Source organism: Impatiens glandulifera, chromosome 1 (assembly GCF_907164915.1).
Source record: "Impatiens glandulifera chromosome 1, dImpGla2.1, whole genome shotgun sequence".
In the NCBI taxonomy this organism is placed as follows: domain Eukaryota; kingdom Viridiplantae; phylum Streptophyta; class Magnoliopsida; order Ericales; family Balsaminaceae; genus Impatiens; species Impatiens glandulifera.
In genome coordinates, this window is record NC_061862.1 from 159,916,651 (window position 1) to 159,988,739 (window position 72,089).

The 72,089-nt window shown below is 26.7% G+C and overlaps 3 protein-coding genes across 3 annotated transcripts; 2 read left to right on the top strand and 1 right to left on the bottom strand.

Annotated features, from left to right (window-relative positions):
- The first annotated feature begins 2,060 nt into the window (after positions 1-2,060).
- On the top strand, positions 2,061-3,532 carry LOC124920474 (CBL-interacting serine/threonine-protein kinase 6-like). The gene has a single exon (XM_047460970.1). The coding sequence runs from the start codon at positions 2,171-2,173 to the stop codon at positions 3,455-3,457; it is 1,287 nt and encodes a 428-aa protein (XP_047316926.1). The 5' UTR covers positions 2,061-2,170; the 3' UTR covers positions 3,458-3,532.
- Positions 3,533-25,905: 22,373 nt separating this feature from the next.
- Positions 25,906-29,566, top strand: LOC124920475 (metal transporter Nramp6-like). The gene is made up of 14 exons (XM_047460971.1): positions 25,906-26,045; positions 26,184-26,315; positions 26,662-26,740; positions 26,832-26,872; positions 27,197-27,275; positions 27,370-27,474; positions 27,563-27,672; positions 27,753-27,934; positions 28,007-28,076; positions 28,178-28,351; positions 28,436-28,540; positions 28,610-28,741; positions 28,827-28,922; positions 29,025-29,566. Exons 2-14 carry the CDS (start codon positions 26,202-26,204, stop codon positions 29,364-29,366), a joined length of 1,629 nt encoding a protein of 542 aa, XP_047316927.1. The 5' UTR covers positions 25,906-26,045; positions 26,184-26,201; the 3' UTR covers positions 29,367-29,566.
- A 6,598-nt stretch (positions 29,567-36,164) lies between these two features.
- Positions 36,165-39,405, bottom strand: LOC124920476 (cinnamoyl-CoA reductase 1). The gene is made up of 5 exons (XM_047460972.1): positions 39,182-39,405; positions 38,928-39,082; positions 37,939-38,124; positions 37,508-37,860; positions 36,165-36,624 (listed from the first exon to the last, which is right to left on the bottom strand). The coding sequence occupies exons 1-5, from the start codon at positions 39,300-39,302 to the stop codon at positions 36,432-36,434; spliced, it is 1,008 nt and encodes a 335-aa protein (XP_047316928.1). The 5' UTR covers positions 39,303-39,405; the 3' UTR covers positions 36,165-36,431.
- Positions 39,406-72,089: the final 32,684 nt, after the last annotated feature.

The window sequence follows — 72,089 nt, forward strand, 5'->3', positions numbered from 1 at the left end:
GAACAAGGATTGTGTTGGCAATTGTTTCAAAGAATATTAGTGTTTATGGCCCAATGTTCTTGTAATTGAAAAATAACATTTCATATCAAATATGCATTATAATTTAATAAAGGTTCATATATTTTACCTCTAAATAATTTTTATTTCATTTCACTTCAATTGGGATTGAAACATAAAATTTTAGTCTTTTTTTTTGTAGTGAGCTATGAGGATGTCTTTATTTGTGTAGAAAAAAAAAACAATTTTTTATTTAATTTTAAAATTTATAATTATCATGATTCATTCATGTATATAGATTTTGTTCAGATTCTGAATATTCGTTGGACAAAGACCGAATAATATAGTGTGTGCGGCTCCACAGAAGCAAGTTATGTTCGTTTCATCCAAAGCACAAATAGGTCCATGAAGCAATAATTGGTTTAAAACACCGGCTCTGATTCAATCATTTGGATATTGTCTTATCCTTGAGCCTTTTCTTGAGGTTTTATTTATTCTTTTACCTTTTCCTATATTTATTTTTTATATATAATGTTTTGAAACAAAGTGGCACAATGATCCAAATAATATATTTCTTTTAACTGTTTTTTAATTAACACTACCATCCACAATAAAACTATTATTTCAATATAGTTTTTTTAGACTTTATTATTATTCTTCATATTTGATCCATCTTAATGTTTTATTTCTATTTTAACTATTAGGATAATGTAAAAATTATAAATACAAAGTATTTTGTAACATGTTAAAATGATAATCGATGAAATTCTAAATGTTGATATTTAACTATTTTATAAATGTCCATTGTTATTCGAGATTTGAATTTTAGTGGTTTTCAATAAATGAGATTCAAATTTTGAATTGTGATATATGAGACTCAAATTATTACTTTTAATAATTTGAGACTTATTTTAAAATTGATAAAACGTTTTTTTTTTATTTTAACCTATTGTTTTTATTTTTTAATTAATTTATCACGTAATAAATTAATATTTAAAAATATTTTAGACGTATTTTTTTAAATGAAGTATTTTTTTTTAAGATTTACACATTTTAATTTGTGAAAATTTGTTTGAATAACTAAAAAATTGTGTAATTTGAGAAAATTTGAAAATATAATATTGGTATTGATTTTCATATAAGTTTATAACTATATAACTTTGTTTACATTACCAATTTGAACGTATTTATTTTTAAATTTAATATATATTTTTTTTCAAAATATTCGTGTTCAAAATTGTCTAATACAGTTTGTTTGAATGTGTTAAAAAATTTGTAATGTGTATAAATAATTAAAAAATAAAATAAAAAATTGTTATTTTGTTTTAAAAATATAAAAAATTAATTAAAAAAAATATATTATATCAAATATATTAATTATTTGTAAGTAATTAAATGAAGTGTTTTTTTTTAAGATTTACACATTTTAATTTGTGAAAATTTGTTTGAATAACTAAAAAATTGTGTAATTTGAGAAAATTTGAAAATATAATATTGGTATTGATTTTCATATAAGTTTATAACTATATAACTTTGTTTACGTTAACAATTTGAACGTATTTATTTTTAAATTTAATATATATTTTTTTTCAAAATATTCATGTTCAAAAAATTGTCTAATACAGTTTGTTTGAATGTGTTAAAAAATTTGTAATGTGTATAAATAATTAAAAAATAAAATAAAAAATTGTTATTTTGTTTTAAAAATATAAAAATTAATTAAAAAAAATATATTATATCAAATATATTAATTATTTGTAAGTAAATTTTAAATAATTAAATTTTTGATAATTAAATTTTATAGGATACTCCAACCATTCAAACAGAAACATTTAAGTTCTAACCTCAATTTAACAATTAATTATCATTCTAGAAAATATATATATATTTTTAAAATAATTAATGTATATTAAAAATGATAGAATTTTTTTAATATTAATTATTGAAATAAATAGAAATAAATGTTCATCTTCCCAAAGATGATGAAGGGTAATTTGGTAATACCACATCCCTGCAATCATCAATTATCAGTATAAAGATACAAAAGAAGAAGAAATAGTAATAAGACTCCATCTTCACATGGCAGAAATATGTTACCCTTAATCCACTCCATTCCCAATTGAACCTCTCATCGTAAACACTTCAAAGACAAGTTAGCTTCCATCCTCCATTAATGGAGGATTATTCTTATAACCCATCAAATTCCAAATCATCAAATGTCCTCCACGGAAAGTACGAAATCGACAGAATCATCGGCCTCGGATCCTTCGCCAAGGTCTACCTCGCAAAAAACCTCGAAACTAAACGAAATGTCGCCGTTAAAGTCATCTCCAAGGATGAGATTATCAGATGCGGGATGATGGATCAGATGAAGAGAGAAATCGCCGTCATGAAAAAGGTCGATCATCCAAATATTATCAAGTTTCATGAAGTCATGGCTAGCAAATCGAAGATCTACTTAGCAATGGAGTACGCTAAAGGAGGGGAGCTTTTCACTAAAGTATATAAAGGCCGGCTGGACGAAAACGATGCCAGGAACTTTTTCCGGCAGCTTATCTCGGCGGTTGATTACTGTCACGGAATGGGTATTTATCATCGTGATCTGAAACCGGAGAATCTTTTGTTGGATGAAAATGGGAATTTGAAGATCACTGATTTCGGTTTATCAGCTTTATCCGAGCATTTAAGAAAAGATGGGTTACTTCATACTGCATGTGGTACTCCGTCCTACGTTGCACCAGAGGTGATTGGTAATCGTGGGTACGATGGTTCCATGACGGATCTATGGTCGTGCGGTGTCATTCTCTTTGTTCTTCTTTCTGGTTACTTGCCGTTTCAAGCGGATAACGTGATCTCTCTTTACAAGAGGATTTGCAGATCGGAGATTAGATTTCCGAATTGGGTTTCTGATGAAGCTCGAGTGATTCTGAATCGAATTCTCGATCCAAACCCACACACAAGAATCACCATTGCTCAATTAATGGAAACAGACTGGTTCAAATTCAAGTTCAATAAAGAAATTGATCCAATTGAAGAATTACCAGAAATGGAAAGTGAAATTGAAATTGAAAGAGAGAACTTCAATGCATTTCATTTGATTTCGATGTCTGATGGGTTTGATTTGTCTGGGTTGTTTGATAAGGAGAAGAGAGAGTTGAGATTTGCGACGGAGAAGTCGACAAGGATGGCGGTGGAAAGGTTGGAGGAGGTGGCGGCGGCGGCGAAGTTTAGTGTGAAAATGAATGGGGAATTGAAGATGAAGATTGAGGGGAAGGAGAAAGGGAGGAAAGGGAAGTTGATGATTGCGGCGGAGATGTTTGCTGTGACGGCGGCGTTGACGGTGGTGGAGGTGAAGAAGGACGGCGGTGATACGGTGGAGTATAATAGGTTTTGTTGTGAGGAATTACGTCCGGCACTTACTGATATTATGTGGACTAGTGGAAATTCTATGACTGCTTAATTTAGTTTTATTTTAGTTGATGGACTTTTAATTAATATTCTAATTCTAATGTTAAGTGTATTTCATTTTAGTTTATATTATTTTGGGAAATGATTGTTAATTCGACGTGGAATACCTTAGGAAAAAATATTGATGTGACAGAGACATGTAAAACTAATAACTACAATATAAAAACATTAATGTATGAAAAAAATAAAATAAGAAGAGGGCTAAGAAAAATAATTTGTGAAAAAAAATAAATAAAGTGACCTCAAAATAAAATTTTTAAATATATATATATATATATATTTTTTTAATTTGAACTAATTTAGTGGTTAATAAACAATTCAAAATTAGATTGACCTGAAATAATTGAAACTAGATCCGCCAACTAAATTTATAATTTAGTTTCAATGTTTTTATGTGTTTATGTCATTTTAATCTTAAAGAAAAAGATGTGATATTAATTAAAAAAATTAAATTTGAATTGAATAAAGTCCATTAGGATCAACTACAAATATATGTAAAACTTATTTATTTAACACATAATTTGAAACTAGCATGTAGCCCGTGTATTTGTACGAGTAATGATATAAAAACGAGAATAAAAATTACGGTGAAAATATGATAACATTTTTAATTTACTCACATATATATCTAAATTAACTACAACTTTCGACCCAGCAATCCGAACATTTTGAAAATTAAGCATCATTATATATATATATATAGATTAGGTAGTTAAAAAGTAGAACTTATACTCGGCAATCCGGACACTTTGAAAATTAAACGTCATTATATATATATATATATATATATATATATATATATTAGTTAGTTAAATATTGAACTTTAAAACGTCCATCCTTCATCAAATTTGGTGTTTAATTTAAAATATAAAGTCTTATTAGCCTAGTTGGTTAAAGGGTTGTACTTGTTTTTGTTAGGTTGCAAGTTTAAAACATATATCATTTTTTATTTTAATTTTAATCGTTTTAAGTTTATGAACGGGTCAACCCATAATCCGACCCAAGTATCCATTTACTCTCACATATATATTCAAGTTAACTACAACTTTCGCCCCGACAATCTGATCCAAATATCTATTTTTGTGGGACCTCACATGTCACATTATTGATTTATTTTGTTAAAAATTTACCTCATTCAAATAAATTATTATATATATATATATATATATATATATATGATATTTTATGACCATCAACATCTTCATTGTTATCCATTTATATAGTGAAAGTAATGGATGTGCATAATTGATAAGAATAATGTACACCCACAAACAAACTTGAAAGAAGACCACCCATTCTTAATTTACCACAGAAAAGATAAATATTTGTGCCCTTGAATAAATGATTTTCTTGCACTTGGCCATGACAACAATAAATATTTGTTTGTTTGATGTTTTAAGAGGAAGAGACATTGATATTTAAAAATATTTTTATTTATAAGAATTTGGAAATATTTCATTCAATCAATTAAAAATAAATACATTTATAGTTACCTATTGCGTGGTCCAAGCTTTTATGTGGTCTTGTATCAATAATTCTCATCTTGTATGGACTAGTTTGATACTTCTGGCTAATTCTAGATTCTCATTTTGTTTCAATAAAAATAAATACATGTTAACTAATATAATCTGCCAGCTCATTGTTCCTTTTCGTTAAATTTCAATCTTTCATAGTGTATAATCCAATTATTATAGTTTGTATGACAGAATGTTGTAATTGAAATTAGGATGGTCAATTTTGAACCCAACATGAAAATACGATCCGAATAGAATAAGAAAAAAATAGGTAATCACAATGTATTTTTGAGTTCGGATCGAAATTATGTCGACCTATTTAATCTGATTAATAAATAAGTCAAAATCAATTTAACCTGAAATGCCTAAATGTATACCCACTAACTTGTTTATAATTTTTTTTTAAAAATTTTGTGTTTGTCATTTATTATTCATTCACGGATTAATTTCTTTTGTATAATTTTTGTAAAAGAATTTGTGATTTAGTTTGATGGTTCTTTTTTTAATATAATTTTAATTTGAAATAAAGATAAGATAATAATTAAATTGGGTTGAATTTGAGTTTAGTTAGGTTAATCCGATCGAGATTTAGGTCAACTACAAATGAAATGTTCATATTAGAATTTTTGACCCAAATTACTAAACAAGTCATCTTCAAGTTACTATCGCTTAACCCACTAACCTGTTAACATAAATTCATCAACCCGAACTCGACCTGAATTGTTATTCCTAGTTTAAATATAATGTTTTATATAAATAAGTATTATAATTAAAAATTATAAAGATTTGAATGTAAAAGACTAATATAATCCCACAATTATAATACTTACTTAAACTTAAAATTTCTTTAAGTGGAAGAATTACATTAATAAAAAAAAAATATATTTTTTAATATCCTATCATAACTCTTATATATCATTCCTAGTGTTTTTAGTGGATTGAGACATGAAATTCTAGTCTTTTTTAACCTAGACTAATTATTAGTTAGTTAGAATGATATATCTTTAATCATGTAGAAAAATACAAACAAACAATTAATTTATTTTTATAATTATCATGATTCATTCATGTATATAGATTTTCTAACGCTAGAAAAGAAGCAATAATAATTGGTTTAAAACACCGCTCTGATTCAATCATTTGGATTTAGTCTTTTATAGAGGTCTTATTTATTCTTTTTCCTATTTTTTTTAATTTAAAATATTTTGAAAATATAAATTTATTTCAAAAAGTTGTTTGGACTTAATGATCAAATAATTGTATTTATATAATCTATATTAGTTTTTAACTAAGTAATTTTTAACTATTAGTTTTTATTTGAAATTCTATGACTGCTTAATTTAGTTTCATTTTAGTATTTTATTTCATATTTTGGACTTCTAATTTAAATTATAATTCTAAGATTAAATAAGTGTATTTCATTTTTGTTAATATTATTTTAGACTTGTCATATTTTCAACAAATCTTTTTTTCTTTTCTTTTATGGATTGTAATAATAATTCAGTATTTAAGAGTCATTTAAGAAATAAAAAAGTTACGGCCTCGATTATATCTGGAAGCGCTTTAAGTTTAAGCGAGACACGATTGTGGGTTATCATTCTCGTCTACTTAATTAAAAAAAATAAAAACAATTTCGTATATATATATTTATTTATTTATTGTGTAGACAAAAAAAATATTTGTGTTCTACCATGAGGGCACGTAGTTGATGAGTTGCTCTTCCTTTCTAGTGACTTTTTTAGCATTGGAAAATGATTTTTTTTTCATCATTCAAATTTGAGTTAATGTTGTGTTTTATACGGTACGTCAATCTATTTAGTCGGATCGAATTTTACATTTCGAATTTTTATAATCTGAATAATACTTGCAATCTTTGGTGGATCGTTTGTTGTTCACATTCTAATTTTGTTTGTCACAATTTCTCGAGTTTGTATTCATCTTTTTCTTTGTTGTAAAGTAGATGATGGTAACCACTAGAAAACCTTTATCTCGGAAAAAGCTCAAGGTTCGAGAAATTTCAATATTGATTTGCGTGTTAGAAATCTTTTTGATAAAACATTATTTTTAAAAGATTTATAGAGATATGTCCCGACCTTTTAAAATTAATTATAACAATAATTAATTTTAATCAAATTTTAAATAATCTTTTAGATTTAAATAATCAAATTTGATTAAAAAATCTGGATTTAAATTAATTAATTTAAAATTATTATTTATTTGAAAAGAGTCACCAATTGATTTTTAAAATCAATAAAATTATACGTTTAAAAATGTATTTTTGACTAGAGTGTCTTTTAGGTTCGGTGTTTGGTGATACTCGGGAAAGGACTTTCACACTATATCCTCGGTACCTATTTTAAAACGATCTCTACTTTATAAAGTCTTGGATTTTAAAATTTTGGTTTTATTACATTTTATTTAACTAATTATTTTTCAGATTCTAGACATGCAAATGTTTTTCTTACATTTAAAATTGTAAAAACAATATTTAAATGCTCGTACCTGAGGCTAATGTCGACGATTAGTGAGGAATGTACTTAAAAAATATGAGATGAAGGCATTAGGATCTGAAAATAAATCTTAAACATGCATTTATCAAAAATATTTTTTTATGAAAATATTCTAAAAATATTTTGAAATTATTTTATATTTTTTTCTTCAGATTTTTAGAAAATGGTTTGGGATTTTAAAATCATAAAAATAATTTTGAAATTATAAAAATAATTTTGAAATTATAAAAATAATTTTGAAATTATAAAATCTAAACCAAATAGGTCTTAGGACCGACTCTCTCGGTCTTGGGTGCGATCTTCCTCGGTCCTAGGCTAAAACCCTCGGTCTTGGGTTGGGATCCCTCAATCGAGGTGCAGGAGACTCTCGGTCGGGGTGCGGAGCCTTCAGTCCTAGATTAGATTACTCGGTCCTTATGGGGATCTCGGTCTTGGGTTAGACTTGGGCTAAGTTTCCTCGGTCATGGGTTAGCCTTGGTCCAACTTTTCTCGGTCCTGGGTGCGAGGTGCTCTCGGTCAAGGGTTAACCTTAGGCTAACTTTCATCGGTCTTCAAGAACATCAAACTATAGGCTTGGTGTTTTTGATTGGGGCTTTAATCCTTTGATCTAAGGGCATGGGGAGCTTCATTTGGTCTCAATAATCATTTATAACATTATCCCGATGTATCATTCAATAGGGATGATGTTCCATTTAACTCAAACAATTTTGAGGTAAAAACGAGTTTTTAGTTTTTAAGTTTTAATGAAGTGTAAAGAGTTTGCCAATAACTGCCTTATTATTCATATGGTAGAATGAAACCAAAATATGAACACTGATAGTTCGTTTTAACCAATTCAAAAACTGAATTTTTAATTTTTATAAAATAATTAGTTGTTGATCAAAGATGATCGAGATGACCTGAAATTGGTATGAATATGTTTCTAATATCATTATAAACAAGTTAGAAAGCTTTCTAGGTTTCTATTCTTGAATAATAGCTTAAGAATAGAAACCCAATTTTGAAAATTTTAAATCAAATTTGGGTATTTCTGATTTAGGTTTATTGATGTAGTTTTTTTCGCTAGAAATCTTACAAATGATTCTAGGATTGTTTTCTAATAATGAAATCAGACAATCATACTGTATATAAAACTGATCGAACTAAAATATAAAAATTTCAATTTAAACTTGTAAAGAGAATTACAATATGATTGAAAGTTTACTGTGAGTTAGAGAGCACTCCTTAACTCTTTTAGAAGCTTTCTAAATGCATATATTAGAGCCTTACAAATTTACACAAAATTTTCAAAATTTCAGAAAAAAAACTTGAAGATCTTAAATGACGGATTTTCGTTTGGGCTTGATTCAGAGGTTGAGAGTGGATATCTTGCCTCCAGTTTGCTTAGAGGGTACTATTTATAACCTCCCAAGGTCGGTTGATCAACCAAGTGGGCTTAATTTAGTTGTTTGATCTCCGACTAGTTACATGTATATGCAATGATGTTGTCTCAAAGCGTAGGGGAAATGATCACTAGAGTAGGGTGATAGTTTCACCTTTTAAACGGAGTCAAACGGTGAAGAAACGACAAAGTTCCATCTTTGAAAAATCAAAGATGGAAGCATGTTCTTATTTGATTCGTCGCCGCGAGAAAGAAGACAAACCAGGAAAAACGACGTCATTTCGGGCCAAAAATCGAATGCGGGATGCTCCGTCTACGTTACGTCCGCGTTTCGTTGGTGATGATCAATCCGCGCGTGTCTGGGTTGACGTCGTTGGAGACATTTGTCTACTGATTTGTTGTTGCGCGGAAGTGTTTTTCTTCCGTTGTAGCAGGCGACGCGGTCGGCTGATGGGCTTGTATGATAATCCAACGCTAATCTGATGGCTGTGAGGTTTGCAGCAGATTCCGACCATTTTCCAGCCTTGAACCTTGTTTGAAATTGATATTTTTTCAATCATTTTTATATTTTCAATCTACACAATCTACAAAATATTTTTAATAAATATGACATTTATTATTATTTTTTAAATATTTTTAAGTTTAATAAATAATTTATTTGAGATAAAATGGATACAAAATTTATCCTAAATTATTTATTTTAATTCTCTTTGATTTTCTTAAAATTAATTTGAGATATAATATTTTCTTCAAATGATTTTATTTATTTTTCTTGGTCATTACTTTAATTAATTGAGATTTAATTATTACAATAATTAATTCCATCTAATTATTTAATCATGTTTTGACCTTAATTTATTTTATTACAATTTTATTTAATCAAACTAATTTATTAATTGAGTAACTAAAATTTTAGTGTTTACAATGTTTTTGTCGAAGAATCTAAAGTTCTTTTTTTTTATCTAGAGTATTTTTATATGTGCTTTTTAATAATTATTTTTATGGGTTTCTCATTATTTTGACCATATTTATAGATAATCAGTTATCATTTGACATAACTTTTTTCGGTGTTGGTTACCAACCCTTGAGCAAAGATAAATTTTACTGCCGCTCAGAATTCTAGGTAAAGATTTTTCTGACACCGCTTAATTGGTTTGTTCGAAATACTCTCTTTGATCACTCATTATTATTTAAATCAAATGAGTTCGTCTTTGGAATTATTTTAAAGAAATTGGGTGATCGTCTAGATTTATTTGTTAGATGTTATTTTCTATTATTTGCAAATTAATGTTCTATTTGTAACTTTTTATTCGATTGAATGAGAATTAATTTCTTATAAAAATATATAGTTGGTTTTAATTGGTGTTGAGTATTAAATGAAATTGATTTTGATTAATAATTTTATATTTTATTACGAGTTAATGAATTATAGCATGTGTTATCCTATTAAATTGTAAATAGCAGTCATAATAAGTATAGTTATAGCTTTTAATATTAACTTTCAAACATATACCTAATGCATTATTATATATATTATATAATAAATATTGAGAAATAATTGAGAGACGGAGAAATCTCCACAAGAATATGAAGAGAATTATGTGTCCTTCTAATTTAATTAAAAATTTAAAAATTATCTTTCATATTAAATTTACAATACAATTAGGAGTGACATATATAATTTTCTATCCATCCTTGTTAAACAATTTCTCAATCCCTATCATTACTTATAAATATTATCTCATTTTATCTTTAAGAAATGTACAATGATTTTTGGCCAATATATATATATATATACACAAGAATTTATTGGCTTACTTGCATGACTTCAAAATGAACTTTTTTAAATAAGATTTATTTTTTTATTAAGAATCGAATTAAAAAATAATAATCTCTTGAACGAAAATTTTGACATTTGAACTATTTTAGTGGTTAATATGTTGGCCCATGGAGAGAATCATTCACAAGATTTGGAAAAAAAATCGATAAAATTTTTAATTTCTTAAAAACAATTACAATAGTTACTCTCTCCCCTTTTATTCTTATCTAATTGAGAGCAACATACATTTTATTTATATAAAAAGAAAAAAAAACTCTACATTGATGCTGGTAAAGTCTTCGTAAGTATGTCGGTCTTCTATTCATCTGTTCGAATAAACTCTACATTGATTTGACTTCCTTTAACACACTCTCGAATAAAATGATATTTTGTGTCTCTATGTGTTTGTTACGGCCATGAAAAACTGAGTTTTTCATGAGTGCAAATGCGGACTTATTGTCGACGTAGAACTTTACTGCATTAGGTTTCGAACCACTTAGTCCGAACAACAATGATTTAAACCAAAGTGTTTGACACGCTACCGCTGTTGCAACCATGAACTCTACTTCACATGAGGACAATGCCACTATTTTCTGTTTCTGGGAGTTCCACGAAACAAGACTATCTTTAATGTAAAATGTCACGCCCTTGTACTTGTCTGGTTATTTAAGTCACCTGTGAGATCACTATTAGAGTAACCCACTATTTTCTAGTCACCACCTTATTTTTGAAACACTAGACCTAAGTGTATAGTGTCTTGAAGGTATCGAAGCACCTGCTTCACTACCTTGTGATGTATCTCAGTTGACCGCTCCATGAATCTGCTAACAACACCAACAATATAAGAAAGATCTGGCATTGTATGAAGAAGATAGTGCAGACAACCAATGACTCTTTAATATTTAGTTGCATCAACCAGTTGTCCTTCGGGATCCTTATAGAGTTGAGCCTTATGCTCCATTGGTGCCTTTGTTGAGTTACAATCAAGCATTCCAAACTAGTTCAACACATTTTTGGCATATGTTGTTTCCTTGATCGAGACATCTCCTTCGAATTGAGCTACCTTGATTCCAAGGTAGTATGAAAGCAATCTGAGATCACTCATATCGAACTCCCCCATTATTTTCTTCTTGAAAAGTTCGACACCCTTTGGATCTTCACTTGTTAAAATAAGATCATCCACGTAAATACCAACAATAATTCGGGTATTAGCGTTGCATCTTGTGTACACCACTTGATCCTATGTACACTTTACGAATCCCATTTGCTTCAAACCATTTTCCAACTTTAGATTCCATGCGCGAGGAGCTTGTCTTAGGCCATACAATGCCTTTTCTAATTTAAGCACCATATTTTCCTTCCCCGTGGCTTTGAATCCTTCTAGTTGAGTCACATACACTTCCTATTTCAATTCTCCATTGAGAAAAGTTGACTTTACATCGAGATGATGTATTTGTCAACCATAACTAGCTACAAAGGCAAAAATGACTCGAATTGTGTCCATTCGAGCGACTGGATCGAAAGTTTCTTCGAAGTCAATATCTTATCGTTGCACATATCCCTTTGCAACTAAATGAGCTTTGTGATGAATCACTTCACTCTTTGAGTTTTTCTTGATCTTAAATACCCATTTGAGTCCAATTACCTTGTGTCCGACTGGCATTGGGACGAGAGACCACGTCTCATTCTTCTTGATGACTTCAATTTTTTTATTCACTGCTTCATTTTAGAAAAATGACTCCTCCGTCTATGCTAACATCAACTCTTCAAAATCAAGTGTCACTCGAGGTGCTTCTTCCAAGATATCGAGCATGTTCCTCTATAGAACAAGTTCTTCATCACTCCCAACATGTTCACCTGGCCATGGAGTGGGTAGAACATCGCCTTGGTCTGTTTGTTCAATCACTTGCTCGAGTTATGGAGGATTCGAGACAGCTTGTTGGAACATTCCTGAAGTAGATTGTCTTTTAGTCGATCCACTCTCGATGGCCACTCTCGATGGGATCGTTCGAATTCCAATATGCTCGTGATTAACCTCTTCATAAACTTTGAAGGGATGGTCACTCTTTTCACTTTGTCAATATCAGACTACACTTTCTTCGAACACAACATCACGATTCACATGTATCTTTACATTTTGTGATTCGAGAAACCTGTGTACCTTACTTTCTTCTTCGACACCAAAATAGACAATCAACTTGCTTTGGTCGTCTAACTTTTTTAGATGTGGAGTGGTCACCTCGGCATGCGCAGTACACCTAAACACATGAAGGTGCGCTATGTGCAGCTTCATTCTAGTTCACATCTCAAATGGGGTTTTGTCTCGAACATCTTTGGTTGAAAGTTGGAACCCGATTGAGAAGATAGACTGCATGACGAACTGTCTCCCCCAATACTTTCTTGACACTACCATGCTTTTGAGCAACGACCTAGCCATGGAAATAACTCTTCGATTACGCCTTTTCACAGCACCATTTTGTTGTGGAGAGTATAGTGTAGTGAATTGTCGTTCTATCACTACTTCTTAGCACAACTCTGCGAACTCCCTTAAGAAGAATTCAACTCCTCTATTCGAACGAAGGACTTTGATTAGAAGTCTAGTCACATTTTCGACCAATTTTCGCCATCTTAAACGAAGAGCATGCTTTATTCTTTGCTTTCAACATATGGAGGCACATCCACCTGGAATTATCATCAACAATCATCATGAAATATCGATTTCCTCTTGGGGTTGTTGCATGTTCGAAAAAGTTGTTTTGGAGGAAATATTTTTGGAACACCAACATTCATTCTCATATTTACGAGGGACTTTAGTGCTTGGAAGTAAACATGACTGGGACGAGCATGCCATAACCAAGATTAGCTAAAAGACAAACTGATTTTGTCAATTTCAAGAAAATTTGATATAGTCAATTATGAGTTTGTCTCACTTTCATGATAAGGCATGAAGAGTTTTTAACAAAGACTACAAGTTCTTCTATGCCATCACCACCCTGTGACCCGTCTCGGTAAGTTGCCCGAGACTCACTAGATTATTTTGTAAAGAAGGTATGAAAAAAACTACCTCGAGAAGTCACTAGTCACCATTTTTGCATTCGAACATGATAAAACTTTTTCCACAAATTTGTAATGTGGAACCATCTCTAAACTTCACCTTTCTGGTGACTGCCTCGTCTAGTTAAAACAACTTCTCTTTATCGCCAATCATGTGATTGCTAGCGCCGTTGTCCAAGAACCAAGCATCTCTTGATGTCTTTTTGTTATTAGTTTCTTGAATTTCTGAAGTTAGCTTCATTTCATTGAGCATGACAACATTAATTGGTGGAATCTCCTCTGAGATCTCCACAAGTAATGTTGGTTTGACATTGTTCGCGTGGGTAAGGTGTGTTAGCTCGTTCTTCTTTGCTCGACATTGTGTTGAGTAATATCTCATCTCGTTGCAATTAAAACATCGAATGTGACTTTTGTCTCGAGAAGCTCCTTGGCCACCCGAACCATCTTCTTTGTCTTTCCAAGACGGTGCTCCTCGACCACCTCACCCTTGGACTCTACCTCGGGTTCTACCTTCTCGACCACGGGTCCCACTATCTATAGAATCCCTTTTCCACTGGTTCAACGAGTCTTCCTCATCCTTTTTCAACTGTGCCTTCCACTCCTCCTAAGTGAGTAACACTTGTCCTTTGTTTCCTTTAGCGCTTGTGCTTTTCTTGCGCGTGCACTTCTTGAAGGTCTTCAGTCTTCCAACTGATTCCTCAAATGTTAACGTCTCGAGGTTGCCGGCTACCACACCGATAAACCTTTCTAGCACGGTGTCGAAGAGTGTTTTTACTAGCACAACATCATTTAACATTTCTCCAAGGCTCGAGTACATGACCAATATGGATGTGATTTGACTAGTATATTGATCGAGCGACTCACTGTCGTTCATCTGCATCTTATCGAACTCACTCTTCAATATCTACAATCGTGCATTCTTCACACAATTTGTGCCGCCGAACCTTGTTTTGAGATAGTCTCACACTTCATTCGCCGTCTTCTTATTTGCCACCTACATGAGAAGATCTTCAGAATTGCTTGTAGAAGATGTGACATCGCCTTCTTATCGAACCGAACATCAATCTATGTGCCTTATGTTGGCTCGACTGCCTCCCACACTCCTTGGTCCTTCATCATAGCCTATACATTAATCACCCAACTGATGTAGTCTGTGTGTGTTAGCTGCGGATAATGGAATATGTCATTGTTTTGTTGCACCCCTGATGATCCTGCATTCTTCGACATTTGATCCCACGGGATGATTTTTGGCATTCACCTGATGCTCTGATACCAATTGTTGGCCTAGGGAGAGAATCACTCACAAGACTTTGAGAAAATTTTCTATAAAATCTTTAATTTCTTAAAAGAAATTACAAGAGTTACTCTTTCATTTTATTATTATCTAATTGAGAGTAACCTACCTATTATTTATACTAAAAAGAAAATACTCTTAATTTTCTAATTTAATCAAATTTATTGTAAATCTTTCGTTTTCCTCATTATTGCAGATCTTTCATTTCCAACATTAATGCAGATCTTCTGTTCATTTCTTTGTAACAGTTGTAATGGTTAGGAGTAATGCAACATAATATATAATAGAGTGACAAATTTTGACCAGACACGAAAAAAAGACCCGAATCAAACATGAAAAATATAAGGTTAGAGTCATGTTTTTTTGTTCGGGTTGAAATCAGGTCGACCCGTTTAACATAATTATTAAATATGTCAAAATCGGGTTAACCTGAAATGACCCAAAGTAGACCCCCCAATTCATTTATAATTGTTTTTTTTTTCATTTTCTACCCACAAACTTATTTTTCTTTTCTAGAGATTTCTGTAAATGAATTTGTGATTTAACTTAATTGTTTTTTTTTTGTTATTTAAATTTTAATCTGAAATAAAGAAATGTGATATTAATAATATCGAGTTAAATCGAATTGGGTCGGATTCAGATTTATTACAAATAAACATGTGAAGTTTATGTCAGATATTTTAACCTAAATTACTAAATAAGTCAGATTGAAGTTATTAAAGTTCAATTCACTAACATGTGAACTCAAACCATCAACTCAATTTGAGAGATAATGAGAGAAGGATTGACGTGTCACCACGTCACTGGTTGGAAAAATGATAAAGGGTGAGGAAAGAGGAGAGAAAAAAATTTGTTAATTTTTCAACGAATCAGATTACACTACGTCATTCCATCTTCCCACTTATTTCTCGTGTATATATAATTCATATAAATGATATATTTAAAAAAATCACATTAAAGTCTATTTACTTCTTCCATGCAACAAATATAATCATATAACTGGAATTCCTTACAGATATGTATTTGATTAAATTTGTTACTGTTTTTGTAATTTGTGAATGCTTTCGTATGTCATAAAATGGAATTAAAGAACCATGTATATAAAATAAATTTAAAAAAAAGTAAATGTGAACTTATTTATCTAACACATAATTGGAATGGTATCCAACAGCTGAATCATTAACTAAATATATCATTTTTTTCAAAAATAAAAATTAATAATAATATTTCAACTGAATAAACCAACATTGGGCCTTTTATGTTATAGAGAGGGGTTTAGATTAGATTTTGGTAATTTTGGAGCCCATTTTTAAATGTCTACTTGTCCATCCAATTATAACTTATAAGTATCAAAATTTGAATAGAATTATGCACATATAAAAATATTAAGTTGTACCACACCTTTTGAATATATTTTTTTTAAAAGCAACCTTTTGAAAAATTTTAAACCTATTAAGTTGTACCACACCTTTTAAGTATATATACTTAAAAGCAACCTTTTAAATAAATTTAAACCAGAGAAAAAGAAGATGCCATGAATTAGTGGACCTAAGAAAAAAGAATTGTTTTGTTTTATGAAGCTCATAAGCTATGAGAGTGAAGAGAAATGACAAAAATGTCTTTTTCAAATGAAGATTTGGATTGCCTTTTCGTGGTCCCAGTTTGGGTCCAATCTTTGACTATAGGGTTTTTCCTTTCCCTAAAATATACTCTCTTTATAATATATAATAAGTAAGTTAATGAGATATAAAGTAAAATATATATCATGTATCCTAACATAACAAATTAAAATATTTCATATATATATTTAATTTATATATTAACCTGTTTATCAGGAATCTCATTATTCTTCATGATATGAGTTATGAGTGGGTTCAGCTTTAAAAATAATATATATATATATATATATATATATATATATATATATATATAAATAAAAGATAATTATTATTTTTAAGTATTTATGGTTGTCCTAACTTTATTGTTGATACATAATCTAGTTTTATATTAAATTAAAAGAATGGTATAAATAAATTCTTTAATTTTGAATAAATATTTAATTCATCTCTTACACATTAAAAATGCAATGTGCCATAAGACTATCTTAAATAATGGTAAATTTTACTGATACGTATATATGTGTGAAATTAGTTAATAAATAATATAAAATTAAATTAACAAAATTAAAATAGATAAATGATGATTTAGATATTAAATTGTATGGAAAAAAAAAATCATAATAAAAATATCCAACAAACAACTAATTTGTTGAGGGTCACTCCAAAAACGAACTCAATTAAGTTTTAAACGATGAATATTGAAGTAGAATAAGTTGAACGAATCAATAAAATGATGTTGTAAGAATCTTTACCAAATATTATGAGCAGTAGTTAAAATTTCATTAAGGGTCGGTAAACAATGCTAAAAAAGGTTCTGCTATATATATAATCACTAAAATGAGAAACTAATACAAAATATGATACGATACATAATATCTATTCAAATAACTATTTATTTTTAAAAAATAAAAAATAACTTCAGATCCGACTATTTCGCCTCCTTTGATGCTAAAAAGGGGACGAACACGAACTTAAGAAAATATTATTAACACTGTCAGAGGGTGTGAACAACAAACGAATCACCAACAATTGAAAGTATTATTTGAATTACAAAAATTCAATTAAATTAAACAAACTACCAAACCGACAAAGTGCAATATTACTCAAATCAATCTAAATAGAGTGTTAGTTATCGAAGAAAAATAAAAGTACTTGTAATATAAAAATTAAAACCTAAGATGTAGAATGAATAAGACAGTAATGGCTGTCAATAGCTTGCACATGTGCGAGCTATTAAAGCTCTTATTGGATCAAATAAAACCCCCCACTAAACCGATTGGATACAACACCCAAACTATTTCCTTGTCAACCACTTGTATTAATTGTGACAAAATAAAAAACTTTGTACTTCCTCTTTATTAAACTAATCTCAGTTCCATTTCATTTATTTGTTAAATAAAAGTCACCTTCATAATATTATTAGGATAACTCAAGATATGAATAGTGATTATTATAAAGGGTCCCAAAATTGATAATATTGTTTATTAATTAAACTTATTGGCAGAAACACGTTTATGCTGGAATAAAACCAATAGAATTGATGTCACAATCTGAATAGAGTTGAAAATTCTTTAAAGATTGATTGATAGGAGTAGAGTTTCTTTTCCTAATGAGAGAACGAACGCCATTGATGATGATGATGATGCCAAAATGAGATTTTATTTATTATTATTTTTTTTAATAGCCATCCAAACTGCAAACCAGATTCCAATATTGGTCCCATATTTTTCTCCTCCATCAGTCCAATAAAGCTAAAAAAAATCCATTAAGATTTAGGACCAAGGGTTCATAGTAATTGAAATATTTTAACTTTATTTGTATAAGCATTTGTTTAGCTATTCTAAGTGGGTCTTACATTACATGCTCTTTTAATGCACCTTTTAGTCTTTTACCTAGCTAGCTAATTAATGAATTGAAATATTTATCAATTTATTTTAAATTAATGATCTGTTTGATTCATACAAGGTGAGTTTACATATATCAAGTATATCCAACTATTTAAATAATAACCAATTAAGTCATTTTTTTATTATTCGATCTCCAAAAATAAGTCACTTGTTATATTTTTCTAAAATAAAAAGTTCAATTGCTATATATATATATATATATATATATATATATATATATATATAATGCAACGATTTAATTACTCCAACTTGTTATCACATGTCAGGGGGAAAATGCTTAAATTTATACTGATAGATTTCTCAACCATGCTTGATACAAATATTTTAATGACTATATATATCAACTTGCATGTTATCACATGTAAAAGGAAATTAAATCTTAGCCCTTCGATTTAGCCCTCGGATGGCTGGTTGTTTCTCTTTTTATCTTTTAATCTGTGTTTTATTTTGTTGGATTTGGTATACTGTTTAGTCATATCAATTTTATTGTCACTAATTTTTAAAATTCGAATAATACACTCAATTTTTTTTGGGTGGATCTTTTGATGCTCAATGCTCATATATACCCATTAATTATCTTGATGGTCAAATTTTGAATTTGTGTTTATCATCTTCTTAGCGGTAAAGTAATGAAATTAAGTTGTTAAACTGACCGTTCATTTGGAGCTAGGTGTTCTTGCATGTATTCTCACTTAATTTGTATGAGTTTTTAATTATTTCAACGATATGGAGATGATCAATTATCACTTTGCATAAACTTTTCTGCATTATTTATCAACTTATAGGCAACGACAAATTTTATTGTCGTTCAAAATATTTTTTAAAATTTTTTGATACCGCTTGATTAGTTTGTTCGACTTGCTCTACTTTCTTATTTATCGTTATGAAACTCAAGCGAGTCCATATTTAAGTCACCCTTAAAAAATTTCATGATAGTTAGATCTTCTTCATTAAAATTTAATTTTTGCAAATTATTACAATATTTAACCTTTAATTTCTCATTTGTTTGTTTTGATTTTGTAATATTATTTTGTATTATTTACCAATTGATTTTTAATTTATAACTCTTTATTTTAATTAATAATAATTATTTTTTATAAAAAAAATTATTTAGTTATATATAATCAGAATATGCATAAATTTATTTTTCTCTAAAAAAAATCATAATTTTATTTATAGATTTTTTCATGTATATTTTTCATTTAAAAATTTAATTGAGAGCTACATCCTATACATATATATTGTTTAATTCTTGAAGAATAGATGAATCAAATTTAATAAATATTGACTTGTTAAAACCTTACTTTACATATATTATTTATACAAATTTATTTATTTATTAATAAAAACATGAATTACAATATTACAATACAAAAAATAACAAACATGACAAAAGAATATGCTTTTGGATAAACTTTGCCACATGTTTATAAAGCTTGTACCTTATTGACTATTTGGCTGTAACTAACTTGAAGAAGTTTGTCACCATTATTTAAATTAATGGTAATAAAATGTTTAAACTTATTTAGCAAATGGATACAAAAGTTAGGTCTAGTTTGATTCTCAAATAAGCATAATTAGAGCGTTCAATGAAATAATAACAACAAAAATGACTACCAATATTAAAATATTAACCAATAAATTACAATACATATATATGAAGCAAACAATAATACAAAATAACATTTATAAAATCAAAATTACTAAATGAGAATTTAGATATTAAGTAGTATGCAAATTTGTAAAAATTAAAATTTTATTGAAGAACAATTTTGAAATTTCTTAAGGGTGACTTCAAATAAGAACTCGTTTGAGTTTCATAACGATGAGTAAAAATGTAGAGTAAGCCAAACAAATCGCATATATCCAAAAAAAAAAAATTAGCAAAATTTTTTAAGACAGTAAAATTTGTTATTGCCCATGAATAGTGAGAGAGACGACTTTAAAAATTAGAGTAAGGGTGATCTTATGAAAAAATAATGAAGACAACATTTAAAATGATCTTGAAGAAAATGAAAGAAAAATTGAACGTAATTTAACCCATATTGTGATTTACAAAATTGCCAACCTCCCTACTAGCTAGTTACTATTATTATTTTTATAGATATCTAGATCAGTAGGACATTGTTTTTAATTATTTAAGAAAAAGTCAATTATTTATTCTAAAATAAATACTTGAGTGATAAAATATACTTTTAAATTATAAAAATAATTCATCCTAATAAATAACTATGATGTAAATAATCATAAAAAAACAAGTTGTATAGTAAAAAAACAATAATAATAAATATTAGAAAATTTATAAAGGCCAAAAATTTTTTTTTTAAGAAAATGAAACAAATGTGCTTATAATCAAATAGTAACATGTTAAAAAACTTGTCGGTTCAAAATGTGATTTGACAAGGAAGAATATTAGAAAATTTATAAATGCCAGAAAATAAAAATGTAGGAAAATAAAACAGATGTGTCTATAATCAAATAGCAAAATGTTATTAAAAACCAGAAATAGAAGATAAAGAAAATTATGTATAAGAAAAAAACAATACAAAGAAGTGGGTAAAACTTCAACCTAATTATGTTGAAAAGATAGTTGAGGAATCACAATTAAATCAAGTTGAAGTGGTTGCTGATGAAAACAGAGAGGAGATCAGGCTAATCAATATGAAGAAGAGAATTATAAGGTTGATACAGAGGAATACAAAGTTGCTGAGAATTCCAAAGCTGAAGTTGAAAAAAATGAAGACAATGATCTAAAAATTTAAGTTGAGAACAATAAGGTGAAGAGCCCGAAAATCCTGAAGAATATTTATTTTATCAAATCTAAACAGGTTCATATAAAAAAGAAATCAAAATAAGAATATGCAGTATTTATCAGACTCTTCAATTTTTTCCTTTTCATTACAAGAGTAAGAGGAGATGAAGAATGGGAGAAAAATAACATGTTGATATAACAGATTTATATGAAAATAAAAATTCTGATTATATAGGTTTATATGTTTGATTATTACTAATTAAATTTTTTAAGTCATTTAATTGTCATCTTTTAATCTTAATTAGAGTTTATCTAATTTTAATTTTTAATCTTTTTAGTAAAATAGTTTTAACCGTTTTAAAATATATATATTTATATATATCTTAAATCTCTTTCTCTCCCAAACAAAATATATATATATATATATAATAATAATAATAAATATTTATATATATGGTTATCTCTTAAATAATATATAAATATAGTAGGATGGGCTTAGCCATAGTGTCAAACTGGATGCCAATATTATATATATATATATATACATATATATGGGGCTGGGTTACGCTCTCAAGTGCATCCATCTCTTTCTAGTGAATTGGTAAAAAAGTCAAAATAAAAATATGCAAGATGATAATTGAGCTTATCAAAATAATGATAAATTTGTACAAATCAATGAAATATAGTATATATTAAGACATAACTTAAAAAACTTTTTATTGAAAAGAAGAGACACAACTATAAATCTGACAATATTATCTTATTTGATTGTAAGAAGGGGTGTGTACACATACTCGAGAAAACATTAACATGATATTTTACAATATACAAACAACAAATGACCCACAAAAATTGAGAATATTATTCGAATTATAAAAATTCAGAACGAAAAGTTCGATCGGACTAATATATATATTATATTAATCTAAATTAATATTTAAATGAAATATTTGTAAAAAATAAAATACTTTCAAATAATATATATATATGGTTCAAACTCATGTACAACTATGTGCGTGTTTCCAAAACAAAATGTTTATTTTAATAACAATATTGTGATAATTAATAATATATATATTTTTTTTTAAATCCGATCATATAATTATGTACAAGTATTTTATAGTTACACTAAAAATGGATAAAAGGACTTTGCGACTTTCACATATTCTTTCTTTATTGCCTTATATGATTTGTCATTAACATTTAAATGAAAATGGTCTAACATGATTTGATGGTTCCAATCCTATGTCTAAATTCTAATGCATCAAATTATCAAGAATTTATGCCTTTGTTTCTTTTAATTCCCCCCACTTCTTTATTAAAAGCATCACCTTTCTAATTGGACTTTATAAATTTTAAAATAATCTAATTCTCAATTACAAATGTATGTCATTGTCTTATCGCTAACATACTTTATTTAACTGTTGCAAAACATTGTCACATTCTTATTTTTAAAATGCCTAATTTTTATTATTCTATGTAACACATAATAATATCATAGAAAGAATAAATCAGTACAATAATATTATTATAAGTTAATTAATATAAAATATAATATTGTCACATTGTTAAAACTTATATTATTATTTTATCTGCTTTAAAATTAGCTCGGTGGTAAGTGGCAAAATGATAAATAAATATTTAGTCAAAAAAATCATTAAATAATGGGTAGTCCATTTTGTAGATGGACTTTTTGTACATTTTTTGTCATCCATTTTTATTACCAAACAAAATTGACTCTGACATTAAAATTTTATGAATAATGAATGTACTGATTGTACGTTTTTTCATCTTATGTTTTTATAATAGCATTTTCATCATAAAATAAAATTGACTTTCGCATTAAAATATATGTAGGGGTGGTAAGTGAATAATGTTATTTATTATATATATATATATATATATATATATATATATATATATATATATATATATATATATATATATATATATTAAAAAAAATTAACACGTTTTCTCACCTTCTAACTTAACATAAACATAAAGGATTTTTAATTGAAAATCAAATCCATAAATCATAGGGTAATATAATTTGTTAAAGAATATAAATATATTTTAATTTAATGAGAAATTTGCCACTCAACTTTTTTGTTTAATACACAAAAAATTTAAATATGTCATAAATTAATAAAATATAAACACTTAATATTAATATCTAATAATACAAATTATATATTTTTGACAAAAAAAATATTTACAATAATTTTTTATGAAATATAAATAAAAAAAATTATTAATAAAAAAAATAATATTAGACAAAGTCCTTAAATATTATATACTAATAATGAATCAAACCGGTTAAATATAAATTTTACTCAATAACATATATTATAAATTTATAATTTTTTAATAATATTTTTTATTAAAATATTTCATATTTAACTTTTCTAATATTTTATAAATATATTTTTTATATGATTTTTTTCTTTTCTTTTATTTTAAATTTTTATATTTGTTATTTTAATTAATTTATTATAATATTATTAATATATACTATTTAAAATTAATTATATAAAAATGACTACATTATTAATAATTTATTTTATTAACTATATATATTTTAAAATACTTTCTTGATATTATTTAAATAATTAAAATAATTTATTTTAATAAATAAACTAATTTATTATTATTATTTTAATTCTAAAAGAATAAATAATATAATTATATATATAATTATAATTATAACTGTAAGCAAAAATGGACCTTATGAGAAGAAATCAACACGGATACAATTAATTTCTCCACAAATTAGGGAGGATGAATTATTTCTTATTTCGAGATACGACAACTCACTCCCCCAATATAAATAATTTACTAAAACTTATTGTCTTGTAAACATTTATTTTGTCTAAGTAGAGTTTAAGCCGTCCAAAACTTAGATCCGACTCTAATATGGTAGAATCAAACCCATGAATCAAACATCTAAATTTATTTTCATTTCCATTTCTAACTATAAAACCAATGTAACAAAATTATCTAAATATTAAATATATTTAAAAATAACTATGATATTGTAGAAAAATCATGTAAAATAATTTTTAATTTAGTATTAAATGAATTATTCTTTAAATCATGACTAAAGTGAATTCTTTGGATCATCATTTAAATTAAAGTGATCTTTTTGGTAAAAATAATTTACATATATGAGCCTTTTGTACTATGTTAGGTAAAAGTGAAAAAGAAAATGACTGAAAAGATGTTACCAAAAATCATTAACACAATAACATTTGTGATTTTTTTATTTTCCTCTATAAGAATGATCACACTTAGAACTAGTTTGATATTGGTTTTTTGGATTTTTTTTGAAATCTTGTTTAGTTTTTTAGATGTTTTTTATTATGTTTTCTCAGTCATATCATTATAGTTTTAACTATCAAATTACTCATTTTATAAACTAAAAATACTAAAATATTGAAACTTATTTCTATTAAATTAAATTTTTAAATACAAAATGATATTTTAATAATTACAACAAATAAGAAAAATCAAATAAATTATTTTTATATCAATAAAATTTTCTCAAAAAAAAAGTCACCAAAGTTCAATCAAGTTCTTTGACTCAATTTTAATTTGAACCATAGTAAGATACACTATAAGGGCTTGTATGAGTAACTAGGTTTTGGGTTTTTTTCCTAAAAAAAAAACCATGTTGAATGAAACTAAAAGAAAAATAAGTGTTTAAATTATTAGGACTAAAATACCCTCAATAAAATATGTATATTTATTATTAATATTAACTTTTATTAATATAAAAAATAAATAATTTAAGTATAGAGTAATTTTGGTATTTAATGTAATAAAATGATGATTAAATATGTAATATAATTATTGAGTTTGAAATAAAAACATAATTTTATCCCAATAACCAAACAATCCCTAATTCAATTTAAAATAACCAAATAAAAAAATAAAATATCATTTCACTCCTTATTATTCTATTCATCATCCAAATAATTAACTAAAATATTAAAATAACTTATATTTTAAATTATTATTTTTTATTTTATCATTATATATTAATACATTTATCAAAAATAATTTCTCAAATCTTCAAAATTATCATCAATTTTTTTTTTAAATAACCAAACTATTTAAATTTTCAATTTCCTAACAAAACTTAAAAGCTTAGTAGATTTTTTTTTTAAAAATTATAAATTCTCTTATAATCACAATATTACATCACTTTCATTCAACTATTACTCATTTCATTAAAAAAAAAAAAATTTAATATAATAATTTAACAAATTAAAAATTAAAAAAATTCTTACAAAACTAATATAGACCAAGTCCTAGGAATTGTGGTTAATTTTTTTGTAAATGAATTTTGTAATATTATAATTGTAAATATTTGGATAGTCTTGATCAAAATTATCTTTTTTCACTTGCCAAATTTTAGGTGTTTAATAAGTCAAAAATTACTTTTCTTTCTTCCTTCCTCGAATCAAGTGACGCAGGCTCATACAGAAGAGAGAGAGAGAGAGATCACACTGAGAGAGAGAGAGAGAGAGAGAGAGAGATCTGTTCAAGCAAAAAGAAAGCGATGATATTCCTAGATAAGTTATATAAATTGGGTTGCATTTGCTTTTACAAATAGCTTTCTCATAGTGATCTTCCCTTTTCAAATAATCTCCTCAGACTACACTTTAAATCTTCTTCTCTGAGAAACCCTACTACCAGCAAGCGACGTCTCGTTGTTTCTCACTCCAAAGGTTCGTCTTTTACCTTCACTATCATCCCCTCAATTCCTTCATGCCTGCATTATTTCTCAATCTTATTCATCCTACATGCATGTCACGATATAGTATCTGTATGGCGGCTAATTAATGACTCTTTTATGTTCGGAGCAGTACGAGAAACACATCATAATGGCGGCTACTGATTCGGAGCGACCGCAATTCATTGCCAAAACAGGAAATCGTAGCTCCACCAACACTCCTTTGATAGAGACTATCGAGAATGATCAGATTGTTGTGCCTGATGTGAGTTTCTAGACATTTTCCTGCATCTGAGACTGATTTAAACTTCAATTTCTATTCAAATACATCGATCTTAGCCTTCTTTTGGCCAATTAGGAAAGAGAATGGGGGTGGGTGGGACAGGGGGAGTAGGGAAAGTGGGGTATATGATGTTTTTAGTGAATGAAAGATTATCGGAAGAGATTGAAGACTGCTTTCTGGGCCAATGGAAGTATATATTTGATTGTCAGTAGTTTGAAAGTGACTTACTCAAGTACAATAACAACAACAAATTCCATCAGTATCTAATTCATTAGACTTGTTGTATTAACCTGCAGATTTACACCATTTTTTCTTGAAACTTTTGCAGAAGAAAAACTGGAGAAACTTGTTTGCATATATGGGTCCTGGTTTTCTTGTTTCAATAGCATATATTGATCCTGGAAACTGTAAGTTTCTATTTCTTGCGAGAATTTTAATTTTTTTGATATTGTGATTATAATACATAATGCATATATACCTTCAAATTTGGACCTGCAGTTGAAACTGATCTTCAATCAGGAGCCCAGTACAAGTATGAGGTATATACATTTTAGTATGTCTAATGTTGCATGTTCCTGAATTTGGTTTCAGCTCAATTTAACTTGAAACACTTGTATATGTCAAAAATCATTGTCTGATGCTTCCTGATCGGAGTTCTGTTTACTCTCAATCTTGCTTGAGATTTAGATGTCTCTTTTGAAACTAATTGAACAAACTGTATAGATAACAGTAGAAAAACACATTATTTTGCAATTAGTTTACTTAAAAAAGTTAAAACACAGTCTCATGAACAAAGATATTGAAAAAGAGAAAAAAAAATCTTGAGATTGTTTTGACATGTTTTGTTTTGGTTTGGTTTTCAGTTACTTTGGGTCATACTGGTGGCTTCATGTGCTGCGCTTATTATTCAATCTCTAGCGGCTAACCTTGGAGTTGTCACAGGTAGCTTATCGAATTGTTGGTGAAATTGATGATACTTGGTGTTTCGTCCTTGTGTTAAATAACATGATATGTTGTATGATTTTCTCAATTTCAGGGCATCATTTGGCAGAACATTGCAGAAAGGAATACCCAAAAGTACCAAACTTCATCTTATGGGTTCTTGCTGAAATTGCAGTAGTTGCTTGTGATATTCCTGAAGGTACATACTCATGTTTTCTTCTATACATGCTAAATTTCATATGATGTTCAATTTATTCACTGAGAAATTAATCTCTTTATATATACAGTTATAGGAACAGCCTTTGCGTTGAATATGCTCTTCAACATTCCAATATGGTGTGGTGTTCTTCTGACTGGATTCAGTACATTGATTCTCCTTGCTCTGCAACAATATGGGGTACTAATTCATCAACCAGACTGCTCATACTTGGAGTTTTTTTTTTATATGTTTAAGAATTGTGATATGCCCTACGACAGGTGAGGAAGCTCGAGTTCTTCATTGCCTTTTTGGTGATGACAATTGCTGCTTGCTTTTTTGTTGAGATGGGCTATGCAAAACCAAAGGCATCAGAAGTATTAAAAGGTCTGTTTGTTCCACAGCTAAATGGAAATGGTGCTACTGGTCTTGCAATTTCGCTTCTTGGTGCAATGGTTATGCCGTAAGTTTATTAAAATCCCAGCCTTTATTGTACAAGTCAAGACTCTTTTCTCACATATTTTTCTATTTGCAGGCACAATCTCTTCCTGCACTCGGCCTTGGTACTTTCGAGGAAAATACCTCGATCTTCCGGTGGAATCAAAGTAACCTTGATTTTTTAGTATAACATTGTTTTTCTTGTATGTTCTACTATTAACCACCTTTTGCTAATTGAGGAAAACAAAATTATTATGAATTTATGCAGGAGGCTTGTCGATATTATATGATTGAAAGTGGATTTGCTTTGTTGATCGCCTTCCTGATTAATGTGTCTGTTATCTCAGTAAGTGGCGCGGTCTGTAATTCACCAAATATGAGCTCAGATGATCATGAGAGCTGCAAAGATTTGGATTTGAATAAAGCCTCCTTTTTGCTTAAAGTAAGTAATAATCTAGTATTTGTGTGTGTTTTTTTAGTACCAAATTATTGGTAACTATTTTAAGTTTACGTTTCTTTGTTGTAGAATGTATTAGGTAATTGGAGTTCAAAAATTTTTGCCATTGCTTTGTTAGCATCGGGTCAAAGTTCTACCATAACAGGGACTTATGCCGGCCAATATGTTATGCAGGTAAAACACTTGTTTTTAGCCTACTCGAGACTTGTGTTATTATGTGTTTACATTTTGCATTTTTCGTAGGGTTTTCTTGAGTTAAGGCTAACACCTTGGGTTCGAAACTTGTTAACCCGGTGCTTGGCCATCGTTCCTAGTCTGGTCGTAGCAATTATTGGTGGTTCTGCTGGTGCTGGACGGTTGATTATCATTGCCTCGGTAAATTTTCTAAAGAAAATGAGCATTCTTAGATTGTTTTTTGTTGTTGTTATGAACCGGCCAAGTTTGAATTTTGTATTGACAGATGATTCTATCGTTTGAGCTCCCGTTTGCTCTAATTCCTCTCCTTAAGTTTACAAGTAGCAAGACAAAGATGGGGGAACATGCCAACTCCCTTGCAGTAAGATATTAACTAACCTCTTATCACTTTCTATTTAATAGTGTTGAAAAAGAATGAATCTAGCTTTTATTGAATTTGTTTTTATACACATTTGTTTTGAAGATTACAGCCACTACTTGGGTGATTGGTTTCTTGATTATGGGAATAAATATCTACTATCTGATATCGAGCTTCATTAAAATACTTCTTCATAATGAACTAAAGCTAGTAGCTGCCGTCTTCTGTGGAATATTGGGATGCTCGGGCGTGTTGATCTATTTAGCTGGAATAGGTTACCTTGTATTGAGGAAAAACAGGAAACCAACTCATCTCCTAGCAATGAGTGGACCTGATGGAGGACAAACGGAGAACGAGTTGAATTATGCATCGATGTGCAGCCTTCCGAGAGAGGACATCGTAAGCATGCAATTGCCAAAAAGGAGGGATGTTTCGAACATTGAATGAAGATGGATTGATGGTATAACATAACTCAACTTTTTCTTTTATATTGCTAATAAGAGTGAATGTAAGATAAAAGAAAATAAGCAATTGAAGTCTTGATTTGATAATTGATAGGGTTCAAGATGTTGCATGGTCATAACTCATGTCCTTGGGCAGGGAATTAAGCTCACTCTTGTTGAAATGCAAATATTTATTAGTTTAAGTTTTAACAAAATAATTTTTGAATCTGACTTAAGCAAGGCAGTTAGCCCGACTGTTTGGGTACCCGAAGGAATTGGGTACCTAATGGAAGAACCGAGGCGTTTTGGTCTACTAGACAAGACAGACTTAATCATTCATTCGAAAAAAAAAAATTTAAAATTTTATAATTGAGTGAATTCATATTTAATTTTTATTATTTATTTTATCTTTTCTCAATATTATTCCTAATCCATATCATAAGTTAGATGATCATTTATTTATTACGTCTTAAAAATAATATAATTTTAATATTCTAGATCTTCTTATTTTAAATATTTTATATTAATTTAAGAAACAGTTTATATAATATAATTAATTTAAACGTATCAAGACTCAAGATTTAGTTTATTTAAATAAACCCACTACCAAACAAGGCTGGCCTAGTTTCAATAACAGAAAAAAAGAAAAAGTAATAATTGTTTTTTATTTTTAAGCCATTTTAGTGAGAAATTTTTTAAAATATAAATTAGAAGAGTTTGAGAGAACAGAAAGAAAATGTAGTATATTCGTATAAGTACGGTAATGCCATTAATTCATTTATTAATAACCTAATTATCTATTACAAATGTAACATTGTTAACATTTTTTGGGGCTAAATGTAGGGCTTTTATTGAAATCATAGATAAAAAAAAAATTGTTATATACTTTGACAGAAAATTGAGTCATGATAATTTTTAAATTATAAAAAGAAAAATAAATTAAGATTTTGAGAATATAGTTTATAAGAAAATTTTAATGACCCTTCAAAATAGATGGTCTAGACTCTAGTGACATTGAATAACTCCTATTACTAAGTCAAAGTTTCCAAACTATTTTCCAAAAAAAAAACAAAATTCCAAACTAATATAATTTGAAGTTGATTTAGTTTATTCAATCATTTCTAAATTAATTTAGTTTATTATTTAAACTTACTCATCATATTTATTTAATTTTATTTTTATTAATATTATATAATTATTAAATACATTTTAAATTTATTTTTTATATATTTAAAGTAACATTTTATATAATATATTATAGTAAATCAATTTATGATGATGCTCATAAGATTGTTTGGAATACCGATGTCAGATAAGGTGTCTTGGATGAAAGTCTTTCACTTTTGTTTGGGTCATGGCGACAGTCGCTCCTAAGATCATAGAAGCAATGATGTTGATCTACATACACGTCTTGCTTTTATTGTTATATCCTCACATAAAACAGATAGAATTATGTCAAAATTAGGATACACTATGGGAAAATAAAACTTTTATTGAAGAGAAGCAAAATGAAAGGCTTTCTAAAAATTCTCTTAACTACATCCAATCTCCTACAGAAATAAAAAAGAATTCCATGCTCTTCCTTTCAGAAATGGAAGATTAGCGATTCCATCAGGCTTTCGCCCAATGCGGAAAATTTCCCTTCCCTTTCCGTAGGAGTCTGGCCGTGTCTCAGTTCCACTGATCATCCTCTCCGACCATCTATTGATCATCCCCTTGATAAGCTATTAAATCACCGACTAGCTAATAAGACGTGAGCCTCTCCTCAGATGAATTCCTCCTTTTGCTCATCGACGTGAGGAGCATGGATGATTATATTTTTAAGCGCGAACTTCGGACGAATATAAATCGCATGGATACAAGTTATGCATTAAAATGAAAAACAATTCTGAATCCACTTGTCTACAAATAAAGGTGGATGAACAAAAAAGTGTAAGTGAAGCAAAAGATGAAAGTAATTCCCGCAAGTTAAGCAGATAGTCCCGCAAATACACTTAAGGAGTTTAAAGATATTCACGTCTTGTTACCGCTAAACTAGAAAAGAAGATAAATTTTTATCATCTTTCATAACACCCTAGTGTTATCAATATTTTTTTGTGTCCTATATTATCATCCATTAATATTTTTATAAATGTTTACAAAAAATATATATAATTAATTTTAATATTAATGATAAATAACTTAATAATTAATAAAACTATTACAATTACCTTATTTTAAAATTATTAACATCTTATTATATTAATATTATAATATAATAAATGTTACCATTACTTAATATTTTTTTAATATTTATTTATTAATTTAAAATATTTTAATAATTATAATAACTTAATAATAAAATAAAAATTATTATAATTATCTTATTTTAAAAATGATTACTATTTTAATTACATTTCTATAATCTTCTTGGTTATACTTTTAAAATATCATTATGATATGTCAAAATTATTATTTTTAATTTAAATAAGTTTTTTTTAAATGGTTAATGCAAAATGATATAAATGATAGTCGTTTAAGCTTAACGACAACAACATTTGAAATGATATAAATGATTATAAATGATAGTCATTTAATTTGAATAAAATGACTTTGACAAATATATTTTTTTAAATTTCATAAATATTAAAATAGAAATTAAATATAATTAAAGCTATAATAATTATTATTATATTATATAAAATATAAAAAATTAAACATTTGAAAGATATCTTGATCTACCTGCTGAACTATACATTTGAAAGATATTTTTTTTCTAGGACTTCCAACATGTACAAAAGTTGTTTATCACACTCATTGAATTAAGTGTAAATGTCTAGCCTTTTTACTCCTTCGAAGATATTTTATACATCACTAATTGTGTGGTATTTTAATAATCAGGCATTGGTTGCATTAGGGTTGAAAACAGGGGAGTGTTACAATAACTAGCAGAGACTTTTAAGTCCCCAGAAAGGTAATTTCTTTTAAGTGCTTGAATCTTGCATCTTAAAAACAAGTTTTATTCTCTAATGGTAAAAATTAGGCCATAAGATATATTTCATATATGTTTTATTTGATTCATCCTAATTTTACATGATAAAACCTTCGGCTTGATCTGGATCTCACACCGTTAAAACTACTCTTTAATTTATTTTTACGTGGTGAATTTATTCTTTTAATCGTATCAAAAAATAAAGCGATGAAAACATAGACTTTATAGTCAACCTCATAAGTAATATTCTTGTCGAATCTCCTCTTCGATTGAGATTTTAATTTGAGGTTGAACATAGATCTTTTTAACTTCTTCAATTAAGAATGACATCAAGACTAAAGATTCGTTATCTATTTTTTTTTAAATTAGAAAAATAATTAAGGCGTGTGAATGTCTTAATTAGAGATTCTTTTATGAGTTCAGTGTTTGGTTACGTGTAAAAAAACACTAAAATCACTTTGTTCCGCAACTCCCCGTAGGTCTCTATTTTAACAGTCTTGACCTTTAGAAAAAATATTATTACACTTCACATTTTAGACACTTGAAACTTAATTCTATCGTGTTAAGCCTTAATACTAATGATGTATCTTAGAATAACAAAAACCATTATATAATATAAATACACAATGAATTTTCAAAAAATTATCATTTAAGCATATTTAGACATAATAATCATGACAATCATTCATAATTCATAGGCATTAATCACTAAGTGAAGCATTGAGATCATATAAATATATACATCATGAATATATTAAAATAAGTACATTATAAAAAAATATTTAAATCATAAGTCTAATAATCATTTTAGACATTTTTCTAAACATAGACACTTAGAACATTAATAGACATGCATTAAAATATTAAATTATAGTAAGTGTAGAAATATACCTATTATATATATATATATATATATATATATATATATATATATATATATATATATATTTCTATGATTTTTAGAGCCTTAAAACAAATTAAAATAATTAAATGTAAAAAATAAAATTATGATCAAACTGGTCCTTTATTAATAAAGAATAAATTTTAATCTTCATAAAAAAATATTACTTTCTTGATTAAAATTAATTTTTTAATTATTTAATTAATTAATAATAAATATCAAATAATAAAAGAATAAAAGAAAATAAACAATAATGAACATAAATGCTCAGTCATGCAATTTGCGCCAAAATTTTAATTTGGGCTTGTGAACCAGTAAGTTTGGTCATAACTTAGCTTTGGTCAGGAATTCAGAAGTCTTGGGCCAACGGGTAGTTGGTCAAAAACAGGTCAGGACTTAAGTGGGTTTTTGCTTCTAATCTCAAGGGTTAAAGTTACGGGTTTCATAGTCAAACAAGATAACTCAACCGATAACTCATTCATAGTTATCGGTTTTATTTTACAAGTTTATTGGTTAACCTTTTTTTACCGGTTAAACGGTTCAATTTTCGTGAATTATTTTTCAAACGGTTTAACGGGTAAATTAGTAATAATTTAATCATATAAATATATATTAGTTATTTTTGTAAATATTAGATATATTATAAATAATATTTAATAATATATATTAGTTTTTTTATTTAAATTATAAATTTTAAATAATATTTAATAATACCATTATGAATTATACGCATCGAACAACTACGATAATTGAAGGTTCAACGATTTATCTCTAACTAGAGATGATAATGTGTACCCGTATACCTGATATTCGTGGATGCCCGATGATCATGTTCGGGTATTTTAACTCGGGTTTGGGGTCGGGCATATGAGGGTAAAAAAGTACCCGATCGAGTTCGGATCGAGAATGAAGAGTGTGCGAAACTCAAACCCGATACCCGTTTATATAAATAATAAAAATAAAATGTTTTTTATTAAGATTAATATGACTTATCAAATACCTCATGTGACAAATATTATATTAAATACATACACTTCAGTTCTCAAAAGAATTATGTCTCTCTTTGGTACTCTTTAATAATTCATCTTTAACTTTTTTTTAAAATAAAAAATGTTATTAATTTTATATTCTTCATCTTCATTTTTTTTTTTTACTTTTTTTTAATTTTTATACTAATATTTCTCTTCAACCATACAATAGAGTTATTATCTTCTTTAACATCTGCAACATAAATATGTAGGTAAAGTAATTAATGTTTTTATTTATTTTTTAATATTTTAATTTACTAATTTTAAAATCATTTATTATTTAATAAAATTATGGTTTTTATTATCCAATTTATATATATATTCTTATAAAAATTTAATCGGATAATGATGTACCCGACGAAACGGGGATAGGATATGAAGAGAGGTACCCGTCAGAGTCGGATAATAAAATGATAATCGAGTTTATGGATGAATACTTAACTACCCGACAAATAGAGTATTCATTGTCATCCTTATCTCTAATTAGATAGTGAATCAAGTAACCGCTCTTATTCTGAGAGTACCTGGCCTAGAAAATATTTTGTAATCACTATTATGTAGGATTAGTCATATTGGATCCTCGGTTACTTCTCTTGTCCTCTCTCACAAGAAAATAGGCAAAATAGTGATTTTAAAAAAAAATAATTATTCAATTTTTACCTGGTCTTGTTCTCTTTGGGTTTTTTAAAAAACCCACCCCAAATCAATTTTCCAATCAATCACATCACTCATTTCATTAACCAAATACTAAAATACTCTCTATTTTAAATTATTATTTTTTATTTTATTAATATATATCAATACCCTTTAAGTCTTTTTACCAAAAATAATCATTATCTTCTCGAAATCATCACCAATCATTACCTTTTTCCCTCTTTAGTTTTTCAAAAACCCCAATTCGAACCAGGCCTAGGTATGAGTAGCAGAGCATCCAAAATCAGGATTAGTACACGCGTGGTTGATGTTAATGATTATGTTTTATTAATATTTAATTAATTAACGAAATCATAATATTTAAATAAATTGTTATTATTCTATAAAATAATAATCCCTAATATCTCTATTCTTTATACACAGCCAAAATATTCTTTAAATAAAAGAAACATAGTTAGACAAGTGATTTGATTGAGATATTCATATTTATTGAAATTAAAAATGATTTGACAGCATACTAATTTTTTTATTTTAAATTATCTAATTTATCTATTTAAATATGATATAAAATTAGTTTTATTATTCCTAAGAATTTACTTCGATAATCATAAGTCAAAACCACGTGAAAAGGAGTATTTTGTATATTTTATTGAATAATATTATTTTAATTTAATATTTATGGCTAACTGCCGTACTTATTAATTTAAAAAAAACATAAACACTGGGCGAAAGTCCATTATCATGAAAATTTAATTATCAAAAAATAAAATATACAATTACAAGCACTCCACTCTTTTATTTAATATTATAAACATACTTCAAATCACATTCTTATAATCTTTTAATTAGTTTACTTGCTCTTATTGTGTTTAGTTAATTTTGTATTGCCCGGATTCTATCGAGCTATATTAATATTAATATTATATATTAAAACATTTATTGCAATTTGCAAATAATAATATATAATGAAGGAGACTGCTCATCTTCTTTCAAATAGAATAATACTCCAAGATAGAATCAATTATTCCTTATATACTACCTTAGTGAGACAAATATTTCAATAATTAATAATAATAGAAATTAATATACTCAAATAATAACCTACCTAACTTAGCAGGTGTGAATTGAATCAAATTACTTATATATATTTAAATTGAATTTGATTGTTTTTAAAAACATTAACATTCATGACTCAAACCTTCATTTTCATAACAATAGAAATAAATATCAACAATTGGACATTTAAAGTGGAGCAATATCTTATATTAGAAAATTTTGAAATAGAAAGTTACCATAATTATACATATTCATTACATTGATATTCATGATAGACAACAAACGGAAACTAGATCATAGTTATATAGCATATGATATCGATCACTCACGTTGATATATATAATAATAGACTAGCTATTAAAGGACCCAAAAATGGTCCGGGATGTAGACTTGAACTCATGACACTGAGGACATGATAACATTTTATTCAAGAAAACTGTCTAATAACATCATATTCAATCAAGAGGCGATGCGAATGGAGTCGTTGTTGTTCTGATTCTGGGTAGGCAAGGGGAGATGGCCCTTGTCTTGTAGGCTTTTGACGGTCTCATACAAGCTTTGTTTAACCGAAGTAAACTCTAAGCCAATGTCTTTTAGCTTTTGGTTCGAGAACTTGTATGGTTTCACCCTAGGCTTCCCATTATCTTTGCACCTGCGAGTAATTAAACAACATGATTATTGTTAAGTGCTGACATGGGTATTGGGTGATCATGACACCATCAATTGCTTTCGGTGCTAAAGGGTTTGAGGGGTCAGAAAACTCAACCAATCCATTTTGTATAATAAAATAATTAAAAGCTAACAACTTTGTATGAGTGGCTGTGAAGAAGAGGAATGTAAGAACAAGTTCATTGGTGGTGGTGGTGGTCTACCAACAACTTAGACTAAAACATTTTACCAAACTGAAAGAGAAAGATTAAATCCAATGCATGCGAAAATCAATTCATTCTAGACTTGCTTATAAGATTTCAGATAGAAAATTTGACAATTACAAATATACAATGAATGGACCCCTATTTTACTATCCTTATTATAAGAATCAAATATCAAATGGGGGTGGGTTAATAATATTTAAATGTCATATATATAATCATTGGTATCTTCTAAGAAATGGATAGTAGTAGGTAAACAAGAAGAGAGTCTAAAAGTATGGACCTTTGAAAAAAACACGGTGAGGTGGTAGGTGGGACATCTTCAACTCACAAGTGCTATTTCTTTAAATATTATATAGAGTCTTGCCACAAATGTACACCAATAATAATAAACAAAGTTTATATTTTGTCTTCGTGGAAGGCCAATTCTAAGAAATTGTTGGTACATATTTGTTTCTTACTAGTCTCCTCTTTGTTGTTTTCTGGTGAACCTAATCCAAGGATTTTATTTATCTATATATTAATTAGATAGATCAATAATTAAACTTACCCATAAACCAAATTGTTTTCCTTCTAATATGATATGCAAACAAATGAGGACCCATCAATCCACCTAGCTATAAATCAATTATTAATAATAATAAAAAAAAAAAAAAGACTTACTTGTTAGGAATAGGATACTCAGGGAAGAACTTAGCCAAAATATCCACCACATCTCCACGGTGAAGAACACTCTCTGCACATAGATAACGTCCTGAAGCAGAAGGAGATTCGTAGACGAGAATGTGTGCCAATGCCACATCTTTAACATCCACATAAGCCTGGACCGAGTTTGCATAAGTCTTGGTTGAGCCAGTTAGGTACTTGAGGATATGGATGATACTAGCATTTGGAGTTGGTTGCAATAATGCACCAAGAACAAGAACAGGGTTTATAACCACTAAGTCTACTCCTCTTTCCCTTGCCTCATCCCACGCTGCTTGCTCTGCCACTGCCTTTCCATAGCAATACCAATTCTACACATTTTTTTGTTACAAAATTGTTATGATTCAATATCTTTTGAGAATGGTTATTTAGATATGTATATGTTTTACCTTGGTCAATTTGCAGAATTCCAGATCACTCCAACAACTCTCATCAACAACTGCATCAGGTGCCCGATTAGGATCCATTGTAACAGCTCCAATAGATGATGTGAACACAACCCGCCTAACTTTTGCTTCATCTGCTGCAATGATTATATTCTTCGTCCCATTCACTGCTGGCTCAACCATTTCCTCCTTCATTTTACCACTCAAACAATTTAATACATAGTCCAGTGTAACCTTATTTGAAATCATTTGTATTTAAAAAATTCCAAACTACCATTAATTCTTTGAGATTTAATTGAGATTTGTTCAAAGATAAAGATCATATAAATAAATCAAACCCTTAATGCTCTAGATTCATGCTGTCCACTTTTATTAATTTTATGAATTTTCAATGAGGAAATGGTCCTTTTTTCCTATAGTGTATTTCCATCATCTTAAGATACCATGTCTTAAAAGATATGTCTATTCAATAATAAAAAAAAAAAGGGTCTAAACATATAAAATTCAAAATGATAACATAAAATAAGGGGAAAAATCAAAAATGTTTGAAATAGTACGGAAAGAGAAGAAAATTTGCAAGGTTATTTGTCAATGTTGAATTGGAATATCTCTTCATTCACTCAACAATCCAGCTTAGAAGATATATACAATTCTTTGGAATTGATAAGGCTTAAATTAATATTAGTAAAAATGTTAATAAAATAAATAAATAAATTTCTTAAAATATACTATTAAACATAGAAATTATTTATTTTTATTTTTTAAATAATTCATCTATTATGAAAATAAATAAAAGTCCCAGTTAAACATAGAAATTTAATTTAATTACAATATCTTTATAATTATGATTAATATAATCATATTATTAATAATTAATCACCAATTTTAGAAACTACAATTACTTCATGCATGCCAGCTCGATAAACCATAAATTATTTATAATTTAATAAATCTCAAAAAATCGAAAGAGTAAAGGTGAAAAAGTAACTTACAGGATCGTCAGTTACAGGAGACGCGGTATGGAAAACTCCGTCGCAGCCGCTAATCGCCGAGTGTAAACTCTGATAATCGAGAAGATCGGCTCTACATAGAATCAGCCTTTCACTAGCACCTTCCAGCTCTCTCAAATGGAAATTCTTAGGATCATCTACGATTTCAAACACACATGCAATCACATAAACAATCGCACAATCGCACAAATAGATAATAAATCGATTCTGAAATTAGGTTATTCCGATTCGATTACCTGGATTTCTCACGGTGCCTCTTACGGTGTAACCTTTTTCGAGAAGTGATTTGACGAGCCAAGAAGCGATGAAACCTCCGGCGCCGGTGACACATACGGTTTCGCCTGAATGAGATGGCATGATGTCGCCGGAGAGATTTGTTTGGATTGCGGTTATAGATGTAGAAATTGGATTGAAAGAAAGAGAGAGAAGTGTGAAATGTGCTTTAGTGAGAGGATGTAGTTTCTAATTGTTACGCACTAGTGTTATTTATACTAAAACGTTTCACCTACCACCAGCCATAACCTTCTATAGAGAGAAGTAATAAGACACTTTACCCTTCTTCTTTTGGATAAATAAGTAAATTAGTCCTTATTTTTGTATTAATTTTACATGTATCACATTTTAGCCTACAATTAACAAATTAGTTGTATAAACAAAATCTTGTAAGTTATGCATAAACATTTCATTGTAAGCTTGGTATAAACCTTTTGAAAATTTTAACTATAATTATCCTATTATATCTCGTCTTCAAACTCCTTGAGGTTCTGGGTTCGAACGGATAGGTTCCTTTGTTGTGTGTTATTTGTTCCCCTCACATAGAGGGGCAAAATAGTCATTTAAAAAAATTATTGTTTTGTTCTTTCCTATGAAAGGGAACATAAGATTATCCTGAATAGATCTGCTGGAGTTCGAAATCGTTTGATTAAGCGTATTTGCGGGTTATGTACGTAATCAGCGAGAATTAGTCGCACTTTGAAAAAGAAGAGACCCAACGTTCATATATATATATATATATAATATTATAAACAACTAAAACTTTGGATTTTAAATTTTTTTCTTCACTTGATTTGGAATAAGATGGGTAGTTGGATGAGAGAATTTGAGGATGTTAATTTAATTTTCATATTGTTATTAATTTGTGAATTAAGAAAAATATTTTAGAAAAAATTAAAACAATTCATTTTGACTTGATTGTTAAAATATGAGGTAAACATAAGTTCATATTATATTAGGTATTTTAATATTTGGTATTGACATTAATGTATCATTAGAAGATGTCGTCACTACTACTCTATGAATTCAATAAGAAATAATCGTATATATAAAAAATAAATATTCATTCTAGATTTGAAAAAGAAAATGTAAGAATAATTCTTTTCTCAAATATTTTAGTTGGTGGTGTGAGGAGTGCAATGTGTAGATATTGAATGATTAATTGAATCTCTTTATTAGAAAGGTTGAAAAAAATATTGAAAATATCTAACAAAAAATTGATTTTTTTTTTTTTAATATTTTGAAAAAAATACGAAATTATTTGTAAGATAAATATATAAGATTTTTAAAATTCGGTACATATTTATATTCCAAAAAATAAAATTTATTTCATTTTCTAACTAAATTTGAATCTCTAACTCTAAACTTAGACTTATATTTTTTTTTATAATCTTAACAGATTTATTTTTTCTAAATATATTTAACGTTAATTTAATTATAAAAATTTAAATTTTAAAAATTAAATTAAAATATAATTCAACTTTAATATTATTCGATATTATGTTAACGGTGTAATCGATATTGTACCGAAATTGCGGTATACTGTCAATATGTATGAACGGTATATTACTTGTATTATTCCAAGATTTCGGTATACCGAAATAATGGTATAATTTTTTCTATAACAAATTTTTTGATAATGTATACGATATGGATAAAAACAATTACATTATTCTTCTGTACCCGACCCACATTTGTGGTTGAGTTTATAAAAAAAAAATTCAACCATAATCAAACATTATTTCAAAACATTATTTCATGAACTTTCTCATTATTCACGTTATTTATTTTATTATCCAAAATATTAAAATATATTATATTTTAAAAATATATATTTTATTATTTATATTAATACTCTTTAAAAATATTTAGCAAAAATATTCACTTTTTAAAATTAACACTCAATAAATATTTTTTTGAATACTCCAAAGTTTATTTATAAAAACCCCTACATATTTGTTATACAAAAATAAATCATAGAGAACATTTAAAAAAATATATATTTTGATATGATGACTGAGTTTGTATTTCTAATATCACATTCATACTATTAATTAAACTCATTAACATTTTTTATTTACTTACATCAAACATCAAATTATGAAATATTCTATAGTATATAAAAGAGCTCTTTTTTCATAAGTATATATATGAAAAACAGAGCTCTTTTAAATGAGTATAAAGACTTTTTTATTCTATAATATATAAAAGAGCTCATATAGATCATATAGAACATTGAACATAGAAATAATAGTTTGAGTTTTAATAGAGTACAAAGACTATGAGGTGGTCATTTTTTCTAAGGAGTTTCTGTTTATTAATGTCTTGATTTTTATACATTTTAATTTTTGATTTGATAGATATGATATGATGTTATGTTTAGTTTTGTTATAGACTTTCTTTTTTCATAATAGGTGGACCATTGAACAAAATTAAATTGGTACTCAATTGGTAATTTGAATCAATTTAAAGTTCAGTGGATTATTTAGTACTTTCGTACAAGTTATATGACTATTTTATCCTTATTGTTGTAGGTATGGAAAAAAGAAATTAAAGGGAGCGGTTGAGATTTGAAATATAACCATAAATCAGAAAATTGTCCCTTAGTGTTAGTATGAAATCATCCTTTTCATTTTTACAATCACTCTAATTTAAATGTTATATTTTGTTTGGATGGTTTCTTTAATTGGGTTAAACTTTTATATATATATATATATATATATATATATATATATATATATATATATATATATATATATATATATATATATATATATATATATATATATATATATATATATATATATATATATATAAAAGCCAACCTAACAGAAACAAAAGAATTACAATTCTATCTAAGATTTTTAGAGAAGTTTTTTATGGCTACGGTTTTTTTATTTTTATTTTTTTTATCATAAGAGTGTACCTTTTTTTTTTCAATCATTCAGATTTGAGTTGGTGTTGTGTTTAGTTCGGTATGACAATTTATTTAGTCGAATTTGATTTGTCATCTCAGATTTTTATAATTCGAATAATACTCTTAATTTTTTGTGGGTCGTCCGCTAATTATATCTTTCAATAATGTTGGTGACAATTGTTGTTTTTGGCACAATTAGAATCTAACATCGGAAGATGATGAGAGTGAAAAAAGTTTCTAAAGAAATAAAAGAAACTATTTTCACAATTAGAATAGAATCTCACATCGAAAGATGATGGGAGTGTGTGAAGTTTCTTAGTGTGTAAAAGAAGCTCCCTCCTTTTGGTTTAGTGCACTCAATACTTGTATCTCTTATTTCTTATTAATTGATAGTCTTAGTGCTAGGAGACGTTGACAAAATTTTGGTCAAACTCCATTATCAAATTCTTTTAATGTGTTCTTTCGTTTGTTTCTTCTTTTATTCTGTCAGGTTTTTCCCAACAAGTGGTATCAAAGCCGAAGGTTCGTCCATGGCATGACGGCTGAGTCTTTAAAAAAGGCATCAATTCATTCGTCATCCTAGACGAGGACACCAATGTCGAATTTGAAGTTTGCGGTGGAAATATTTGATGGAACTGGGCATTTCGGCATGTGGCAAAGTGAGGTTTAAATTGTCTTTTTCAGTAGGGTCTAGATGCTGCTATTGAGGTCGGAAGGCAGATGGTATAGAAAAAAAAGAATGAAGTATCATGAGTCGATTGGCGTGCGGAACAATTCGATCGTACATGTATAGAGAGTAGAAGTATTCCGTGAAAACGAAACTTCTGCACAAAAATTGTGCTAACATTGGAGGACAAATTTCTAAAGAAGAGTGATTAGAATAAGCTCCTTATGAAGAAGCGGTTGTTCCAGTTTGATTACTAGTCATGTACTACTATGAATGAACATATCACTAAGTTTAATCAATTAGTAGCAGATCTGTTAAACCTTGATGTGAAGTTTGATGATGAGGATTTGGCTTTGATGTTGTTATCGTCCCTCTTGATGAATTTGAACATTTAGAAACAACTTTACTTAATGGGAAGGGAAATGTTTCTCTTGATGTTGTAATTTCTATTTTATATAGTCATGAATTGAGAAATCATGACAAAAGGAAAAACAAAATAGCTACAACAGATGAAGCATTGGAAGCATTGGTGGTCAGGGGCCGTCAGCAAAACAATTCAAAAGGGAAAGGAGGAAAATTCGAAAGTAAAGTTGCAAAGATGAATGTGATTTCTGTCGTAAGAAAGAACATTGGAAGATTAATTTTCCAAAGTTGAAGAAGAAAGAGAAAGATTATGAACATTCAAATGTTGCAGAAAACAAAGGTGATACAGATTCAGAATACTCTTTATTGATGTCACACACAACATCACATCCTGACACGAGGATATTTTACTCAGCCTGCACTTATCATATGACACAAGCGAAAGTGGTTCTTTGACTTTAAGGAACTAGATGTTGGAGTTGATTACATGGGATATGCTAATACATATAAAATAAAAGGGATATGTTCAATCAAGCTGGGAAATGATGACGGATCCATTAGAATTATCAGAGATGTTCGGTACATACCGAATATGAAAAAGAATCTCATTTTTTGGGGGGCCTTGGAGTCAAAAGGTCTACATGTAAAAATGGAAAATAGAATTCTTAAGGTAATCTCTAGAGCGCTCGTAATGTTGAAATTTATCAGGAATAGTAATAATTTGTATTACTATCAAGGTAGTACAGTTAATGGGACAACAACTATATCAATTTCCGGGAGCAGTAAGGAATTAGAGGCAACAAAGCTATGACATATACGATTGGGACATGCTAGTGAGAAATCTAAGCAAACTCTTGTCAAGCAAATATTGCTGAAAAGTACAAAAGTTTGTAAATTATATTTTGTGAACATTGTGTTCTGGGAAAACAAATTCGAGTAAAATTTGGCACTGCTATCCATAACACCAAGGGTATTTTGGATTATGTGCACTCAAATGTCTGAGGACCTACTAAGACCCCATCTCTTGGAGGTAGACATTATTTTGTTATTTTGGGTGATGATTTTTCCAAAAGAGTATGGGTGTTTACTATGAAAAACAAAGATTAAGTGTTTGAGATTATTCTTAAATGGAAAACTCAAGTTGAAGACGAGATAAGAATAAAGATCAAAATTCTTCGAACTAATAACGGTGGAGAATACAAGAATGATCCATTCTAGAAGTTATTCCAAGAGTGTGGCATAGTTCGACACTTCATAGTCAGAAAAACACCATAATAGAATGGAGTATCAGAACATATGAACATGACATTGATGGAGAAAGTTCGTTATATGTTGTCTAATATTGGGTTAGACAAGAAAATTTGGGCAGAAGTTGTGTCATACGCTCAACATTCGGTAAATCTCCTACCATCATCTGCACATAGTGGCAAGACTCCATTAGAGGTATGGTCTAAAAACCTGCAACTGATTATGATTTTTTGGTTCTACTACATATTATCATTTAGTTTAATCAAAATTGGATCCACGGGGAAAGAATGCTCTTTTATGGGAATTACTACGAGAGTTAAAGAATATCGCCTCTGGTGTTTGGATGCAAAGAAAATCATTATCAATAGAGATGTTACTTTTGACAATTATTCAATGTTGTATAAGGTAACACTAAACAAGATTGATTATACTCTACAACAGGTGAAGTTTGAGCAGATAAAGATAAGTTTAACTATAAGTGACTCTCCGACGACAGACGAAGAGTCAAATGAGGAAGATGTTTCGACACAAGAACATTCACAATAACGTGAGTTAATTGTTGTGAACAGACCAAGACGAGTTATTCAAAAACCATGTTGGTTTGTTGACATGGCGGCCTATGCACTTCTAGTCACAAATGATGTTCCATCCACTTTTTTAGATGTCATTTAAATGACTGAAAATAGAAAAAGGAAAAGTGTTATAGAAGATGAGATGCAATCTCTTAAAAAGAATGAGATATGCAAGTTGATGCATCTACTAAAAGAGAAGAAGGCTATTGGTTGTAAATGGATCTTTTCTAAGAAAGAAAGATTTCCCGAAAAATTTGATGTTCTCTACAAGGCAAAATTGGTAGTTAAAGACTACACTTAGAAGGAGTTGATTATAATGAAGTACTTTATCTTGTTGTTAACACTTTTCCATTAGAGTTTTGTTGGCCTTGGTAGTGTAGATGAATGTGGAGCTAGTTCAGCTAGATGTGAAGACCGTAGTCTAACACGGTCATTTGAACGAGAAAATCTACATTTATCAACCAGATGGATTCAAAGTTGCTGATAAAGAAAAACTGGGTTTGCAAGTTTAACAAATCATTGTACGGGTCGAAGTAATCGTGGAGACAATGGTACAAACGACTTGACAAATTTATGATGGAGCACAAGTACACAAGAAGCAGATTCAATTCATGTGTGTATTTGCGCAAACTGCAAAATGAGTCTTATATCTATCTACTCTTGTACGTTGATGATATGTTGATAGCATCAAAGAGACAATATAAAATTGACAAATTAAAGACTCAATTGAGTAAAGAGTTCAAGATGAAATAAATGAAAAAAACCAAATCTAAATATTGCTTAGATTTGGTAAACATATTCCGCGTTTGAGTCGGCGTAGCGCCAATTGGAAACACTTAAGAACTATTTTTTAATAATGAAAATTTGTATTGATATTGTGTCAAGGTGGAGATTTGTTGTTTTTGACACAATTAAAATCCCACATCGGAAGATGATGAAAGTGATAGAAGTTTCTTAGTATATAAAAGAAACTCTTTTCATAATTAGAATAGAATTCCACATCGGAAGATGATGGGAGTGGGAGAAGTTTCTTAGTGTATAAAAGAAACTCTCCCCTATTTGGTTTAGTACACCTAATACTTGTATCTCTTCTTTCTTATTAATTGATAGTCTTAGTGCTCGGAGACGTAGACAACATTTTGGTCAAACTCAGTTATCAAATTATGTTAGTGTGTTCTTTCGTTTGTTTCTTCTTTTATTCTGTTAGGTTTTTCCCAACAAGTGGTATCAGAACCGAAGGTTCGTCGTTGACATGGCGACTAAGTCTTCAAAAGGGGAATCAATTCCTTCATCATCCTGTACGAGGACACCGATGTCGAATTTGAGATTTGCGGTGGAAATCTTTGATGGAACTGAGCATTTTGGCATGTGGCAAGGTGATATTCTTGATTGTCTTTTTTAGCAGAGTCTAGATGTTGCTATTGAGGTCGGAAAGGCAGATGGTATAAAAAAAGAATGAAGTATCATGAATCGATTGGCGTGCGGAACAATTCGATCGTGCATGTCTAGAGAGCTGAAGTATGTAGTGAAAAACAAAACTTCTGCACAGAAACTGTGGCAAGCATTGGAGGACAACTTTCTTAATAAGAGTGATCAGAATAAGCTCCTTATGAAGAATCGGTTGTTCTAGTTTGATTATTAGTCAAGTACTACTATGAATGAACATATTGGCTTTGATGTTGTTATCGTCTCTTCCTGATTAATTTGAACATTTAGAAAAGACATTACTTCATGGGAAGGGAAATGTTTCTCTTGATGTTGTAAGTTCTACTTTATATAGTAATGAATTGAGAAAGCAGGACAAAAGAAAAAACAAAATAGCTACAGCAGATGAAGCATTGGAAGCATTGGTGGTCAGGGACTATCAGTAAAACAAATTAAAAGGGAAATGAGGAAGATCAGAAAGTAGAGTTGTCAAAGATTAATGTGCTTTCTGCTGTGAGAGATGACATTGGAAGATTAATTTTCCAGAGCTGAAGAAGAAAGTGAAAGATTCTGAAGATGCAAATATTGCAGAAAACAAAGGTGATGCAGATTCAAAATACTCTTTATCGATGTCACACACAACATCATATCCTGACGCGTGGATATTAGACTCAGCCTATACTTATCATATGACACCAGTTCAAAAGTGATTCTTTGACTTTAAGGAATTAGATGTGCAGATGTTTACATGGAATATGCTAATACATATAAAATAAATGGGATAGGTTCAATCAATATGAGAAATGATGACGGATTCACCAGAATTATTAGAGATATTCGATACATACCGAATTTCAAAAAGAATCTCATTTCTTTGGGGACCTTGGAGTCAAAAAGTCTACATGTGAAAATGAAAAATCAAATTCTTAAGGTAATCTATAGAGTGCTAGTGATGTTGAAAGCTATCAAGAATAATAATAATTTGTATTACTATCAAGGTACTACAATTAATGAGAGAACAACTATATCAATTTTTGGGAACAGTAAGAAATTAAAGGCAACAAAACTATAGCATATGCGAATAGGACAAGCTAGTGAGAAATCTTTGCAAACTTTGTCAAGCAAATATTGCTGAAAAGTACAAAAGTTTGTAAATTAGATTTTTGTAAACATTGTATTATGGAAAAACAAATGCGAGTAAAATTTGGCACTGCTATCCATAACATCAATGGTATTTTGGACTATGTGCACTCAGATGTCTAGGGACCTACTAAGACCCCTTCTCTTGGAGGTAGATATTATTTTGTTACTTTTGTTGATGATTTTTTTATAAGAGTATGGGTGTTTACTATGAAGAACAAAGATGAAGTGTTTGAGATTTTTCTTAAATGAAAAACTCAAGTTGAAGACGAGAAATAAAGAAAGTGATAGAAATCTTGTCTTGAAATAAATTACAGAAATATATATAAAATTATGTTACAATAAATGAATAAATGAAATATATGAAGAACACTATCACCGAATAAATGGTTAATTCGAGACATATGTTTAGTACATTTACCTCAAAATAGTTTCATCGTCTCCCGTTTATGCTGAAACTTATCGCATATGGTTGTTTTTCAGGGTACAATGAATCCCGTAGTTATTAAACAAGAAGAGGACTTTTGAAATTCTAGAATGAGAAAAATTAAGGATGAAGTGGTTTGAAATTAGAGATGAGGGATTTTATATTGTTGAAAAGATAAACTTTCATAAAATAAAATCAACCATTAATTTTTTATCCAACGGTTGACCTTGATTGCCTCTTCATTTCCCTGTATTTTCTCTTAATTAGAAAATACACGTCACTTGATTTTCTAAATTGTTAATAAATTGATAGCAATATTATCATGAAAGTTACGACAATTAACAAAATTAAATATATTTAATTTGATAATTATTTTAAAGTCATTAAATATTAATTACACAATTAACAAATTATTTATAATAATTTAGTTATTTGGATCAAATTTTACTTTAATTCACGTTTGAATTTTATTTGATTTTCATTTGATATTATTTACCCAAATTCTCATTTCCATTCATTAATGAAATTTATGAATTAGTTTAAAATTCCAACAGAAAGATCAAAATTCTTCAGACTGATAACAGTGGAGAATACAAGAATGATCCATTTCAGAAGTTATGCCAAGAGTGTGGCGTAGTTCAACAATTCATAGTCAGAAAAACATCACAAAAGAATGGAGTATCAGAACGTATGAACAGGACATTGATGAAAAAAGTTCGTCGTATGTTGTCTAATGCTGAGTTAGACAAGAAATTTTGGGCAAAAGTTGTGTTATACGCTCAACATTTGGTAAAATGTCTACCATCTGCAATTTATGGCAAGACTCCATTAGAGGTATGGTCTGGAAAACTTGTAACTGGTTATGATTTTTTTCATATTTTTTGTTCTACTGCATATTATCATGTAGTTGGATCCACGAGAAAAAAAATGCTCTTTTTATGGGATTTACTACGGGAGTTAAAGAATATCGCATCTGGTGTTTGGATGCAAAGAAACCCATTATCAGTAGAGATATTACTTTTGACGATTATTCAATGTTGAATAAGGTAATATCAGACAAGATTAATTGTACTCCGCAATAGGGGGAGTTTGAGCAGATAAAGATAAACTCGATTATAAATGACTCTCCAACGACAGACGAATAGTTAAATGAGGAAGAGGTTCCGACCCAAGAACCTTCACAACAATGTGAGTCAATTGTTGTGAATAGACCAAGAACCAAAAATCAGGTCGGTTTGTTGACATGGCGTCCTATGCACTTCTAGTCGTATTTTCATATGTTAGTCGAAGTACTGAAAATGAAAAAAGGAAAGGTGTTATGGAAGATGAGATGCAATCTCTTCAGAAGAATGAGATATGCAAGTTGATGCATCTACCAAAAGGGAAGAAAACTATTGGTTGTAAATGGATCTATGCTAAGAAAGAATGATTTTCCGAAAAATTTGTTGTTCGCTACAAGGCAAAATTGGTAGTTAAAGACTACGCTCAGAAGGAAGGAGTTGATTATAATGAAGTACTTTCTTTTGTTGTTAAACACTCTTCCATTAGAATTTTATTGGCTTTGGTAGCGTAGATAGATTTGGAGCTAGCTCAACTAGATGTGAAGACCGCATTCCAACATGGTCAACTAGATGGATTCAAAGTTGCTGATAATGAAAAATGGGTTTGCAAGTTGAACAAATCAATGTACGGGTCGAAGCAATCGTCGAGACAATGGTACAAGCGACTTAACTAATTTATGATGGAGCACAAGTACACAAGAAACATATTCAATTCATGTGTGTATTTGCGCAAACTACAAGATGAGTCTTATATTTATTTACTCTTGTACGTTGATGATATGTTGATAGCATCAAAGAGCTAATATGAAATTGATAAATTGAAGGCTCAATTGAGTAAATAGTTCGAGATGAAAGACATGGGAAAAACAAAATCTAAACATTGTTTAGATTTGGTAAACATATTCCTCGTTTGAGTCGGCACTGAAGAACGCCAATTGGAAGCACTTAAGAACTATTTTTTAATAATGAAGATTTGTATTGATAGTGTGTCAATGTGGAGATTTGTTGATTTTGGCACAATTAGAATATCACATCGGAAGATGAGATGGTGAGAGTGAGAGAAGTTTCTTAGTATATAAAAGAAACTCTTTTTACAATTAGAATATAATCCCATATCGGAAGATGATGGGAGTGGGGGAAGTTTGTTAGTATATAAAAGAAACTTTCCCTATTTGGTTTAGTACACCCAATAATTGTATATCTTCTTTCTTATTAATTGATAGTCTTAGTGCTCGGAGACGTATGCAATATTTTGGACAAACTCCGTTATCAAATTTTGTTAGTGTGTTCTTTCATTTGTTTCTTCTTTTATATGTCAAGTTTTTCCCAACAACAATTTCCCGAGTCCGTATTCATCTCCTTCTTTGCAACAAAAATGATGAGGTTGTCGGATCTTGAATTATTTTTTATTTTTCTTATAATGAGTTTTTGTAATCTATCTTTAATCTGGTCTCTTTTTACAATGATTTATATGGGTTATAGTTACTTTGATCATATTCGTAGATTGTTAGTTGTCATTTGGTTGACTTTTTTTTGGCGTTAGTTACCAACCCTCGGGATCAATTTTATTGTCGCTCAGAATTCTGAGTAAAAAATTTTCGACACCGTTTAATTGGTTTGTTCGACTTGCTCGCCTTTATTATTGATTGTTATTGGATTAAATGAGTTAGATATAGAAAAAAAATGGTGTGATGTGTGGATCAATTTTATTATAATTTTAATTTTTGTAAATCTATATTATATCTTCTAGATTTGAAGTTTTAGATTTTATTTTTTATTATTAATAAATTAATGATTCTTATGTAATTTCTTATTTTAATAAGAAGTATATATATTATATATATAAAAAGCCAAACTTTTAAAAGTAAGATATAAAATTTAGATAGCTAGAATGTTTATAGTAAGGGAAAGATTACATATTCAAATCATGAATACTCATTTGCATAATTTTTTTTGGTTGAATTTGATTAAAAAAATGTTTCTCCTCTAAACGTTGGAATGTTCATTTAAATGTTAAAGTTTGTATTTGTAAGGAAAAAATTGTTTTTCTTTCCACAATAAAATAATTTAAGTGAAATTAAACATGTAAATTTGATCTTTTTAAAATCATTCTAGCTAGATAAATTAGGTTGGAAAATTAGTTGTATTATTTATATATAAAAAAATACCGTACTCAAAAATACTAAAAATAACAAATTTTTTAAATATCAAAGAATTGGTAAGGTATGGTACCGATACCGAAATTATCGGTACAGTAAATGTACAAATTTTCAAATTTTAGGTATATCGATATTGAAATAATATTTAAAAATTAAATATATATATATATAATAATTATAAGTAAATAAATAATAATTAATAACGTTATAAATAATTATAATTAAATTTTCATTTCAAAATTAGATTAACACAACTATTATGATTTTTTTTAGCAAGATCAAACGAGGTTGAATAAATCAAGGCGCAACATGTAAGATATCTATTTTACATAAATTTGATATTAATTCAATTATAAAAAGTATAATTGTTAAAAAAAAATATAGTTAAATCAAAATATAACTATATTATAATATTATTCAATATATACCTTACATTTTATTTTACGAGATATGAAATTTGTTTAATTTCACTATAAAATGTTTGATTTTTTCTTATAAAATAGACCCACTAGATTTTAATATGTTGTCAAGTTTATTTCAAATACTAAATACACCAAAATCTAAAACATAAAAGTCTACTATTCGTCAAAACCAAAACTCTTTTAACTCCATGTTGTATTATCAATTTAAAAAAAAAAATACATAAACAAATACGATGATTGAAAACTGGTAAGGATCTCTCTCGCACCTCCACTTTAGTTTCTTTAACCTTATAATTATATGTTTATTCATATTAACTCTAATTTGTATAACTAAATTTATTTTTAACTTTTGCTATTATCTAAAAATATTGAATACTTACCAATAATATTTTATTTAATGAGTCTTTAATTTTTAATTTCGTTTAACGTATATGTAGTAAAAATACATATATATTTTTTTTTTAAGTGAATTTTTTTTTATCAGGTACAATACTGATATTGTACTGAAATTAAAGTATACCGAAATTAAGGTACGATAAAAGTATGATTTTTTTTACATTTAAACTTTCGATATAATATGGTAAAAAGTATGGATATAATACTACAAAATATAATATAATATTACAAAATAACGTATTTATCTACACCTAAGTTAACTTGGGTTAAAAGTATAATAAAAATAAATGAGATAGAGCTCGTTTAAGGAATTCAGGTTATTTGGTGGGTTTTTTTTATGAGATTAGAAAAAAGTTAGGTTTTTTAATTTTATTCTTAATATATCCCTGTATATATATTATTAATTAATATATATATTATAATTACTAATATTTTTTAAAAATAAAATAATTTAATTTATATTAAATTAAAGTTTAATATATAATCAAATAAATATTAAAAAAAATTATATATATTAATATTAACTTTTATTAATAAAAAAATAAAATTTTAATTGAATAAAATTTTATAAATAACTACCATACAAATTTAAATGTTATATTAGATAATATAATATGTTATAGATTTATTTATATTTAATATTATTAATATAATTTTTTTTGAATGGAATTATTTCTTAATTTAATCTATTTTAAAATAAAATTTATAATGTAAAAAAATAAATGTTATATATATATATATATTAATATTATTTTTTATTAATATAAAATAAAATATATAAATAAATAGCAATTTAGTATTTTAATTTATAAACAATTGATTAGACATTTTTATTTAGAATAATTATTTAGAGTTAGTTTCTAACTAAAATTAAATATTTTATATATATATTTAATTTAGATGATATATATTTATAAATTAATTAATATGTTTTTGTTTAAATATATTCAATTTTATATTCTAGTATAATTATTTAAATTATTTAAAATTAAATGGTATATTAAATAATATATATAATATGTTATAGTTTTATTTATATTATGATTTTATTTTTATTTAATATATTTTTTTTAACTGAAATAATATTTTAATTTAATTTATATAAAAATAAATTTTATAATGTAATAAAATAAATATTAGATATACATATATTAATATTAATTTGTATTAATATAAAATATAATATTTAAGTAGATAGTAATTTTTATATTTTAATTAATAAAATAATTGATGAAATTAGTGATAAAATTGTTAGGTTTTAAGATAAAAATTGAGTTTTATTTAAATAATCAAATATCAAACAAACCAGAACAAACGAGGCCTAAGAGTGAACACTAACATGTCAATGTGAAATTGAGGATACGTGTCAATTGAGCATTTATGATCGTATCCGTATAAATGAGCATGTGATTCAAAACATTTTTATAATTGTTTTCGACGATATACTATGAAAATTTATGTGTAGTTATATAGATAAAAATAAAAACAAAATAAATTTATAAAAGATAATAATAATATTTAAAAAATTTAAAATTATTAATAATATATTAAAATAAAAAATATAACACTTTCATTTTACATTTTATTTATTTCGGTAAAACAACTTATTTTCTCACATATTTTTTTGAATGAACCTCTCATCTCATATTTGATTCATATTATATAATATTTAGCATCGTAACCTCACATTTTTGGTCAATCAAATATTTAATTCATATTTGTTAACCACTTTCAATTAACATCGGCCTATTATTCATCGACAAATCATATCTCAATCACACTTGATTAAAAAGTTGTACTTATTTTTATTAGGTTGCAAGTTCGAAACATACCTATAACATTTTTTATTTTATTTTTAACCATTTTAAATTTATGGGCTGGTCAACCCACAATCCGACCTAAGTATCAATTTACTCTCACATATATATCCAAATTAACTACGATTCTCGATCCGACAATCCAGATATTTAAAAAATTAAGCATCATTATATTATATTATATATATATATATTGTGTTTTGAGTCCGAGTCGAACATGAATGAATTTGTCTTTAGAATATCCTTTGAGTTTATAATAATTAAATTTAAAATAAAATAATTTTGACATCTCACACTAACTCCTTTATTTATTTATATATATATATATATATAATAATAATAATAATAACAGCCACACAAATAAAATATATAATAATTGTTTTTTTTCTATGATCTGGTTGGCAGGTTATAATCAACTATTTAAAAGAATTGAACATATTTAGACCTTCTAATTTTTGTTTTTGTTTTTATTTTAATGCGGGTTCTAATTCTCCTTCGGATTGTAAGTATTTCTATCGTGTTCCCGCAAACATCAAGGAGATTAGGGATATCTAATTATTTTTGCAGGTAGATTTTGTGTTACTGTATATTACTGAATTCATATGAAAACTTAATTAATTTGATTATGTAGTATATATATTATAAAAATAAATAAAAGTAAACAAAAAAAGGTTTCCCTAACTTAGTTTCAAAATATTGATGTAAAATCAAATTGCAATAATTGATTATAAATATTGAGTTAATATGGAAACGAAGTTAAGAACGAAGATAAGGTCACCAATTTGAATCAATTTATCACTTATGAAAAAAAAAAGTATATTAAAAAAAATATCATGTTCGGAACATTTTATTGGATTATATATTGAAAATCATGTTAAAAAAATAAAATATAATTTTGTTTTCTTCTCCTACTGAACATGGCCATTTTCCTGGAAAAAAAATTAATTATTTTCTCTCTCCTCCCAAACATGACCAAAAAAGTTTCCCGAAGAATTTTTTTATCTTCCTCCCGAATATGAATATGGTCATGTTCGAGACAAAAATCTTACAAACATACCCATATTTTTTAAGAATATTTTTTTTTCTTTTGCACAAGTGTCAGACCACATTATCTACGTGATCTTATATTTTTTAATAACTTTCTTGTTCAAAACATTTCTTATAAATATTTATCCGCCATATTTGATTCTGGATAAGTAAGCATCAAATTGTTGCATAGTTTTCAACCTTTAGTTTACAACGTAAAGTCAACAATTTTTCAAATGATAGGACCCATGGAGAGAGCCAAGGTGTTTTACTTTTACCTATTCTTGCCAACGTCACAAATTTTGTTGCATTGAATACTGGTTAAATAGTAATATAATATAACTAATTTCACAAACGTTTGATAAAGAAAATAATAAAATAATTAAAGTACAATTAATTATGATTATAGTTGAATTTACGAAAAAAAAATTAATAAAATAACATATCACGAGTTCGATTCTCATCAAATATTTTTATTGACGACGGGTTAACTTCTTAATAAAAGTAGTAAATTATAATATGAGATAATTTAAATAAGATTAATATTGATTATTTATCCTCTTTTTGTTTCTTTTCTATATTTTATTTTAAGAAATAAATTGTTCAGGATAAAATTAATACAAGGAAATAAGAAGGACCTCACATCACCGACTCAACCATCTTTTCATTAACATTTCGAATAAAGAATATCATTTCAATGTTTGTGCAAATGTTTTGCGAAGATCTCCAAAAATAAAAATAAAAACATTGTTTTGAAAGAATGAGACATTTAATTGAAACACAATCATGATAAACTTTGTTAAGACTGAGAATATTGTTTTAGATATGACTATGATAAATTATTGAGATAGATGCCATGTTTTGTTGGATGTTAATTCAATCATAAAAAAATAAGAATAAACTTACTCTAAAATTACTCTTACATCTAACCTCTAAACCGTTGTTAGATGCGATGTCATGCAACCAAAACTTTCAAGGCACAAATGGAAATCTATATAAAAAAAGTTTGTGACATTGAATAAACGTACCATGGGTGTAATTATGAATGAAATCAATAGATTGAAAATGAAAAAAAAAATCACCAAATTCAAATAAGAAGAAAATACATAGAATTCAGAGTGTTAGAGTGTTGTTAAACATGACATAATAAATGATACCAAATCGGATAAATGCAATTATATTGCACCGAAAGAACTTTCTAGAGTTAGTTTGGAGATTTGAAAATAATTAGTTTTTTTTTTTCATTTTCCCTATTTAACTATGTTAAAATTTTATTTGATATTGCTACATTTGCCCATCAATGTGGAAAATGTAATTTTGTTAATATAATAACAATTTGTTGAGATAATGCCATAGTTGCTATTTGAATGTAGGATTTAGGAATTAACGTTTTGCCGTTGTCCAATTTGACCAAATTAAGTTGACGAAGTGAAACAATTTTCAACACAAAAAATTATAATTTTTCAATAAAAAAAAAATGAAAGAGATAGAGAGCTCTGACCAGGTAAACAAGGAAAATAGTAAATAATTTTAACTCATTTTAAATCATCTCATATCATTTGTTCTTTCTAGGCTCAAGTCCGTACGATTTTAGGAGTTTATTTAAATAAGTTTGATTTATTGATGAATAGTAATTTCAAATAGATAAGGTTTTTTTTATTTTTTATATAAAATATATTTTTTTATTTTTTATATAAAATATATTTTTTTATTTTTTATATAAAATATATTTTGATTAATAAGTTAAGTGATTTAATTAATATAAATGCCTAAAATTATTTTTTATTATAATATAAATAAAAATAAAAAATCTCTTGGTAATAAAATGTTGAGTAATCATATATACAGCATCTTCATATATTTTCTATTTCTTTCTAAATGAGGTAGATATTGTATGAAAGTACTGTATAATGGTGCTATATATATCATTACTCTAAAATGTTATAGTGAATGTGAAAATGATTTATTTAATTATTTAATATTAATTTGATTTTTATAATTGCAGAAATTGCAATGAAACGGTGAAAATATCAATTTAATTTTCTTATATTTATTAAAAAATAAATATTAGATGAACTGGATTTATAAGATATAAGGTTGATTTAATCGATATTTTGGGATCCTCTATACATATGTGATTTATATTTGTAAATAGATTTTAAATTATTTAACTAAATAAAATCCAAGTAAAAAAATGTTAACTTCAAATGCAACTTGTTTCTATGTGAGTTCTTTTGGATTTTTATATTTTATTTATTTTTAATTATTTAATTACTTAATTTATTTATTAAAATACTAAAAATATTTTTATATTATATTTATAAAATTAAAATTTAAAATAGAAAATAATATTGGTCCAATTGCTCGCTCGAGTTAGAACTCAGACTTAATTATTCTATAAAGGCCTGAACTATTAAAAACTATTTGTGGCTTTTTTTCAAATAAAAAAATGTTTGTCATGTTCTTTTAATGTTTTTTAATTAATTTATCACGTTCTTAAATGATATTTAGAAACGTCTTGGAAGCAATTTTTAATAAATTTTTTTTTTTTAGATTTATACATTCTAATTCGATTTTTTTTTACTAGAAAAGCTTTGAATAGAGATAGATTATTTATTTTATTTTTTTTTTAAAAAAAACTTTATAACATAACAAATTAAACATTATTTTTTAGATATATTCCTTCAAAATTGTCGAATATAGTTTAAATATTTTTAAAAATGTATAATGTGTGTAAATAATTAGAAAAAAAAATTAAAAAAAACTTTAAAAAAAAATGTTTTTACAAATGTAGAAAAAATAAAGAAAAATATTAGGTTAAAGTATGATTTGTTCGTTTTCGTTTGTAAAAATTTCAAATTGCTAAAATTTTGGTATTCAAGATTCGTTTGTTAGAAGACCCAAGTTTGAATCCCAAATAACAATTATGTCAAATTATTTTAATAATTTAATTAATTAAATTAAAATAATTTATTTTACTCCATTCTTATATTAAATGTACAATTTTATTTAAGGCGATCATTGAAAATATGAAAATTAACGTGTTTAGATTACTCTTCTATAGAAAATATGTCACGAAAACAAAAATTTTTAAGGCCATCTCCAACTGGACCCCAAACGCAAACGCAAATTCTGCTCAAATCGGACACCAAACGCAATCCCATAATGGGAATTCACACTCTTTCTCCAAAAAAACCGTATATGTAGTATCACTATTCATTTACACTATTTTTTGTCATTTTTAAAAAATGACCCTTAGACTTATTTTTTTTATTTTTTTAATAACTTTTAATTTCTATTCATATAAATTAATTCTTAAACTTATATTTTTTTATTAAGATAGAAAATTATAATATTTTTTAAATGTATAATTAAATTATTAAATTTATTATACTTGAAATTTTATCTAATTTATTTTATAATTTATTTTATATTTTACGTTATATTTGATAATTTAAATTTTATAAATTATAAATTTTTAATTATAAATTATACAAATAAACATAGAAAATAGTTTATTTAAATGTATTATTAAATTATTTTGTTGTTTATGAATTATTGATATATATATATATATAATTTTATTTTAATATTATTAAATGAATGGAAAAAGATTAGGATTAAATATGTAAAATTGATAAATATATAAATAATATTAATAAGGTTAAAAAGTTAGTGTGAGAAAGGAATATTCTTAAAATATTCTTTTGAGTTTGAAAATAAGTTTTTGGGTTGGAGATAAATTACTGTTTGATGTGATGTTTACTGCATTTTGGGATTGAGAATGAGTTTGTGGGTTGGAGATGGTCTAAGAGGCATTAATGAAGAGATAGAATCTAGATAAAGAGAAGTCTTTGACATTGAATAAATGAGGGATATTTGTAGATGAAATTATTACGATCAAAAATGAAAAATAAAATAAAATTAAAATAAAAAATAAATGAAAGTCACCAAATTTAAATAAGAAAAAATTATATCCAATTCAAATTTTCGTGTATCACGACAGAATAAATGGTACAAGATCGGATAAGCATAATCATATTGTACCAAAAGAATAATTAGACTTTTTTTTTTTAATTGAGATATTTCCATGGGTTGCCGTTAGAATGAATTTTAACTAACATGATAATATAAAAAGTAATTTATTTTAATTTATAATTTTAATACTGTTTTCTCTTTTATCACTCTTTTTATATTCTTTTATTTATTCTCTTTTAAATTTTCCATTTTTTTTATTATATAATTATTAAATTATTATAATTATAATAAAATTTAAATTTAAATTATATTTTTTTCTATTTTACACACAAAAACATTTATCTTTAAAATAATTTAAACATACATCTTCACTTTATTTATATTTGTTGTTTATAATAATATAACATTATATTATTTTTATAATTAATTAATTTTTTTTAGTATCAAATATTAAAATATATATATATATATATATATATATATATATAAAGTTTAGAAATTTCACAACTTAACCGTTATCCCAACATATAAGAAAATTAATAATATTATATATTGTTTTAGTTTTATAATTATTAAAAAAATAATAGATTAAATTTAAAAAAAATTATAACTAATAAATTAAATCATACATAAATTTAGACAATAAAAAAATAATATAGAAAAAGTAAAAAACATAATTATTTTTTATTTATTTACTAATTTTTATTTTTATTAAAATTTAAAATTATGTACTAATATAATTTTTTAGAAACTAATATATTCATATAATTTTTTATTTTATTTAAATAATTTATTAATATTTAAAACTAAGTTAGTAAAAAATTCAATTTATTTTAACTACAAATTATTAAATTTATAAATATATAATTAAATATTGAGTATATTATTAATAATTTATTAAAAAAGATATTTAAAAATTAAAGTGATTAATATCAAATATATATATATATATAATATTCATATTATTACAAATCTAAAACAAAAAATAAATAAGCTGCAGTATTAAACTTAATCAAACATATCTATATAAACTGAATATAACCTCAATCAAACTAATCCTTACACGAAGTGAATTAATTTTCAATACAAAAAAAATATATTTTTTCAATAAAAAGAGAGATCTGGTAAAATAATTGTTTAATAATAAATCTGTCCCCAATAATTTTAACTCATTGTCAAATCATCTCATATATTTTCTTCTTTATAGGCCCAAGTCCGTTCGGTTTGCTGAAAAATTTAATCTACTTTGGCGAAAAAAAAAGAGAGGGTGGTTATAAAATATTTATGATTGATTTCATAAAACTCATAAGATATTAATTTCTTGGGATACCTACCTATACATACATGATTTAAAATTTTAAATATTTGTAAACTGATTTTAAACTGGTTTTTTTGTTTGATGTTTTATATTTTATTTATTTTCAATTATTTAATCACACAATTTATTATTAAAATACTAAATATTATTATATATTTTGTATAAAATTAAAAATCAAAATATAAAGTAAGATTATAATAATTTACCTAATTAAAAATCTAAATAAGTTATTTTACCCAAAACAAAATTTATATCCAAAATAAACAGTCATCTAACCAAATGTACATAAATTGTACAAAAATGTACCAATAAAATTAAATAAATTTGAGTTTACTTCAAAGATATTGATACAAACTAATTTTTAAAATATGATTTTATTTTTTATTTTTTTTAATAGAAATATTTAAAATGTATTAATATATAATAAAAAAATATATTATATAATTTAAAATGTATTAAATTTCAATTCTTATTTAAAAAAATATTTAGAATAAAAGAAAATACAATAATTTGAATATATAGTATCTATATTATTAAGATATATTTGTTTGACAAAATTTATTAAGATATCTCAAATGTTAATAGTTTTTGTTTAAAAGTTGATTCTTATAATAAAAAACAAATATCGATATTTACTAAATTAAAAAAAAAATACAATTTAAAGCTAAAAAGAGGAATTGAGAATTATAAAAACACATTAGTTTAAATTTAAATAAAATTAAAATTCTAATTATTAATCTTAGAAACTTTATTAAACCTAGAAATTAGAATTAGACCCTCAATTTCAATTTTAATTCCATGATTACCAAACATACTATTAAGTGTTTGGATTAATAAATAAGATGCATAGGTCTGGGTCGGTTTGAATTATTTTAATAACTAAAACTAAAAAATATAATTTCACTCATATTCTCATTTCTCTCGCCACTTAATTTATATTATTAAATTTTATTTTATTGGTATCATTTATTAATATCATTTAAGTATTTTATCAAAAAAATATCACTTTTAAAAATCATCACCAATAATTTTTTTTAAATGATAGAAAAAAAAGATGAAATAAGATAGAAAATGATGTGGTTCAATCTGATTGTCTAAAAAATTTATCTATTTTCTTTCCATACTCCTATTTTTTCATTTTCCAACTAATAACATGATTTCACGTATTCCCTTTCATATTACATTAAAATCTCAATAAACTAATACCATTTGGACCTGAAAAAATTATTAATTAATCAAAATATTAATTAATCGATAAATTAATAATTATTAATTAATCGATAAATTAATAATTTATTAATTTATCAAGATATTCATGAATTTTAGTAAATTAAATAAATTTCTGAATGTAATTAAATTATAGAGCCATAAATTTAAATAAATTATAAATGCATGAATTTAAGTAAATTAAATACATTAATGAATATTACTAAACCTAATTCATTCATTAATTTAAACTAAGTTTATGAATATAAATAATAATTAAATAAATACATTCATGTACTTGTATATAATTGTAGTACTATATATTGTATATAATATTGTATAAGTAGAAACCAAAAAATATAGCAATATCTACTGGTGTTGTATACAGTAATATCATGGCGTCTCATCTCAAATGTGTTAAAAAAATCAACCATGACAGATGAGATGCGGAATGCATTATGTGAACATGCTAGAGATAATCCATCTTGCACTCAAAAACAACTACAAAAATGGGTGTCTGAAAAATTCAATCTATAAGTAAGTCAGGCAACAATATCAAACATCATTAAGAAGTCAACAAATTATCTATCGGCTAATATGGAAATAGGTGATACAAAAAGACACAAATGTGCAAAATTTTCAGAGTTAGAAGCAGTTCTTTATGAGTGGTTCATTCAATATCAAGATCATATAAATATGAACATAGTACGCCACAGCTCCATAATGCATTAAAAAAGATTCAAGATGAATTATAAGGAGACATCAATTTCAAAAGGAAACAAATTACATTAGAGTCTTATTATAAAAGTATATCTTAGAATAAATATATATCTATAATTTTTAAGGGTGGATCGGTACGGTATACCTTAATATTTTATCCATATTTTATACCTTACCTAAAATTTCGGTATGTAAAAAATGCATACATTACCTTACCTTGATTTTTGTATATCTTGATTTCGATATACCTTAATTTAGAATAATATTTCAATATAATTATATTTTAATATTATTCAAAAATTATATTTCTATAATTAAATTTAATTAAAAGTATTATATATATATATATATATATATTAAGTTATAAATACTATTTCGGTATATCTTGATATACCAAAATTTTAAAAATTTCATACTTTTATCGTACCAATAATTTTGGTATCGGTATCATACCTTACCTTTTTTTCGGTATACCTTAAAAATCGATATTTTTAATATATTACGGTACGGTATTTTGGATATATCTTTAATATAAGTATTTTTTTCCACCACTAATAATTTTGATGTAATATGAAATTATTAATTTATATATTATACAGGACTTATATGCATTAATAAAAATATATTATCTTATAAATTTACAGAATTATTAATTTATCTTATTGATCCCGAGTTGGGACAACAAAAATTTATTAATTAATCGATGTTATTAATTTATCTTCCAATTTCTCTCTTCAGTTACTTAAATGACAACAATGTCATTTAAATAACCTAGATTTATTTTAAAATAAGAGGAGGATAATATAATAGAAAAATAATATCTATAATTATAAATAAATAAATTCACAAATTTGAGAGTTTTTACATTGAAATCAAATGCTTAAAATTTAACTAAATATTTATAGTTCATTTTAAAATTTATTTATGTTAAAATTATTTTATTTATTTATTTTAGAATTTTATTAAATGGTTCAAGGCATTTAAATATAAAAATAATAAAATAAAATAAAATAAAACTTAAACAAACATGGAGTTGATAGCGAACTTTTCTTAAACCTACAAATTTTCATGGATTATTTTGGGTTATCATTTTTTTTAAGCAAAATCTAATAAATAACAAACAAGTTTTTTTTTTCAATTTTTCAATTTATATTTTGATATTTTTAATATAAAGTTAATGAAATAAATTTTAGTAGTGAATTTAATTAAAAAAATTAATTTAAAATTAAACTGTACCAAACTCAATCTATGAAAATAAAAATTATAAATGAAATTAAGAAAGAAAAAAATGAGAGTTTAAAGTGAGGCATAAATACTTCTTAAAATTCTTAAAAACGGTTTTATAAACTTCTTGAACACTTAATTAACACTCAAATAAATCCACACAAACCTATGAATGGTTGTACTTTTTCAATAGTTTGTCTTTTTTTCAATTTATCACATGATAAATTTAGTTGTGTTAGTTGATTTCATCAATGTCCTTTTCCTCGACAAGGGAAATTGTGGTATCAATGTCTTACTTCCTCCACCATCAATTTGATTTTTGTTTTTGTGGAAATAAGTTGGGAATTCATGGTTGTAAAGCCACCACTAGTTTCTCATTTTTCTCTCTTAATAATTATTTATTTATTTATTTATTTATTTTTCTTTAACTAAAATTAATATATATGATTTTGTTTGGTCTATATATTTACACAAATAAACAATATTAATATATATTTGTTTCATTTATCATATTTATTTGCTTACTTATTATATATATAAACAGTTTCAAATTTTAAATTTTATATAAATAAATATTATTATTGTTGTGTTTTTTTTAATCCAAAATAGTTTCGAAATTAAATAATAAATTTATTTCTATTAATTCATTATTCAACCTAATTATTCATTTGTAACCTTTAGATTTTATTATTTAAAATAGATAAGTCTGGAGTTTAATTATTTTGGTCACTATGACAGAATATAATACCTTTTTAATTCTCACTTTTCTCAATTCAAGCCTCAAGGCATTAATTTATTTAATTGTGAATAATTATTATTATCTTTAAAATATTATTTAAATAATTATTATCTCTTTTAGATTTAGTGAGCATAATAATCTATATATTTCAGAACATTTAGGATTTGACAGAAATAAGTGAGAGTAGAAATAGAGACTTTTCTAACATTAGACATATGAGACCATCTCTAATTCATTAACAGTGATTAAGAAACTTTCTATTTATATTTTTTTATAATTTGATTTGAATGCTGTCTAAATAACTTGTATAAGATGATTTTTATTTGAGAAAAAATAATTTTCAATGAGTGAACAAATTAATGGCTCTCATTGGTTGTCTTACAACCATAAATTTCTTAAAGTCAACAAGCTGGGCCAAATTGAATTAAATCCACAAGTATTAATCCATAAAGTTAGTTTTGCAAATTTGTGGTGTAGATTTTCATACTCAAAAGTTTTATTTTTCCTTCAACAAATGAGTATTTTTCCTTAGAGAGATTTGTTATATACATTTTAATCTGGACCTAAAATTGTGAAAATGAATAAATGTGTTTTAATTTAAAAGCTTCACAATATAATTTCAACAACATAATTTTTTTTAACATGTTCAAATATTGTTTAAACTTTTTCACTTAATAATTAATTGGATACTCATTTAATAAACAAAATGGAAAACAGTAAAATAAACTATTTGAATGATGATTATACCATTCAAATGACAAAAAAATGAATGCTTTATTTCGAGAAGCACACCAAATTTGTAGTGTTCTAAGAAAAATCAAATTATTTAAAATAATAAATGATAGTGTTGTCTTTTCTCATTTCTGACTTTTCTCATTTCTTATATCTGATATCTTACCGATATTGAGTTTGTTTGAAAATAATTAAAATTGAAGTGAAACTGGTTTAAATGAGAAAATGTGATTAAATTTGTTAATAGGTATATAATTAAAGTATTTTTTTAGAACATTATTTAATATTAGAATGAAATTTGAAAAAAAAAAAGTTATTTAAATTTTTTTTAAAATTAAATAGTTCAAACTTAGATCTGGTTTGGGTCTAGATGTTTCAAAACAAGGCTGCTATTTGTAAACAATAATTTATTATTATTTTGAATTTGATGAAGTTAACCCCATCTCCGCCTTCATATGATTACATTTTTTTAATGAGAATTAAACATTAATCATTTATATTTTACACAATTTGTATCACTTACACCATGTTAATAGGTTAAACAATAAAATGTGTATGAAAATCTAAAATATGGACTAATTATTGAAAAGTAAATTCATTTTCTTCAAAATATATTTTTTATTAAATAGTTAACAAAATAATAAGCTTTTAATTAATAAAAAAATTATAAACAAATGGATAAAAACTATTAAACTAGATTCACCTAATAAATTTTGAATGAAGTTAATAAAAGAAATTGTATAATTATTTTTGAATAGATATGGTTGGGTTTTGTCTTCTTAGTTGGAGAACCTAATTTGGTGCGTACTTTATTTAGACAATATTTTTCATTTAGGTTTAGTGAGTTTACAAATCAACAAGAAAGAGAGAGCAGGACAAAAATATATTCATATATTCAGGAGTTTAAAATAACATCTGGAAGAAAAAAAATATGATGGTTGGAGTTTGTATTGTTTGATCGACTTCAAATGTTGACAACTTGTTGGCTATTTAGTAGACTACGTTCTGAACGGTGGAGATTTGTATTCTGAGACTTCTAAGTCAATTCGATAGAAAACTATAATTGCATAATTGTATGATTGGTTGATCTTGCTCGTTCTTATTCTTAAATGTTATTGTCAAGATTGTTGTGTGATTTTATGCAATTGATCTCTAGTTGGTTATATCTTGAATGAACCATTACTTATAATATTATTGATGATAGTGAATTATTAAGTTGCTTATATTTGTCTAGTGATTTTAATCATTGATTTGCAGATGTTTTTCACGCTAAATTTGTTTTTATTGTTGTTTCAATTTATTTTGTTTTGCTCATCTCTTATACTCAATTAAGTGGAAAATTGTTCTGTTTGTAAAATATTTTTTCCCAATAAAGTGGTATCAAAGCCTAAATTTTTATTTGAGTATAAGGATGGAGACTAATACATTCAAAATGATAAGCTTGAATACTCTAATTATATATAATATCTAGAAGGCTAAAATTGAAGATTTATTGTATGTGAAAAAATTTCATTTAGCAGTGTTCTCTTCAACTAAGCTTGTAGAAAAAAGTGTGAATGATTGGAAATTTTTGCATAGACAAATATGTGGTTATATTCGTCAATGGGATGATGACAATGTTCTGAACATTTTGATCTCTATTACTGATACATGTACTCTTTGTATTAAACTTGAAGAATTGTATAAGAGAAAGACATGTAATAACAAGTTGTTTTTAATAAAACGATTGATGTCATTAAGGTATAAAGTTGGTTTTGACTGACCACTTGAATACTTTAGTGAGAATTATTAATCAATTTGAAGTAATGAAACTCATCTTTGATGAAGAGATACATGACTTATTTTTACTTGGTACTCAGTCTAATTCATGAGAGACTTTTAGAACAACTCTGTCCAATTCTGCTACAGATGATGTTATCTCAATTGATTTAGTAAAAAACAATGCGTTGAATGAAGAGATGAGACGAAAGACACAAGACTGTTCTTTAAAATTTAAGGTCTTTGTTACAAAATATAGGGGGAGAAGTAAATGGCGAGATGTAAGTAATCGTAACAAATCTCGTGGGACTTTTAATAAGTGGACAAATGTTGAGTGTCATCATTGTGGCATAAAGGCCATATCAAGAAAATTTGTTTTTAAAAATCAGGAGAAAAAATCAAAACATAACCACTACTTCCAATCATAAAGAAGGTATAAATCATGATGATGTTGTTATTGTTGATAATTTCCCTACTGTTTGTTATAATGATGTTGATAATGTTAATGTGTCTTATGATGAGATGAATTTGATTGTAGATAGTGGTGTTTCTACTCATGCTACATCACTATGAGATTTTTTTCTCAACATATAAGGCTGGTAATTTTGGTATTGCTCATATGGGCAATAATGGTCAAGCTAAAGTGTTGAAATTGGCAATGTTTGTGTTGAGATGACCAATTACACTACTCTTGTTCTAAAAGAGGTTAAATATATTCCTAATATTCGCTTCAATCAGTTGGAAGATTGGATAATGAAAGCTTTTTGTAATTCTTTTTTCTAGTGGTGAATGAAAACTTAAAAAGGGATCAATAGTTGTTGATAAAGGCAGGAGACTTTCGAATTTGTATAATGTTCGTTCTAGAATATATAAATGTTACATTAACACTTGTGAAATTGATTCTTCTTTTGAGTTGTGGCACAAACGTTTGTCTAATATTAGCGAGACAGTCTTCGCTATGTTGGCTAAAAAGAATGTGTTATGTGGAGTTTCAAAAGTTCACTTAAAAATGTGTCTAGATTGTTTGGCTGTAAATTAAAGACGAATGTCATTTAGATCATCTAAATCAAAAAGAAAGTCAGAATTACTAGACTTGGTGCATTCTGATGTATGTGGGTCATTGAAGTCGAGATCATTTAGTGATGCATACTACTTTGTAACCTTCATTGCTGACTATTTCCGAAATATTTGGGCCTATACATTGTAGATGAAAGATCAAATGCTAGACACATTCAAAATGTTTCAATCTTCGGTTGAGAGGGAAATTGGAAAAATGGTGAAATACTTTCAAATGGATAAGGGGAGAGTACATTGGACATTTTGATGAGTATTGTCGACGGAAGGGTATTCGTCACCAAAAATTACCTCTAAAAATACCATAGTTAAATGGGTTGTCTGAAAGAATGAATAGGACACTGGTGAAAATGGTGAGATGTGTGCTTTCATAAACAAAGTTGTCAAAATACTTTTGGGGTGAATCATTGAGTAGGTACATGTGTTAAATCTCACATCATGTGTTCCTTTAAAATTTGATGTGCCGAACCATATTTGGAGTGATAAAAATATCTCTTATGATCATCTTCGAGTATTTGGGTGTATGGCTTACGTGCATGTTCTTAAAGATGAGAGGTTAAAGTTAGAAGACAAGACTAAGAAGTGTGTGTTTGTCGGTTATGTACTAGATGAGTTTGGATATTAGTTTTTTATCCGGTTAATAAGAAGCTTATTCATATTCGCGATGTTGTATTTATGGAGGATTATACCATTGAAGATATAGACAATGTAGACGAGGTTGTTCTCACTCAAGTAAATGAGGAGGTGGTTAAAATGAATTTAATTATAGTTGCTCCTAACTCGATAAAGATCAACAACGATCAAATTGAAAACCAACGGATTTATATGATGGCAATCCTTTAAATACTAATGATTTTGTTGATGTTGACTCTAGCATTTGACTCTAGCAGTGAATGACAATGACAATGAGCAATGGAATGAAAATATTGAGGAGTCCATTCTTATAATGAACTAAGACGGTATACTCGTGAGAGACGTCCTTCAGTTAGATACCCAACAAATGAGTATATATTTTTCACTAGGTGGAGAACCTAAGAATTTTCAAGAAAATTTGAAAGTTGAAAATAAAAAGGAATGTGTAACCCCCATAATCCTTTGTTTTCGAAAAAGCTTAAGGTTCGATAAATTTTAACATTAGTTTGCGTGTCGAAAATGTTTTTAATAAAACATTATTTAAAAGGATTTATAAAAATATGTCCCGACGTTTTGAAATTAATTATCACACTAATTATTTTTTGATCGAATTTTAAACAATCTTTTAGATTTAGGCTAATCAAACCATAATTTGATTAAGAGAAATCAATATTTTAATTAATTAAAGATAATTAATTTAAAAGATTATTTTTTTTATGAAAAAGTCGTCAATTAATTTTTAATTTAAAATCAATAAATTAAAAACATATATTTGACTAAAGATTTTTTTTAAGTTCAGTGTTTGGTGATACTCGGGAAAGAGTTTTTGCACTATATTCTCTACACCCGTTAAATAATAGTTTCTACCTTATAAAGACTTGGCTTTTGAAAAATTAGTTTTATTATGTTTTGTTTAATCAATTATTTTTCAAGTCCTAGACATTCACATGTTTTTCTTGCATTTAAAATTGTAGAAAAATATTTAAATGTTGGTACCTGCGATTGATGTCGATGGTTGCTGAAAGTACCTGAAAATATCAATTAAGGCATTAGAATTTAAAATTAAATCCCAAATAGGCCTTTACAAAATTATTTTTATGAAAATTTTCTAAAATATTTTGAAATCGTTTTCTATTTTTTGTGGATTTCTAGAAAATAGTTTGGGGCTTCAAATTAAAAAAATTGAAATTTAAAATCCCAACCAAATTGGCCCTAGGACTGGTTCTCTCACTCTAGGGTGTTGATCCCTCTGTCATTGGCTAAAATCCTTAGTCCTAGGTCGAGACCTCTCGGTCGGGTGGGGGAAACCTTCAGACGAGGTGCAGGAGACTCTCGGTCCTAGGTTGAGGATCATTGGTTGGGTGTAGAGAACTCTCGGTCGGGTGCGGGGAACTCTCGGTCGGGGTGCATGGAGCTCTCGATCCTGGGCTAAAGATCCTCGGTTGGGTGCGAGATTTCTTGGTCTGGGTGCGAGAAGCTCTTGATTTTAGGCTAGAGATCACCGGCCGGGTGCGAGATGCGAAGAGCTCTTAGTCTTGGGTTAAGAATCCTCTATCGGGTGCGAGATTTCTCGATTGAGGTGCAAAGAGCTCTCGGTCCTAGGCTAAATTTTCTCGGTCTAGTGCAAGATTCTTCGGTCGGATGTAAGGGAGGGTTCCATTTAGAAAATCGAACGCATGTTGAGCCCGGTCGGACATTAAGAACATCAAAATGTAGGTTTGATGATTTTGATTGGAGCTCTAATTCTTTGATTTAAAAGCATTGGGAACTTTGTTTATTAAATTAATTTTATAATATTTTTAATAAATATGACATCTATTTTGACTATTTATTTTATTTTTTATTTTTGTATATTTTTTGGGTTAATATATAATTTATCTTGGGATAAAATGGCTACAACATTTATTTTAAATTATTTATTATAATTTCTGAATCTCTTAAAACTAATTTGAGATAAAAATGAATATAACATTTATCTCAAATTATTTTATTTATTTTCCTTAACCATTGTTTTAATTAATTGGTGTTTAATTATTACAATAATTAATCTCATTCTTTTGACCATTTATTTTCTATATTATATATATATATATATATTGAAAGAGACCACAATATTTAAAAGTCATAATCTCACCTAAATTTAAAACTTTTAATTTATTTTTTTTTAGCAAAAAAACGAATTTGATTTAATCATTAGTCAAGAATCTTATAATTGAGATTATATATATACTTAAAACGTGTTTATTAAAAAATAATTATAAGATTCTTTATATATCAGTTGTACGTTCCTTTTGTTTATCACGTTGGAATCAATTAATTTATAATATAGAGGTTGTTTCAAGTTTGAAATTAATTGGGAATATTTTAATATTCTTTTTCATTTTAAAATTTATTAATTGATAATGTCTTTCCTTCCGCGCCCCAAAAAATATAAATTGAAAATAAACTGCCTAACATTGTCAAAATTTAATACATAGTTGAAATTATTATAACATTTAATTCATCTAATCAATTAAATTAAATTTATTATTTTAAAATTAATCAAAATTATTAATATAATAAAATATATAACAAGTTAAATAAAAAATAATAAATTTTTAACCTAGGAAACCAAATCTAGGAGATTTGACTGGAATATTGAACTGAGCTTCTAATCTTAATTACCAGAAAGAAATATAAAGAGCTTAGTTAATTGTTATATTGGAAAGGTATATCATTTTTTTATTATATAAATTAAAGGGTTAACATAAGCAATTGCAATTTTTTGTTTCACAAATTCTCATCACTAGCCACTAGGTAGTATCGGATCGGGAAATATATTTATTATCTTAGCTTCATTTTACTTTCATGATTTATTCTTACTATCATTTTAGTCCCTCTCGATTTTGGAGTCTCGATTTTGGAGTAATCTCGCGGTACAGTTTTATATCATATTATTTAAAAAATAAAAAAAATTATATCTTTAATAAAATTATATAAACTTATTTTTTAATATTATATATATTAAATATTTATGAGGCAATGGCGGTGGAATGTCATATTAGGCGTTCATTCAAAAAATATATTAAATATTTATATTATTATAGAAATAATAAATTTTAAACTATTATAAATATAAAAAATAAATAAATATATTAATTATGTAATATATTTAATTATGTTTTTAGACAAATGCAATTATCGGTCAATTATAAGTCATATTATGGAAAAAAAATGTCCTTAACAGAACAATTAAAGTTGAAAACCGCGAGACGGTTTTAACAAACTTTTAAAACAAAATTCTTGATTCCACAATATCCTACGTCCTTTCAAAAGTAACTCCTTACCTCAGTATATATAATTTCATCTACAATAGTTTTTATAAAATAGTCTAGTGTGAAGAATAGAATTTATGAATGATAATTTTTTCATTAGCAATGTAAAAATGATTCACTACAAAAATATAAGCACTTACAAAATTAATATTGTTTTTTATGAAAAAAAAAAAAAAGTCTCTAGTCAAGCTTCCCAAGTAAAGTAAAGTTTTATTTTGAAATTAACTCTTTAAATGTATTTTTTTTTTTTTTTTTTGATGAATAAGCCAATTTGTTATGTTAATGAATATTCTCAGTTATTATAATTCTATCAAAATTTACTATATTTTTCATAGAAAATTTAATTTTATATAGTATTTTATTTAATCTTCCAAATTTTCTCTCCAAATCATTTTTCATCGTTCTAACCTAATGTTGTTTTGAAAAATTATACCATTTTCAAGTTATAAGTTATAATAACTATTCGCATATAGGTAACTAAATTTTTTATTAAATTCTTAAAATATTAAATTTAGGATAATAAAATTTCACGATA

Coding starts and splice junctions, on each gene's coding strand:
- LOC124920474 (XM_047460970.1), top strand. CDS start 2,171: ATGGAGGATTATTCTTATAACCCATCAAATTCCAAATCATCAAATGTC.
- LOC124920475 (XM_047460971.1), top strand. CDS start 26,202: ATGGCGGCTACTGATTCGGAGCGACCGCAATTCATTGCCAAAACAGGA. Junction 26,873..27,196: donor GAGCCCAGTACAAGTATGAG/GTATATACATTT, acceptor TTTGGTTTTCAG/TTACTTTGGGTCATACTGGT. Junction 28,923..29,024: donor AACATGCCAACTCCCTTGCA/GTAAGATATTAA, acceptor TTTGTTTTGAAG/ATTACAGCCACTACTTGGGT.
- LOC124920476 (XM_047460972.1), bottom strand. CDS start 39,302: ATGCCATCTCATTCAGGCGAAACCGTATGTGTCACCGGCGCCGGAGGT. Junction 38,125..38,927: donor CTCCTGTAACTGACGATCCT/GTAAGTTACTTT, acceptor GGTAAAATGAAG/GAGGAAATGGTTGAGCCAGC. Junction 36,625..37,507: donor GAGTATCCTATTCCTAACAA/GTAAGTCTTTTT, acceptor AATTACTCGCAG/GTGCAAAGATAATGGGAAGC.